Source organism: Schistocerca americana, chromosome 7 (genome assembly GCF_021461395.2).
Source record: "Schistocerca americana isolate TAMUIC-IGC-003095 chromosome 7, iqSchAmer2.1, whole genome shotgun sequence".
Classification (NCBI taxonomy): Eukaryota; Metazoa; Arthropoda; class Insecta; order Orthoptera; family Acrididae; genus Schistocerca; species Schistocerca americana.
The window spans coordinates 603643909-603715997 of NC_060125.1; positions in this window are offsets into that span (position 1 = coordinate 603643909).

The following is a 72089-nucleotide window of genomic DNA, read 5'->3' on the forward strand; positions in this document are numbered from 1 at the left end:
AAACAGAAATGACGGTGTTGCACATGCATTTTGTGGAGAGTATAAACGGTAAAGGAAGACTTAGAGACAGAAACATTGATGAACTCCAGCAGTATTATGGAATGCCAATAAGAAGCAATACACGTGACCTACAAGGGATGAAAAGAGTAGTGTGGGCTACATTCTTTCACAAATTATCCACTGATGATACAAAGTATGATTGCGTAGGCTTCCGCGGCCACAGTCAGTCGACATGAAAGTTTTCTGGGTGTGGTACCGCGTCATAATGTATAAAACTACTGCTGCTGGAGAAAAAACAACGTTTCGGCCACGGTTGCAGCGGCATTCTTCTGGCCCTGCAATAACTAACTGAAGTTGTACAGTAACTCGTTGGATGTGTTTGCGGATAGATACATCTGAGCAGTGGCCTGTCAAGGTGTGCGTTACTGAATACAATGTCATCGAGACTATTTCCGTCCTCGACGCCAAACCGTCAGTCACTGTGGTAAACACTTGTCTCTAGGCTATGGGCTATAGGCGAAACCTATAGATTGGAATAAGCATGGGTTTCGAAAAAGACAATGGTGTAAAACCCAGCTCGCGCTATTCGTCCACGAGACTCAGAGGGCCATAGACACGGGTTCCCAGGAAGAAGCCGTGTTTCTTGACTTCCGCAAGGCGTTCGACACAGTTCCCCACAGTCGTTTAATGAACAAAGTAAGAGCATATGGACTATCAGACCAATTGTGTGATTGGATTGAAGAGTTCCTAGACAACAAAACGCAGCATGACATTCTCAGTGGAGAGAAGTCTTCCGAAGTAAGAGTGATTTCAGATGTGCCGCATGGGAGTGTCGTAGGACCGTTGCTGTTCGCAATATACATAAATGACCTTGTGGATAACATCGGAAGTTCACTGAGGCTTTTTGCGGATGATGCTTTAGTATACCGAGAGGTTGTAACAATGGAAAATAGTACTGAAATGCAGGAGGATCTGCAACGAATTGACGCATGGTGCAGGGAATGACAATTGAATCTCAATGTAGACAAGTGTAATGTGCCGCGAATACATAGAAAGAAAGATCCCTTATCATCTAGCTACAATATAGCAGGTCAGCAACTGGAAGCAGTTAATTCCATAAATTATCTGGGAGTACGCATTAGGAGTGATTTAAAATGGAATGATCATATAAAGTTGATCGTTGGAAGAATCCTAAGGAAATGCAATCCGAAAACAAAGGAAGTAGGTTATAGTATACCTGTTCGCCTACTGCTTGAATACTGCTCACCGGTTTGGGATCCGGACCAGATAGGGTTGATAGAAGAGATAGAAAAGACCCAACGGAGAGCAGCGCGCTTCGTTACAGGATCATTTAGTAATCGCGAAACTTCAGTGGAAGACTCTGCAGGAGAGACGTTCAGTAGCTCGGTACGGGCTTTTGTTGATGTTTCGAGAACAAACCTTCACCGAGGAGTCAAGCAGTATATTGTTCCCTCCTACGTATACCTCGCGAAGAGACCATGAGGATAAAATCAGAGAGATTAGAGCCCAAACAGAGGCATGCCGACTATCTTTCTTTCCACGAACAATACGAGACTGGAATAGAAGGGAGAACCGATAGAGTTACTCAAAGTACCCTCCGCCACACACCGTCAGGTGGCTTGCGGAGTATGGATGTAGATGTAGACAACTCGATTAGTATATTAAGTCTCGCAGGCTGATCTCCACTACAAACTGTAGCTAGGAACCGCCACCCTGGAACTCCGTACTAGAACTGTCATACGCCAACGCCCAACATGACTGACGCTGCCTGTGGCCGCCGCTTATCGCAACGCGGAAGTCAATCTCATCGGCGGCGTTGCGGAGATATCTGATGGGGCCGAGCTTGTGGTTGGCGGAGAACTTGAAACCGCCTCCCGTGGCGCCAGCCGGAAACTGTCTCACCGCGCCACCTCCGGCTGCGTTCATTGGCGAGGACACAAAACACAAATGGTGTGGCGGATTTCGTCGGGTGTCACGTGAGATTGATCACAGACGGTGCTATTGTTACAGCGTCACACGAGTGGTGCGAAACGCAGGAACATTTGTAGAAGATGTGTGATCGATGCCATTACAAGCAACTGTAGCTGCACGTAAATGAATGTAACATACTGAGCACAAATAAGTGGAGAAATCCATCAGTGCTGTGGCTATCGCTATTATTAACAATGACGCTTGAATTTAAAAAATGGTTCAAGTGGCTCTGAGCACTATGGGACTTAACAGCTATGGTCATCAGTCCCCTAGAACTTAGAACTACTTAAACCTAACTAACCTAAGGACATCACACAACACCCAGTCATCACGAGGCAGAGTAAATCCCTGACCCTGCCTGGAATCGAACCCGGGAACCCGGGCGCGGGAAGCGAGAACGCCACCGCACGACCACGAGCTGCGGACTCTTGAATTTAACTAAGAATATTTACTGTGCCTCAGATCCCGAGCGTTAAAGTTCATCCATTTTCACTCGGGTGCATTACTGCACTAAGGGGCGCGAATAACTGAAATTCCTTCGAAAATTAAGTTACCAGTACCAAAATTGTAACTGCGGTCCTTGAATTCGTTTCTGACTGCATTGAAAAACGTTCTACCGCCACTAGCAGGGTAACGCTCGTTTCACAGCACTTCCCGCGATTGTGACGGCCGGCCGCGGTGGTCTCGCGGTTCTAGGCGCGCAGTCCGGAACCGTGCGACTGCTACGGTCGCAGGTTCGAATCTTGCCTCGGGCATGGATGTGTGTGGTGTCCTTAGGTTAGTTAGGTTTAAGTAGTTCTAAGTTATAGGGGACTGATGACCACAGCAGTTGAGTCCTATAGTGCTCAGAGCCATTTGAATGTGACGTCATTTTGACGTCACCCTCAGTATCGACTGCTGCATAATCGGCTATCGACTTTGTGACAAGGAAGAATATGAATGTTATTGCTCCCCCATTCACTCGCAGCAGTTAAAGCTGTCCTCTTAGGTTCCTGCCTAACCACACACTCGAAATACGGCCCATATTCGGAAATAAAAAGCTCAATACTTGTGAGAAGGGAGAATTTGAATTTCATTGTTGCTTTTTCAGTCGCAGCAATTTAAGCTGTCCTCTTAGGTTTCTGCCTAACCACGCACTCGGAAAACGCTAAATATTTATTTCATCCTTCATTTTCAAATCAGACGGAATGTAAATAATATCACTTATTGTAGAACATACTTGTGTTACGTTCATAGGAATGTCCCAGTACGTGTTAACAACATGAAAAAAATTTACATTTGACGGAATGCCAAACCACTGCTTTCATTTCCGAATACCACGTCGTTATCCATTACGCTAACACTTAATCGTGTGGCGTTCGTCACCTGTCTAGGTTATTATGTTCTCTCTTGAAGGTTGATGCGTTATTAAGTGACATGCAGTGATAATCGTGACGCGTCTATGATAAATTTTCAGTTTTCCATTACACTGAAACGGCATACTGCAAATGATAAATGTACCACCCATAACTGTTAATGGAATAAAAAAAAAATAATTCACTCATTGAAAAATAAAAGATCTTCAGGTATAGATAACATCTCTAGTAAACTGTTGAAAGCCTGCAGTAATTATGTAAGTGTAGCACTTGCTCACATTTGCAACACGTCTCTTTATGAGGGAGTTGTTCCATAGAGAATGAAATATGCCATTGTGAGACCTCTTTTCAAGTCTGGCGATGCTACAGATGTCAAAAATTATATCACGTCTCTCCCTTAACAACGTTTTCAAAGGTTCTTGAAAAGGCAGTGTATTACAGGATTGTGGCACATCTTGATAAACTTAATATTATTAACCATAGACAGTTTGGTTTTCAAAAAGGGGTTTCCACAGAGTGTGCCATATACTCACTCACAAATCATGTCTTGGAGTGTATTAATAGTAAGAAGTCACCAGTTAGTGTTTCTGTGATCTTACTAAGGCATTTGATTGTGTAAACCACAAGATACTTTTGGAGAAGGCCTATCATTACGGAATCAAAGGGCTTATAGGCAACTGGCTAAAATCATATCGTGAAGACAGGAAACAAAAGGTGGTTCTAAATGGCTGCAACAAAGGATCTTCTCTCGAGTGGATTCTGAAAGGTCCAAAATACAGCATGGAGGTCCTCAGGGATCTGTCCTTGGATCCTTGCTATTTTTAATATATGTAAATGATTTACCCCTGTCCATTAGTAAAAATTGTGAATTCACAATGTTTGCTGATGATACAAGCATTGTATTAGGTGGTAAGTCTACTGCTGACATGTAGACTGATGTTAATGATATACTCAGAGAAGTTACAGCTTGGTTTTAAATTAATTCTCTTTAAGTTAATATTAAAAAAACTAATTTTATACAGTTCCACACAAAAAATAAAACTTCAGAAAATATAGTAATTGCTCATGACAACCAGGAACTAGAACAGGTGCACTAGACTAAATTCCTAGGGGTTCACATTGACAGTAGGCTCAACTGGGAACAGCATGTGTCCCTTACTCCAAAAAGGCTTTCATCAGCAACTTTTGCTTTAAGAATCATTTCTCATTTTGGGGACATCAACATTTTAAAATCAGCTTACTTTGGATACTTTCACTCATTAATGAGTTATGGAATAATCTTCTGGGCTAATTCACTAGCCTTAAAAAAATCTTAACTGCTCAGAAGAGAGCAGTCAGAATAGTGTAGAAAACTTTTCACACAGTTAGGTATAGTGACTACAACATTTCAGCACATGTACTCTCTGATGAAGTCTATTCCCAGTATGAAACAAATTGTTCATACCATAACTACAATACTAGAAGTAAAGATGATCTACATGTTGAATTAAAAAATTTATCGCTTGTACAGATGGGAGTAAAGTATCTGCTATAAAGACGTTTAATTCATTGCCTAATTATATTATATGTACAAGAGAAAATGAAACGCTGTTCAAAGGTACGTTAAAAAAATACCTGCTTGACCATCCACTGTATTCCTTAGATGAATTCTTTTCCAGAAATAATGCACTCCCTTAGTAATAGAATTTATTTAGTCTCTTAGTTATTAGCTGGATGATACAATATTATGTTAATGTTACAGTGTTAATGTTGTAGTTATAATGTTATAGTGTGAATTGCTATACTAGTTAAAGGACAGCTTGTAAATGTTACAGTGTTACAGTGTTAATGTTGTAGTTATAATGTTATAGTATGAATTGCTATACTAGTTAAAGGACAGCTTGTAAATGAGAAAAAGTGATACCTATTAATATATATATATATATATATATATATATATATATATATATATATATATATATATATCATTGTATTATGTTACTATTCTGTAGCATTAATTGTATTTGTACAATTGTATTGACACGTTCCACATCCAGGCGAACCACTCGCTTGTACGGATCCATGGAATACGCACACCAAATAAAAAATAAAAAATATAAAAAAATAAATGAAACAAACGTGTTTCGTGCTTATTTTGTAAATTACCGACGATAAGAACTCACTCCTTAGAGAGCGCTCTTCTACGAACCCATTAGCCGTCGATAAATCATTATGTGACATTTTATTATAGCAATATCTGTACTAAATCACTCCAAGAATGACGCGTTTTTGTAAATCTCCGGTGCGCGCACGTGAAGTTTTGTGAGAGGACCGTATGGAACATTAACGAAAGTCGATAGCCGATCATGCGGTCGTCGATGTTGTTTACGTTTGAAGGAAGTGTTGTGAAACGGAGGTTACCCCTACGAGCACTGCTAACAAAACCAGCGAATAGCAGATCACAGAGCAAACAGTAAATATTTGTCTCAGCAGCATACAGCAATTAGCAAAAAACTGCAGACTGCAGTAAATTACTGAAAGCAAAATGAGGACACTTTCACTAAAGTTCAGTATCTGAAATTAAAGCATTCTTCACTGAATTGAAACCACGATATAAATTCCTAGAATAATATTACAGATGCTACGTCTCGTAGTATTAAACTTCCTAACAGTATTTTAAACTATTAATTATAACTGAAACAGTCGTGGACTGGAGCGACTATAAACACTTCATTTTAGAACGAATACAGTGGACTGACAGGCTGAGTCTTAAAATTGTCATCCTGTTTTCGTGGTGTCGTGCCTCTCAGACCGTTGTTCGAGAAACAGAGGAGAGACCTCTGTGTTCAACTCATTCTCACTGCTGGTTACCATTTTCCCTGGGACTCCAAGCTAGGTGTGCGGCACGGAAGTCCGAATGCCCTTAGCAGTGAAAATGAAACAAACTTTTTCCAACATCGTTTATAAACGGCCCTTTTTCCTATCTGCCTCCCTTTATTATCCTAGCTTGTTATTTGAAATTAATATTTTAGAGAGAAATTACAAAAACCTACGTAACTGGACCATTACACTTTTCGATTACGATAATGGCTGGTTCAAATGGATCAAATGGCTCTGAGCACTATGGGACTCAACTGCTGTGGTCATCAGTCCCCTAGAACTTAGAACTAATTAAACCTAACTAACCTAAGGACATCACACACATCCATGCCCGAGGCAGGATTCGAACCTGCGACTGTAGCAGCAGCGCGGCTCCGGACTGGAGCGCCTAGAACCGCACGACCACCGCAGCCGGCGATAATGGCTGGAAACAGTAACAACTGTAAACTTCCTAGGAGCAACCATCTCGAGAGACATAAACTGAAATGGTCACGTACAGTAACAGTAGGAAAAGGAAGTCCTCGGAATTCATTAGAAGCATCAGAAATATTTCATAATAATTCATAATAATAATTCATACATGAAAGAACTGTTCAAAAGGTCATTAGTCAGTCTTGGACTTTACTACGCTCGATCAACAGCACAGACAGAAAAAGAGAGAGAGAGAAATAAAATATTCAACGGAAAGTGATGTGATTCGTCACCGTTTAGCCGGTTCCAGAGCTTTACGGAGGTGCTCAAGGAAAATGCAGCGAGAGACCTGCAAGACAGGCCTTTTGTATCGCGGAGAGGTTTACAGTTGAAATTCCGACAGCGTGCTTTCCAAGAAGAGTCTGTTAACATATCGCTTCCCCACACGTACATGTCGTGAAATAACCGGGACGAGGGAATCAGGAAAATTAGAGCTTAAACTGGAGTACACTCACAGGCGAACTTCCCACGCGCCGGCAGCGAGTAGATCTGGAAAGACCGATATGCTAGTGGTATCAGATGTACCCTTCGCAGCGCACCATCAGGTCGCTTGCGGAGTATAGATGTACGAGGGGCGTTCAGAAAGTAAGCTCCGATCGGTCGCGAAATGGAAACGACTATGAAAATCCGATAAAGCTTTGCACAGATGTGTTGGGTAGTGTCTCTAGTATAACCCCAGTTAGCATCACGTCGCTCTTCTCATTTCTGAGCTCGCAGTGAGTGCGTAAAGATGTCTAGAAAATAGTGTCTGCCGCCAAGTACGAGGGCCTGGTGAGAAATTTCGCCTGAAGCTATGCAGCTAACATTACATAACTGTCGTGCTGTTTCTTCTTCAAGACAATTCTCAGTTGCATTCTGCAGGGGCAATGAAGATGCTCCTGCATCGTTTTCAAATGGAAATGTGAGATTACCCACAATACAGTCCGCAATTGTCTCCCCCTGAGTTTCATCTCTGGTCACATGAACCGCTGTCTTTGAAGACAACATTTTGACACAGACAACGAGGTGTAGGCCAGCGTGGAGAATTGGCGGAAAGCACTGGCGGCTGCCTTCTATGATGAGGCTATTGAAAAGTTGGTACAACGCTATGACAAAAGTCTAAGTCAGAACGGCGACTACGTAGAGAAGTAGCTGAAAGGTGTAGCTAATTGTTACAAGTAAAACATTTCTGATGTTCACTGTGGTTTCAATTTGGCAATCAATCGGAGCTTACTTTCTGAACAGGCCTCGTAGATGCAGATGCGGATCTACTTCAGTCAATGCATCTCTCTGCAGTTCGGTCAAATTATCATGTACACCACACACGATTTTTGAAGTTGTTCCTTATTTGCGAGGTGGACTTTGTTTCTCACTACCAGAGAGTGGCTCTGAGCACTATGGGACTTAACATCTGAGGTCATCAGTCCCCTAGAACTACTTAAACCTAACTAACCTAAGGACATCACACACATCCATGCCCGAGGCAGGATTCGAACCTGCGACCGTAGCAGTCGCGCGGTTCCAGACTGAAGCGCCTAGAACCGCAAGGTCACAGTGGCCGCCTACCAGAGAGTATGATTGAGAAAAAAAAAAGAGGATCTCTCTGGCACATATTTTCTCTCTTTTGGTCTATACTTCTCTGCAGAGTATAGACACCACCGACACAATTTCGGAGATCGTTCAGAAAAATTTTCTATTTTGACATGAGGGATCCTTTATCTTCTGTGGAATACTGTAATTTGATTTATTCGGTTCGTCACCCCAGATACCTTCGCTCCTGTGAAGGTATTTTCACAAAAATGAAACAACCGTCTAATATGCCAACACCAAAACATACAAGAAGAACCACAGAGTAATGCAACAGTCCTCAAACAGATGTGAAAGCAGTGCGATGTGGCTGTTGTCGGTATGGGAAAGCTCACCACAGCGACATTGTTCGTCTTCGTCAGTACACCTATCCCTACTGCTGTATTATCACCGTTACCGTGTCCGCCCCCGGTAGCTGCGTGGTCAGGGCGACAGAATGTCAATCCTACGGGCCCGGGTTCGATTCCCGGCTGGGTCGGAGATTTTCTCCGCTCAGGGAATGGGTGTTGTGTTGTCCTAATCATCATCACTTCATCCCCATCGACGCGCAAGACGCCGAAGTGGCGTCAAATCGAAAGACTTGCACCCGGCGAACGGTCTACCCGACGGGAGGCCCTAGTCACACGACATTTACCGTTAACGTACAACAAATACTGCCTGAAAGACCAACACGAAACAGAACCAGTCAGTACTGAAAGCAGGCCTTAGGGCGAAGAATAAAAGTGGCCATTACTCTTTTCGACAGCAAGTACCGATGGTGAATGGAACAAGTGTCTTTCCAAACAGGGCACACAGCGCATACTGTGACAATGGAGCGCACTTGCTACTTCTGTTTGTTCCTTATTTTTTAAATGTTACATTCAGATATCACCGGTAATCAAATTCCCAGTGACCGGCGTCCTGACTAAACCTGCAGAAACGCAGCTCCGATTCGGCAGCAATTTTCGAAAGTAATCACCTCCATATTCGTTGGGTGTACCATCAGGAGGTAGTGGCCATTCCGCCTACTCGAAGGAAGTTTTCATTCCACCTACACGAAAGAAGTTCTACTGCTTCAGTAATCGATAACTGGCCGTGCTACGGAAATAGTGCCGACATCGACCGCCCAGTAGTGTAGTTGTGCATGGCTGGTATCGAACTGCCGACTACTGTACTGCGGTACAAAGACGCCCTCTTCCACCGAACGAATACGTTACCACATTGGTGCGGTCTAAGCGACGCAGACGTGGATTGAACGTTTAGAAAACCGTCGGGAACTAAAAACAAAGATCCAGTTAGTCCACAACACACTTATTTCTCTTTTTTCGACGTCCTTTCCTCCCTACGTGTTTCCCTTTTTCCAAATATTTTTCTTTTACATATTTTTTTCTTGTTTTCTTTGCTGCTTTCTGTTTCTTTCTCCTCTCTTATTCACTTCTTCTTTTAAATCTTTTGTTTTGCCTCTTTTTTCTGTTACTCCCTTATTGCTTTATTTTCCGTTGTGATTTGTATTTTTTCATTTCTTCTGCAGCCGGCCTGGGTGACCTAGCGCTTCTAGGCGCTACAGTCTGGAACCGCGATACCGCTACTGTCGCAGGTTCGAATCCTGCCTCGGGCATGGATGTGTGTGATGTCCTTAGGTTAGTTAGGTTTCTGTAGTTCTAAGTTCTAGGGGACTGATGACCTTAGAAGTTAAGTCCCATAGTGCTCAGAGCCATTTGAACCATTTGAGCCATTTCTGCTTCCTTTTATCTTCGTTTTTAACCTTTCCTTCCGTTGGCGTTTTCTCGGTTTCTCTTCCTTATTTCACCATTCCCTTCGTAATACACCTGTTTAATATCACGTATTTGTTTCACAACAATAGTCTTTGATACTGAGAAACAGAATCCAGTATGGAACAATGAACAAGTTTTAGGAAAGCATGTGACGTGTATGATAATTTAGCCGACGCGAAGAGAAAAATATTGATTAAAATAAATTTACAGCCATATATACACTTTTTGACATACATTCCTGTCTCACGCTTTCTTTCATGTTACGGGAGATACCATCAAGACTGTACACCACAGATATGAAGTCTTCGAAGATCACTTCTTCACAAAGTGCATATGTCAGACAAGTAGGCTAGATCAACTAGTCTGAACTCTTTACAGCTCGAAACAAAACAGTGGAATTATCTATTCGGATGTGTACAACGGTCACCGAGTCTCAACTTTATATAAACGTTGTCAAATATCTTCTAGTCAAGCCGAAAAGGATCTCTGTGTTCGTTCGCTATATGAATTCACGCTATTTCATTTCCGTAACACCAAGAAAAACTCCTATTAGAAATAAATTAATTCGCTGTGGCTTGTTTAATTATTACTTTCGTCATCAACAAGCTGATACAAGAACAATGCCTAGGGCTAAGATGGACAGTCAACAAAGTTCTCATGCGTGACGTTGCAGACATGCGGTTTGTGCTTTCACTGACGACTGACTTCCTCTTCCAATGCGACAACCCCTGGTACCGTTCGGGACTGCTATCACGTTAGTTGCTTGTGAATGTATTATTTAGCAGAGGCATAATGAGTTACTAGGACACGTAAGGGAATGGAAGACATTGTGTGATGTGTTTCTTACTGTAACGCGGAGACGATACATCTCTGAATCTATGTCGCTGATTACATCCTTAACTACCTACAGTCATCTAACGACCAACAGTTTTAGGTTACGTTAATGCGTTCTCCAGCGAATCAGTACATATATGAAGATAAACTGTTCATAGGTAATCAGACATTACTTTTCTTATTCCTCATAGACCTCCCAAAACAAACAGGTGAAACAAGTTCGATTAAAAACAATAACAAAAATTAATATTCAAAAGTTGGCAATAATTTCCTATGTACAATATAAACAGGAATTGGCAGTTAAATATCCACTCTGAGTTTTCACGTTTTACTCTAATAGTCAACAACTTGGGCTTACATACTATCACAGATCGAAACTTCCAGAAGTTACCCATGTTCTGTTCTTTTTCTTTTTGGTATTGAAAAGTACGTAATTGAACGAAAAAAATTCTATTTTTACTCTCAGAGACCCCAAGTTCTAGAATACGGACTATTTCCAGTTCAAGAATATTTGACGTTATTCTGGAACGTTCGAGCTCATGCTAAAACATACAAGATTCAGTCACGTTAATGCGATCACTGTCTATGTTCGACATCAACGTGCAACAACCACTTAAAGATAACAGATGGCAGCACTGGTATGGAGGCTACATAAAGCGTGTCGGGTGGGCGCGGGAAACCGACGAATAGACGGTCAACTGTTGCTAAGGCGACCGCCCAGATGAACCGACGGGCTACCAACAGCGTCTGCTCAACGGCCTCTCAAAGAACGTCGTTGCGTGCGGGCCGCTTCAACGGGCGCCTGGTCCATGAACCCACGCTGACTGCCGTTCGTGGGCGATAAAGTCCACTGTGTGGCGACACGTGGCCTTTCCAGATGAATCACGTTTTGGTTCAAATGGCTCTGAGCACTATGGGACTTAACATCTGAGGTCATCAGTCCCCTAGAACTTAAAACTACTTAAACCTAACTAACCTAAGGACATCACACATATCCATGCCTGAGGCAGGACTCCAACCTGCGACCGTAGCGGTCGCGCAGTTCCAGACTGACGCGCCTAGAACCGCTCGGCCACTCCGGCCGGCCAATCACGTTTTATGGTCCATGGGACAGATGGAAGTTGGCGTGTATAGCGTGAAAGCAAACACCCAGCAACAATCGTCGGAAGGGCCCAGGCTGGAGGATGGTGCGTTATGAACTGGGAAATGTTTTCGTGGCATTTCCTGGGTGCTCTCGCCATTCTGGAAGGCACTGTGGATCAACAGAAGTATGCAACTATCCTTGAGGACAATGTCAACCCCTACATGCAGTTTGTTTTTCCTACACGCGATGGTATATACCAGCAGGGCAATGCAACGTGTCATACAGGTCGCAGAGTAGGTGCGTGGTTCGAAGAGCACCAGGATAAGTTTAGCCTACTCCCGTGGCCACCAAACTCTACGGATTTAAACCCAATCGAGAACCTGTGCGACCACGTCTATCGGGTTGTTCGCGTCGTGGAGGTCCAGCAGAGAAACCTGGCGCAGCCGGTCGCAGCACTGGAGCCGCCGTGGCTCCACATCCCTGCCGGAACCTTCCATAAGCCCACTGATTCTCTCCCTGCACGACTCGCAACGGCTCGCGCTGCGATCGGTGGCTGTTCAGGCTTTTGCCAGGCGGCAGTATTAATGTGACTGGACAGTGTATTTCCGGTTCGAGAACACTCCACAACGTTGCAAAATAATCCAGAATACTCGACAATATATGTATGTTTTGTGTAGTGTAAAAAAAAATGCTCCGCTCCATTACACTTTTTTTACTTTGTAACCGCTTTGGATCCATATGATCTTCATCAGATATGTCTGTCTTCATAAACTGTTGTGCAAAAAAAAAAAAAAAAAAAAAAAAAAAAAAAAAAAAAAAAAAAAAAAAAAAAAAAAAAAAGCTTGGCGCTGAGGTAGATCCACCAAAAGTTGCAAACCACATGTTAGTTACAAGTTTTTTTTTGTGTTTTATTTAACAGTTTATCAATACATATTTGATAGTGATCATATGAACTGAAACCAGTTGTAAAATGAAAGAACTAATTTGTAATCGAAGACTGTTCAAAACTTGTAGTCGATCACCATGATTATGTCACATTTCGTCAATATTCTCACAATTCCCAGGAGATTTGAGAACATAGTACCCTGACCGAAGATAGATCAGGCTGATGGAGATACAGCCCATTGGGAAAATGTATCATTTATTTACTTAATTACTTCATTTCAACCCCACTGAGTTGGTAGCTGGGTCAGAACAGTTCCCTTCTTCGGCATTTGACTGTGCAACCAAGGGAAATCTCCCAGAAATGGAGGAATAGGACCTATTTTTATTTTGGCGACAATACAGAGGGGTCCAAAAAATGTATCCACTAGTTAAAAATCCATAAAATGTGGTGCCACAGAAGAATGCTGAAGATTAGATGGGTAGATCACATAACTAATGAGGAGATGTTGAATAGGATTGGGGAGAACAGGAGTTTGTGCCACAACTTGACTAGAAGAAGGGATCGGTTGGTAGGACATGTTCTGAGACATTAAGGGATCACCAATTTAGTATTGGAGGGCAGCGGGGAGGGTAAAAATTGTAGAGGGAGGCCAAGAGATGAATACACCAAGCAGATTCAGAAGGATGTAGGTTGCAGTAGATACTTGGAGCTTGGAGATGAAGAAGCTTGCACAGGATAGAGTAGCATGGAGAGCTGCATCAAACCAGTCTCAGGACTGAAGACCACAACAACAACAACAACTTGCAAACTAATTGACGCAGTTGTCTCATTTTTGGTGAAAGTGTAGCTTAAAGTCCAACTTAAAGATATCACTGTAGGTGTTCGAAATGGTCACCATTAACATCCACACACAAACGATGCCGCCGAACTGCAGCATGAACTACTGACTGCAACATGTTCAGTTGGATATTTGCACATGAATGTACGATAGATTCTCGAAGTTCATCCAATGTGCGTGGCTTTTGTCGATAAACGACGTCCGTTAGTGTTCCCCACAGGTAAAAGTCCAGAGGAGTTAGGTCTGGGGAACGTGGTGGATACACGACAGCACCTCTACGGCCCATCCATCTTCCTGATAGATTTTTGTCGAGATACGCCCCAACAATATTTTGGTAGTGGGCTGGGGCACTATCTTGTTGAAAGTAAACTCTTCCGTCTTCTGTGGTGAGCGAGTGAACTGCTGTAACACACGACGGGAGTTAGCTGGACTTGTTACTGTTACAGGTCGTCCAGATCGTTGTTTGTGTACATCTTTAACACAGCCTTCGGCTTCAAATTTGTCTCCAATGCGACGAATCGTTAAACGTGTCGGTGGCTCTGTTTGATACTCATTTCACCATTGCCGTTGAACCTCATAAATGTTTTCGTACTTAAAATACCACTTCAAAACTGACTTCCTGTCATCGAATGTAAGCCTTGCACCAGCCATGTTTACTCGAGTAACTAGGTGCAACTAAGAACAAAACACTGACTATCTGGTGATTATCATCTAACAAAACGAAACAACGCAATACAACGCTTGTGTGGCGGTTGCCGCAACTAAAAACTATTACACTATCAAAGATGAGACAACTCCGTCAATTAGTTTGCCAGTTATGGACTTTTAAACAGTGGATACATATTTTTGGACCCTTCTGTATACCCCAGATAAAAAAACTGTACGCGTAATGCTTGTATGTCTTCCTGTTCATGTGTGGAGCAGAGGACAGGCAATGATTCTCTCGGCATTGTGATGCTACGAGCAGTCGGTTCCCGGAGCGTGAGCTGGTGGAGGCGGCGTTTATTGTACAGCAAACTAAACGTGACAGGGATATTGTTTCAGGATAATACGTTATAGAACCTATAAGCCTTACACAATAAGACCAAATGGACTATAAAAAATTGCGATGGTGAGACGAGTTCAGTGCACTTTAAGCACCAGAAGATGCAAGTCGCAAGAACACTACGAACAGTAAGCCACGCTACGGAAACTCGAGACCAGCAGCCACACGCAGCTCGCGGAACCCCACTGTTGCCACATTTCGCAGCTGCTGCCACGTCGACGAGTCATGTGAGAACATCCGCAGTGAAATCCAATATTCCGGCAGCAACATTCACCAACAGGCAGCGCAGTATTGAACTGAACGTGGGAGGAAGTTACTTCCAACACCTCCTGCAATGTGCCGTCATTTCTCAACCATGCAGATACGTCATGAACAAATGTGGTTTCATGTAGTCTTTTACTAAAATTTTTACAAGACTTTTCCCAGGACCCCTTGCGAGTGGGACAAGCTGTATATCTAAGTGGCCTTCTTCTTATTCTTCTGCTTTTATGACCTTATAGGACTACTTCAGTCAATCATTTTCTGGTCGCCTTTTTCGATAGATCTTCTTTTCTAATTGCCCAGTATCTTTCCATTCGTTCTGATCTTTCTTCCCGTTCTTCATTAGTAAATACCCTTTTTATTGTTTATTGTGTGTCTATTTTTGATTTAAATTTTATTTTTATGTTTTACATTTTCTTTAAATTTTCTGTTTTGTTTTGCAAATGTCCCAGAGTAGATTCTAGCTCTTTCACATCCTCTCTGATTTCTTTTATCTATCCTAATTGTTGCTTCATGTTATAAAGTTCCTCTATAAGGTTTTTTTGATAATCTGGTTTCTCATTCCCCATAATGTGACCAAAAAACATATCGTTTTTATTGATTGTCATTCGTCTGTTACTGGTTTAAATCTTATTTTCATGTATTTTTCAATTTTTCTTTAAATTTTATGTTTTATTTTGCATACCACGCAGAATTAATTACAGCTATTTCATGTCCTCCTTGATTTCCTCGTTGCTTCATGTTCCAAAGTTTCTCTATAATTTTTCTTGATAAGCTGGCTTCTGATGATCTCATAATGTGATGAATAAGAGAGATCCCTTCTTTCCGTATGCTATCTGTAATGGGCTGCAGTTCTCTGTACACCACTTCATTTGACACTAACTGCCATTGTCCATCGTTTTGATATTTATTAATTATGCATCTTCTAGCTACTCTTCTCTGTACTTTTAGGATTTTTCTACTCCTTTTTTTCTGGATGACTTCGAAAAGAGCTTCACTCTGGTTGAACCACTGTCTTGTAATGCTTTTTTTATTTTAATTTTTCATTCCCTCCTCTGATGGAGGAGGGCAGACTTTTCGAAAGCTTTCTGTATCCCGTTTTAGCCGTTGAATTTACAATTCAGCGCACATTTCATTTTGACAATAGAATTGAGTCTTCCATTTTGCTGTTAGCCCCTTATCTCCCGTAGAGTCAAATCCGTTTGTGGAGGTTTTCCAGGATGAGGCATTTATGACAGCTGCCTACCAGCCGATGTGTTTCTTCAGGTATGTTGAGGACATGTTCGTCATTTGGCCACTGGTCGGAAAAGACTGGACGATTTACTTGACGATATGAACTCGAGATACCCCAACATTAAGTTCACAACGGGACCAGAGAACGATGGTAAATTTCCATTTCCGGATGTCCTGGTGAAAAGGAAGACATATGACACATTAGGCCACAGTGTGTATAGGAAACTAACACACACTGACTTATATCTATAGGCTGACAGCTGCCATCTTCTGGCGCAGACGAACGGGGTACTGGGAACACTTCTACACTGAGGCAAGACACTGTCCGACTCAGTCAGCTTGGCAGCAGAGTTAGAACATCTACAGCAAGTGTTTACTGACAACGGGTACTCAAACAAGGACATCCACAGAGCGCTACATCCCACTATACAACCTGATATAACGGGAGAAGAACAAGACAGGAGGACAGCCTTTCTGCCGTATGCAGGGCCTATATCTGCTAAGATCAGCAGTATCCTGAAAATACACAAAATCAGAACTGTGTCGTGTTGCCAAACCAGGTAGGGCGCTGCTTGGAACGGTCAAGGATGACCTGGGCTTAAACAAACTGCTATCTACCATATACCATTTGAATGTGGTATGTCTTACATTGATCAAACCACCAGAACAATTTAAACAGGATTTAAAGAACACCAAACACATACCAGGCTACCACTGGCCAGTAAATCAGCAGTAGCAGAACATTGCTTGGAACTTGATTACGCTATGCAGTATGATAAAACCAGGATACAGGCTCAGACTCCCTGATTTTGGGATAGTGCGATTTATGAATCTACCGAAAACAAGATGACGGAGAACCTGATCATCCGGGAAGCAAGGTACGAGCTCAGTACGGCGTGGAATCTGGCTTTAGAATTACTAAAGAAACAACGGAAAAAGTTCCCTTCTCCGGCAACAAATCTCAGACGATCAGGGGCGAATCAATGGTATCGAATCTCTTATGGAGTACCAGGCGGCGTAAGACAACTGTAGCGCTCACGGACAAGGGTGGGAACAACATCAGCCACCCGAAACCTCAGGCACCACACATCCTAGGGGCAGACACAGTACAGAACTCCACCGCCACGAGAGATTGCTGCGGCGTGCACGGACAGAATACGGTATCAGGTAAGAGTGACAGCTGGGTGTCTGCTTGTAGCCTAAACTGGTCGTCGAATTTATTATCAGTGTGGAAGGAGAAGACTTCCTGGAGGACTTGCATAAAGGCTTCTACCCGTTCGAGTGGGTCTGCTGTGGGTTCGTCGTTCACTATTAGGGTGTTGGTGGCTAACTGGCGTTGCCCTGTTAGGGCTTTGAATCACTTCCAGAATTTCCCCCCATTCCTGTAGTCAAGTCTGCTCCAAGCGTCGTCCCATTGTCGTTGACTATGCTTGAAAATTATTCTTTTTACCCCGGCGTTTAGTCTGTTCTATTGTCTTTTTAAGTCAGGGTTGTCATTTCATCTCCGTCTTTGTAGTTGCTTCTTCTGTCGTTTGAGGACTAGTGCTGCTTGGGGGATGGATGGGCTACAGTTTTCTACAATTCTGGTGGGAACTGCTTCTTGCGCTGCTTCTTAGATTGCTCTTTCGAGTCTGTTGGTCGTTTGCTGCAAGTCATTGTCGTCAGTGATAGTGTCGCGTCCCGGCACAGCCTCACTATACCAGAATGAAATATGTGCGAACTGCGTAGCGCAGCCGGCCGCGGTGGCCGTGTGGTTCTAGGCGCGTCAGTCCGGAACTGCGTGACTGCTACCGTCGCAGGTTCGAATCCTGCCTCGGGCATGGATGTGTGTGACGTCCTTAGGGTAGTTAGGTTTAAGTAGTTCTAAGTTCTAGGGGACTAATAACCTCACAAGTTAAGTCCCATAGTGCTCAGGCCCATTTGAACCATTTTGCAGTTCCTGAGTGTCCACCAGAGTCTATCACTGTCTTCTCGTAGTTGAAGTCTTTATCAGCTGTATCGGCTGCTATGGGCCTACTCGGCCCCGCTGGCGTCTCGCTGCGGAATCTCCAAACTGCCGGCACTGGCTCTGAATCTGCATCTGAATCTCTGCTTCTAGCTATTCCGCTGTCTGGCCTTATATTTCGTTTCTCATGTACTTGGGTGCACATGAATTAATTTGTTTCACACGACCCTTTCATTTCTAAGTGATCGGATTGCACAAGAATGCCTATGGTTCCACACGACACTCTCGTTTCTAATTGGTCGGATTGCGCAAGAATGCCTTCGGTTGCACACGACACTTTCGTTTCCAGCTGCACACAACTTAATTTGGTTCCACACGAGTCTTTTCTGCACGTGACTGACACTCTCTCTCTCTTTCTGTATTATCGCCCTGGTGTTTGCGTCTTCCATTGCACAAGTTTGATTCATGATGCTTCCCCTGGCAGGAAGTCAAACACTAAATTATTTGATCAACAAGCCATACTTGGCAGCCTCCTCTGCTTATCTTGTCCCTACGTCCTGGTGGACTATTTCTTAATGTCGGCTGGCTGTTTGCCTATGGAGCTTGGACTATTATTGTGGTCACAAAAGCAAGATTAAAAATTAAAATTTTCTACGGTCACAACAATAGTCATGGGAATGGACAGATATTTGATCAGTATGTCCTGGTATTTGTTTCAGTCTGAACTGGCGTGTTTTAGGATAGTTCGTCTGTTGGGATGTGGGGGGACGGGGGTGGTTAGCGGATGTGGAGAACAGAATTGGAAGGTGGTCGCTAGTTATTGAGTCAGCTGTTCTGGGAAGATGTATGGTGTCGTCTAGGCCGGGACTGAATAGGACATCGTCTGGGGCTGATGTACTATTATGACCTGTGAATGTCTCTTCATACAGTGGTAGTTGTAGGACCGGATCGGTAGTCAACAGATCGAATAGCCTGCGAGCGTTGTCATTGTCTATTCTGTTGCCTAACCTATTATGTCTAAATCCACTAGCAGTATGGTGCAGTCAAATGATATGATATCCCCACTCGACGTAATTGGCAAGACCTACGAATGGATACTAACCAACCGCCTAAGAACATACATCGAAAACTAAGAACGACTTACCCTCATGCAGGCTGGTTTCAGACGTAACCACTCAACAAGTGTCCCACTCCTCAGTCTTACATACAGAAGAACCATAGGATTCAGCAAGGGACACTGTATCCTTGCAGTGTTCCTGGATATTGAACGAGCAATCGAGAAACTTTGGCATCATTGGTTGCTGTTCAAACTGGTTAACATGGGTATCCCAGCTAAAATGGTCAAATTGATAAAAGCGTACATCACCGAGCGGACCTGCAGGGTGTATAAAGCAAACAGTCTTCACCACACATGCTGGAGACCCTCAGGGTGCCATCTGGTCTCCCCCTCCTGTACATCCTGTACACAGCTGACATCACTACCGTAACAACGCAAAACGAAACGTCAGGACTGTAAGCAGATGACACAGCCTACTGGGTCACTGAGCTGCAAACAATAACCTTAAAACGCAAAGACACAATCATACTTTCAAGGACTGGAAATGTGGATAGCGAAAGGAAGGATACGACAAAACCTGACAAAGACTCAGTCCTTTCCGGACACAGACATCTTACAAAAAAAGTCAACAAAACGAAGACATCAGACACACTCTAGGGGAAACACCCTTAAGGCACAACGACACAGTCAGGTACCTTCGCGTGTGTCTGGACAAACACCTTAACTGAAAGACCCACCTGACACATCTCCTGAACAAAACCCGACTAAGACAGAACCTAATCCACCAGGTACAAGGTTGCAGTCATGGCTGCAGCACACAAACTGCAGTTCACACATACTAAACTTTCATAAGACCATAAGACCAGTACTGAAGTGCGCGGCAGCCCCCCCCCCCCCCCCCCCAGGGGGGCATACACACCCAAATAGCTAGTATCGCTAAACTCCCTTGCATCATGCTAAACAATGAAGTCTTCCAAACAACCAAGGTAGAACCACTCCAAAGCAGGCTGATCAAGTTTCGAACTTGATACAGCAAACACATTTTGAACAAAATGCCCCATATGCAAGGCCTCATCTCCACCAAACATAGAACCTGATGAAAACCAAAATTCAGATATTTTGCAAAAACAAACATAATGTCAGATGGGATAGCTGCAATTAGTGGTTTTACAATGTTACTTATAATCCGTCCTGATTGTAAAATGTTTATTCATATGATCGGTTCCAGAGGATCCGAAACCGGTCATATGAACAAACATTCTTCAATCAAGACGGATTATAAGTAACATTGCAAAATTCAGATATATCACCCCTTCCAGTACAATAGCCCACAACATTGCCAAAACTTACCCAGACCTAGCCACTTACGGCTAACTCCACAACCCCACCTCACCAAGACGATAGAACAGATAACTGAAACACACACACACACACACACACACACACACCACCACCACCACCACCACCACACGCAGTACCAGATCATGAAACTCTCCAGGAGGTACAACTAGCTCTAAGAAAATGCACATTGTAAACAGATACTGTAAACAGTAATTAAGATCCTAGAATTCAATCTGCACCACTCACCCTCCACTAGGCATAAGTTTACCTCAACCTACTCTGCTCCTATCGCTCTCTCTGCACTCCACACTACCATTTTATGTATTATGTAACATCATCATATTTGAATTAAACAAAATGTATATCACATTAGAAGCAACACAATCCTTAAGTGTATTAGAGTACTGTGATCAAAGAAAACGCATAGTTTGTTAGAAAGAAAATCCGACTGTAACAATATCAGAATGAATAATACAAATTGTAATATCAAAATGAAAGACTCTATTGTATTGTAAAAATGAAATGTGTACTGAATTTCATGAAAAATGAGTAAATGTAATTAAAAATAAAATGTAAAGCCCAACAGTTGCGAAGGGTATACACAAAGCCCTCGAACGGCCTACCCTCCTCCATCAGAGGAGGGAATGAAAAGAGCAAAAACAAGAAAACAAAAAAAGCAGCTTGTCGATCAGTCGCAGGAAACACCTGAGGAAGACGCCGAGTTTACGACACGTCGAAGTATTGCGTTGGAAAGACGCAGAACACCGGCAGTATATCCGATTCTGCGAGATGTTACTGTTAAGTGGTTGATTACGAATGAATCCGCTAGCATTATCTCAGTCTTTTCGAATGTTATCTGGAGTCCTATTTTTTGTGGTGTATTTTGTAGGCTTGTTGTCTGATTTCTGGCTTCCTGAATGTTGTTAGGAGTAACGCTAAGGCAGCTGAGAATCTCAAAAATTTAAGTTGGTTTGATATTTCTTCGTTGTAATTGTTATGCTTTTAGGACTGTTGAAAAGTAATGGCGATAAAACAATTTCCCTGTCTTAATCCTGTTTTAATTGTAAATTTCTCAGCTATTTGTTCGCTGAACTTTACTTTATACATAATGTATGTTAGAGTTAAATTTATCACTTTTATTAATTTGAGGTGCAGACCGAATTCCTTAGTATCTTCTTCATTGAAGATCTGTGGATAAAAGCATAAGATTTTTTGAAGGCTACAAAGGTCACGGCATTTTTGTTTTTGTCTTCTTATGTAGTAATCCATATCCAATTTCAAAGTGATTATCTGTGCTGGGTAGATTCTCCAGGGCCTAAGTGCTGCTTGGTATTCTGCCAGTTCCAGTTCAAGTTTATCTTTATAACAACTATATACAGGGTGTTTCAAAAATGACCGGTATATTTGAAACGGCAATAAAAACTAAACGAGCAGCGATAGAAATACACCGTTTGTTGCAATATGCTTGGGACAACAGTACATTTTCAGGCGGACAAACATTCGAAATTACAGTAGTTACAATTTTCAACAACAGATGGCGCTGCAAGTGATGTGAAAGATATAGAAGACAACGCAGTCTGTGGGTGCGCCATTCTGTACGTCGTCTTTCTGCTGTAAGCGTGTGCTGTTCACAACGTGCAAGTGTGCTGTAGACAACATGGTTTATTCCTTAGAACAGAGGATTTTTCTGGTGTTGGAATTCCACCGCCTAGAACACAGTGTTGTTGCAACAAGACGAAGTTTTCAACAGAGGTTTAATGTAACCAAAGGACCGAAAAGCGATACAATAAAGGATCTGTTTGAAAAATTTCAACGGACTGGGAACGTGACGGAATGAATGTGCTGGAAAGGTAGGGCGACCACGTACGGCAACCACAGAGGGCAACGCGCAGCTAGTGCAGCAGGTGATCCAACAGCGGCCTCGGGTTTCCGTTCGCCGTGTTGCAGCTGCGGTCCAAATGACGCCAACGTCCACGTATCGTCTCATGCGCCAGAGTTTACACCTCTATCCATACAAAATTCAAACGCGGCAACCCCTCAGCGCCGCTACCATTGCTGCACGAGAGACATTCGCTAACGATATAGTGCACAGGATTGATGACGGCGATATGCATGTGGGCAGCATTTGGTTTACTGACGAAGCTTATTTTTACCTGGACGGCTTCGTCAATAAACAGAATTGGCGCATATGGGGAACCGAAAAGCCCCATGTTGCAGTCCCATCGTCCCTGCATCCTCAAAAAGTACTGGTCTGGGCCGCCATTTCTTCCAAAGGAATCATTGGCCCATTTTTCAGATCCGAAACGATTACTGCATCACGCTATCTGGACATTCTTCGTGAATTTGTGGCGGTACAAACTGCCTTAGACGACACTGCGAACACCTCGTGGTTTATGCAAGATGGTGCTCGGCCACATCGCACGGCCGACGTCTTTAATTTCCTGAATGATTATTTCGATGATCGTGTGATTGCTTTGGGCTATCCGAAACATACAGGAGGCGGCGTGGATTGGCCTCCCTATTCGCCAGACATGAACCCCTGTGACTTCTTTCTGTGGGGACACTTGAAAGACCAGGTGTACCGCCAGAATCCAGAAACAATTGAACAGCTGAAGCAGTACATCTCATCTGCATGTGAAGCCATTCCGCCAGACACGTTGTCAAAGGTTTCGGGTAATTTCATTCAAAGACTACGCCATATTATTGCTACGCATGGTGGATATGTGGAAAATATCGTACTATAGAGTTTCCCAGACCGCAGCGCCATTTGTTGTTGAAAATTGTAACTACTGTAATTTCGAAAGTTTGTCTGCCTGAAAATGTACTGTTGTCCCAAGCATATTGCAACAAACGGTGTATTTCTATCGCTGCTCGTTTAGTTTTTATTGCCGTTTCAAATATACCGGTCATTTTTGAAACACCCTGTAGTATCCTTGACATTAAAATGGAAATTTGTGGTAAGGTCTTATGGGACCAAACTGCTGAGGTCATCGGTCCCTAAGCCTACACACTACTTAATGTAACAAACTAACTTACGCTATGGACAACACACACACCCATGCCGGAGGGAGGACTCGAACCTCCGACGGGGGAACCGCACGGACCGTGACAAGGCGCCTCAGACCGAGCAGCTACCCCGTGCGACTATCGTAATAATTGTGAGATTATTGTAATTGGGTGATTTTTTCCACCGTGTACAAACTTCAGGATTTGATCGATGAGAGGGTATGGAACAAAACAGGTCTAATGAACCTATGTCCGGAAATGCATGGTTTCCATACTAGACACCATTTATTCAATCACACTTTGTTACGGAGACTGTGGTTGTACCATGTAGCCACAGTTACAGTATGCGTGGTTTCCTCCAAGAGGGTGATACCGTTCCTCATACGTCAGGCCCCAGCACCCTCTCCTGCCCCAGTAATTGGTAATGTTGTGTCCGATGCGTTTCTCTTGCTGACTCACCTTGTAGTGGATGTGATGCAGCGTTGTACACAGTGGTTCCGTATTCGAATCGAGAGCTTGTCGACATGGTGTTTACTTACGGGAAGACAAAAGCCATTGGGCTGCGGGCTGCAAGGTAGCAACAGGAGATCTATTCCCTCTGCCAACAACCACAACATTCAACGTTTGCGACAGTGTTTCGCCGTTTGTCTGAGGCAGTGTCGTTTCAGGAATCAGGAAATCATGAAGGACGTACCCGAAATGTTCGGAAACCAGACTTGGAGGGAAATGCGATTAACACTGTAGAAGGTGGACGCCGTGTCAGTACCAGACAATTGGCCCGCCATTGCAGGGTAAGCCAAGCGACCGCCAATTGTGAAATTCAGATTCGATTCATACTGCGCTTAATGAAAGCTCATGGCCAGAGGTGTAATGTGGCAAAGCACCAAGATGCACTTCTCAGCCGTTGTCGAGAAAATCGACAGTTGAAAGAAACCGTTGCTGTGAAATACTCTCTACGATTAATGATTTTCTACAGCGTCGTGGCGCAGCGGTAAGCGATCGGGTTCGTAATCCGAAGCTCGCCGGATCGAATCCCCCGCCATGCGACTTTTTTTTTTAGTATTTGTTTTTTGTATATATATATATATATATATATATATATATATATATATATATATATATATAATTCCCGGCAATCAGTTGCAACAATTATGCATATAATAAGTTGTTGAAAGTCGTTTGTCGTGCAAAAACTGGCGACTTCGAACATCATTATGTTTTCCGCAAACAAAGTTGTATTTCACACATGTTATTAATTGTCTTCATAATGTTAACCACGTATAGTTAACGGAAGACGTAGAAACGATATTCCGAAACGAATACGTATAGCGTAAGTCAAACGTTCGAATTAGAATAGAGACCCCCACGAACACAAATTTGCTGTGGCAGGTATGAAATACAAACTCCGTTACTCGCTCGTTACACTTGAAGGACAAATGTTGAATGGACCGAAAGGAGCCACCGCATAACAGCGTAGTTGCCTGCTAACTTCGAAAGAAGGTAGATGCGGTCCCTAGCGCAACTTATAACATCGTCGAAAGTCAGTGCGGACGGGAGTGCTTTGGTACACCCTGTTAAAAAAACGGAAAAATGGAGGCGGTACAAATGCATAAGCAATTCATTAATAATTTATATATATATATATATATATATATATATATATATATATATATTTGAATTACAAAAAACTAATAATAAAAAAAGATGCATGGCGCGAGATTCGATCCGGCGACCTTCCGATTACGAACCCGAGCGCTTACCGCTGCGCCACGACGCTGTACAAAACTATTAACCGTTGAGAGTATTTCACCGCAACGGTTTCTTTTAACTGTCCATTTTCTCGGCAACGGCTGAGAAGTGCATCTTGGTGCTTTGTCACATTACACCTCTGGCCATGAGCTTTTATTATGCGCAGTATGAATCGAATCTGAATTTCACAATTGGCGGCCTCCCCTTGTAAGTTCTACGGGACTGATGACCTCAGATGTTGAGTCCCATAGTGCTCAGAGCCATTTGTTGAGGCACGTTGAAACCATTTTCAACACCTACTGTACCTGTGCCTGCATGGTATGGCGCGTATTAGACCTCAGTCTCTGTAACAATGTACGATTGAATATATGGTCTCTAGCATGGAAACCATGCATTTCCGGACATAAGTTCATTAGACCTTTTTTGTTCCGTATCCTCTCATCGATCAATCCCTAGAGTCTGTACACGGTGGACAAAAACACCTTGTATCTGTGTGGAAATAGTTTTATTTTTGAAAGGCGGTCATTGTTTCAGTTTTTTGGATGGATTCAGTTGTGTGTGACGTTGGAGAACTTATTTTAGGGTGACGGACAGCGTACACGTTGTGTTTGGTCATTGGTTTTCATTCATACCACTTAGTAGAGTTTCGTCTTTTACGAGCGGTATTGTGTCAGCGGGTGTAGTCTGAGGGGCGAAGCAGCCGTGTTAGTTAAACACTTTAATTTTGTTGTGGTGCTTTTCGTCGAATTTAAAATAATTTTGGTGAGCGCAGGCTCACATTTTACAGTCCTGGAAATGGAAAAAAGAACACATTGACACCGGTGTGTCAGACCCACCATACTTGCTCCGGACACTGCGAGAGGGCTGTACAAGCAATGATCACACGCACGGCACAGCGGACACACCAGGAACCGCGGTGTTGGCCGTCGAATGGCGCTAGCTGCGCAGCATTTGTGCACCGCCGCCGTCAGTGTCAGCCAGTTTGCCGTGGCATACGGAGCTCCATCGCAGTCTTTAACACTGGTAGCATGCCGCGACAGCGTGGACGTGGACCGTATGTGCAGTTGACGGACTTTGAGCGAGGGCGTATAGTGGGCATGTGGGAGGCCGGGTGGACGTACCGCCGAATTGTTCAACACGTGGGGCGTGAGGTCTCCACAGTACATCGATGTTGTCGCCAGTGGTCGGCGGAAGGTGCACGTGCCCGTCGACCTGGGACCGGACCGCAGCGACGCACGGATGCACCCCAAGACCGTAGGATCCTACGCAGTGCCTTAGGGGACCGCACCGCCACTTCCCAGCAAATTAGGGACACTGTTGCTCCTGGGGTATCGGCGAGGACCATTCGCAACCGTCTCCATGAAGCTGGGCTACAGTCCCGCACACCGTTAGGCCGTCTTCCGCTCACGCCCCAACATCGTGCAGCCCGCCTCCAGTGGTGTCGCGACAGGCGTGAATGGAGGGACGAATGGAGACGTGTCGTCTTCAGCGATGAGAGTCGCTTCTGCCTTGGTGCCAATGATGGTTGTATGCGTGTTTGGCGCCGTGCAGGTGAGCGCCACAATCAGGACTGCATACGACCGAGGCACACAGGGCCAACACCCAGCATCATGGTGTGGGGAGCGATCTCCTACACTGGCCGTACACCACTGGTGATCGTCGAGGGAACACTGAATAGTGCACGGTACATCCAAACCGTCATCGAACCCATCGTTCTACCATTCCTAGACCGGCAAGGGAACTTGCTGTTCCAACAGGACAATGCACGTCCGCATGTATCCCGTGCCACCCAACGTGCTCTAGAAGGTGTAAGTCAACTACCCTGGCCAGCAAGATCTCCGGATCTGTCCCCCATTGAGCATGTTTGGGACTGGATGAAGCGTCGTCTCACGCGGTCTGCACGTCCAGCACGAACGCTGGTCCAACTGAGGCGCCAGGTGGAAATGGCATGGCAAGCCGTTCCACAGGACTACATCCAGCATCTCTACGATCGTCTCCATGGGAGAATAGCAGCCTGCATTGCTGCGAAAGGTGGATATACACTGTACTAGTGCCGACATTGTGCATGCTCTGTTGCCTGTGTCTATGTGCCTGTGGTTCTGTCAGTGTGATCATGTGATGTATCTGACTCCAGGAATGTGTCAATAAAGTTTCCCCTTCCTGGGACAATGAATTCACGGTGTTCTCATTTCAATTTCCAGGAGTGTGTCTTTCCACTGGACTTACATTTGACGGTGGTTTCGTTGACTAAGTTCCAGAGCCCATATGAACTAATACTTTGTTCTTGGAGCTTGAGGTAGCTGAGAACGCGAACTATTTTGCTGTAATTGACTTTAAGACACCGTTGGGATGGACTTGTTTGCTGGTTTTCCCACTAATTTTCTAGGATGATGAACGTTAGTTTTATTTCGAAATTAACAATAAGAAACTGCGCTATTGGACCTTGAGTATTCGCTTACGAATTTAGTGATTAAGTGGATTTTAAATGATCTTTGCATGCACGTGTTCTGTTGATGTAGCTCTGCTGCGCTACATTAATTATTATTTACATTGAAGGCGGAGGTTCGAGTCCTCCCTCGTGCATCGGTGTGTGTGTTTGTCGTTAGGATAATTTAGGTTAAGTAGTGTGTAAGCTTAGGAACTGATGACCTTAGCAGTTAAGTCCCATAAGATTTCACACACATTTGAACATTTTACATTGAAGGGATAAAAGTCTTGGAGTACCTACTAACAGCGTGTCGGAGCTCTTTTAGCCCTTCGTACTGCAGCAAATCTACGTGGCATGGACTCCACAAGTCGTTGGAAGTCCCCTGGAGAAATATTGAGCCATGTTGTCTCTATAGGCATCTATAACTGCGAAAGTGGCCCATAAATGTTCGATGGGATCCATATTGGGCGATCTGCTTAGGCAAATCAGTCGCTCGATTTGTCCAGAATGTTCTTCAAACTTACCGCGAAGAATTGTGACTTGGTGACATTGCGCATTGTTGATTGGCGACTCCATTGAGTGCTGTGTGCACAACGACCACATACGTGAAATTAGAAGGAAGGTCGGCGCTGGCCGTAATATTGATGGTTTATTGACAGCAAAATTGTGATCGTTTCATAGCTTTGGTTACTGACAGTAACTTGACAACAGCGCCTATGAGTTTAATTTTTACATTACAGCACTGAAGATGATCACTATGTGATTTAAAATCAATTTTGCTGTCAATAAACCATCAATATTACGGCCAACACTGACCTTCTTTCTAATGACGCATTGCCATTTTTCTCAAATCGCCCCAAATGGTCTCCAAGTAGCCGAACATAACCATTTGCAGTCAATGATAGGTTCAGCTGGACCAGAGGCTCCGGTCCATTCCATGTAAACACAGCCCACACCATTATGGAGCCACCACCAGCTTCCACAGTGCCTTGTTAAGGGCTTGTGTTCACTGCTTCGTGAGGTCTGCAGACCGAGCGAGGTGGCACAGTGGTTAGCACACTGGACTCGCATTCGGGAGGACGACAGTTCAATCCCGCGTCCGGCCATCCTGATTTAGATTTTCCGCGATTTCCCTACATCGCTCCAGGCAAATGCTGGGATGGTTTCTTTGAAAGGGCGCGGCCGACTTCCTTCCCCATCCTTCCCCAATCCGATGAGACCGATGACCTCGCTGTTTGGTCTCTTCCCCTAAACAATCCAATCGTGAGGTCTACGCCACACTCGAACCCTACCGTCAGCTGTTACCAACTGAAATCGGGACTGTTCTGGCCAGAGCACAGTTTTCCAGTCGTCTAGGATCCAACCGATATGGTCATGAGACCACGTGAGGCGCTGCAGGCGGTGTCGTGTTGCTAGTAAAGGCTCTCGAGTCGATTGTCTGCTGATATAGCCCATTAACGCCATATTTCGCTACAATGACCTAAGGGATACGTTCGTCGTACGTCCCACATTAATTTCTACGGTTATTTCAAGCAGTGTTGCTTGTCTGTTACCACTGACAGCACTACGCAAATGCCGTTGCTCTCAGTCGTTAAGTGAACAGCGTCGGCCATTTGAATCACTTGAGGGGGAAATGACGGCTCCGCCAGTGCACTACCCTTTTATACATTCCGTACGCGATACTACCGCCATCTGTATATGTGCGTATCGCTACTCCAATCACCTCAGTGTGTCTTTGGTTTCATTTGAATCTGTAGTTGCGTAAGTCTACCATTCGCAAATGTGTAGATCATTTCCAACAAACTTGTATTCGATTTAAAGCTATGCTGCTCCGACAGCATTATTAATCCCACATTATTTATCCATGTAGTATGTTTATAATTAGTTCGCTAAAGTGTCTACTAAATTATAATGGTCCAAGCGTCGGTCCTTTAATAAAAGCATGGACTTTAAAACACTGATGTACAACCGATCGCTTCTACACTGGAGCGAGCCAAGCTGATTGTCTAGGTCGTGCATTGCCCAAACCAAGAGCGAATTTTCGTAGCACGCATAGGAGTGCACCTCTGTGGACGCGATGAAACATTCATTCACATAGAGAATGTATCTCTTTTTAGGTATAATCGTAACATTTACTGAAATCTTTATGAGCGTCGGACCGCATGCTTGGAGTTCAGAGACGGCCGGAGTAGCCGAGCGGTTCTAGGCGCTTCAGTCTGGAACCACGCGACCGCTACAGTAGTAGGTTCGAATCCTGCCTCGGAATGGATGTGTGTGATGTCCTTAGGGTAGTTAGGTTTAAGTAGTTGTAAGTTCTAGGGGACTGATGACCTCAGATGTTAAGTCCCATAGTGCTCAGAGCCACTGAACCAGTTTATTATTATTATTATTATTATTATTTTGAATTCAGAGAACACCTCCATACAGAAATAGAATATTGTAGCATGTTCTACGTGTGGGAAAAAAGTCCGACTGTTAAATGCTGAAGGAGTGACAGAGGTAGCTGCAGTTTCAACCACTTCCTGCCCCCGTAACTTCCGCAATATCCGAACCAAAATCCCCTTAGGCACAATGAAGATGAAGATGGACTATGAGGTTCACACACACACACAGACACACACACACACACACACACACACACACACACACACACACACACACAGCCATACAGCCACAAGCAGTAGCCAGTGTTTGTGAAGATAAACCAGTGTAAAGGCAAATGTGGATTTCAGGCAGCTAATCCTGATCACCCCAGACCTATCCAGAAAGAGCTATGCACTGCTGTGCATTAAAATAGCAGTATCATAAATGGGCATGAGAAGATCATCAAACTTGTATAAAATGTATTACATGTCTGGATATTCAAGTGACAATTGCATTAAATCCACATTGTCTAAATTCTGTATGTAAGGAAAAATTGTTGTTCTTGTTGTGGTCTTCAGTCCTGAGAATGGTTTGATGCAGCTCTCCATGCTACTCTATCCTGCGCAAGCTTTTCATCTCCCAGTAACTACTGCAACCTACATCCTTCCGAATCTGCTTACTGTATTCATCTCTTGGTCTCCCTCTACGATTTTTACCCTCCACGCTGCCCTCTAATAGTAAATTGGTGATGCCTCAGAAGATGTCCTACCAACCGATCCCTTCTTCTAGTCAGGTTGTGCCACAAGCTTCTCTTCTCCCCAATCCTATTCAATACCTCCTCATTAGTTATGTTATCTACCCATCTAATCTTCAGCACTCTTCTGTAGCACCACATTTCGAAAGCTTCTATTCTCTTCTTGTCCAAACTATTTATCGTCCATATTTAATTTCCATACATGGCTACACTCCATACAAATACTTTGAGAAACGACTTCCTGACACTTAAATCTGTACTCAATGTTAACAAATTTCTCTTCTTCAGAAACGCCTTCCTCGCCATTGCCAGTCTACATTTTATATCCTCTCTACTTCGACCATCATCAGTTATTTTGCTCCCAAATAGCAAAACTCCTTTACTACTTTAAGTTTCCCATCTCCTGATCTAATTCCCTCAGCATCACCCGACTTAATTCAACTAAATTCCATTATCCTCGTTTTGCTTTTGTTGATGTTCATTTTATATCCTTCTTTCAACACACTGTCCATTCCGTTCAACTGCTCTTCCAAGTCCTTTGCTGTCTCTGACAGAATTACAATGTCATCGACGAACCTCAAAGTTTTTATTTCTTCTCCATGGGTTTTAATACCTACTCCAAATTTTTCTGTTGTGTCCTTCACTGCTTGCTCAATATACAGATTGAATAACATCGGGGAGAGGCTACAACCCTGTCTCACTCCCTTCCCAACCACTGCTTCCTTTTCGTGTCCCTCGACTCTTATAACTGCCATCTTGTTTCTGTACAAATTGTAAATAGCATTTCGCTCCCTGTATTTTACCCCTGCCACCTCCAGAATTTGAAAGAGAGTATTCCAGTCAACATTGTCAAAAGCTTTCTCTAAGTCTACAAATGTTAGAAACGTAGGTTTGCCTTTCCTTAATCTATTTTCTAAGATAAGTCGTAGGGTCAGTATTGCCTCACGTGTTCCAGTATTTCTACGGAATCCAAACTGAATTATGCACTGGGTTTCTCATTCAGATATCACATCTAAATGATGGTTGTTTATCAGAAAATCGTGTTACGCTTAGTGTAAGAAACAGAAACATCTAGTACTGTTTATCGTCCTTCAATTTTGCTGCTCACTGTGGTTGCGATCCAACAAGTGTCTTGTACAGCAGCGGCATACTCTACACAATGCAATGTGTCAGCGGCGACACGTGACTAGCGCCCAAGACGACAGACATGTCCTTCATTCGACTGTGCGGGTAGGTACAACCACGTCACCAGTGCTGAGTTGGGAAGTCGACTTGTTTGCAGCAAGAGAACTGTCCACACTGAAAGTGCGCTGACGCCACAGGCTGTCAACACAGCGGTTACTGTTCGGCTTCTCTTGACGCAGCAGCAGAGAGGTGTGTCGAACGACAGCACACAGAAGCAACACATTCTCTTTTCATACAGATCCCAGTTCTGCGTACATCGTGATGGGAGAACCCTCGTACGGAGGCTGTGCGGAGAACGAACAAGGCCGTAATGCATTCGTCATCATCATAAGGGTGCAGCACGTGACGTGTTGGAATTATGGAGTGCCATTGGGTACACAACAAAAGCACCTCTGGTTCATGTAGCCAGAACCCAAACAGCAGCTGTCATATTTCAGACGTCTGGAGGCCGTTGTCTGTGCCCTATGCTTCGAGGTTTCTGTCACGTTATCTTTCAGCAAGATGACGCAAGACCGCAAGTAGCACCCACTGTCCTGACCAACCTTGATGGAGAGACTCTTCGACTGTCGTCCTGTTCAGCAGGTTCTCCAGATCTCTCAGCCACTGGAAACATCTGTCAGTGGATTGCCACGATTGATGGACTCTGACACAAAGTTGAAGCAGCTTGTAGTGACGTACTGGTGTATCCGTCGTCCAGTGTCGATGCCCAGCCACGATACAGCCATTGGTGTCGCCAGAGGCTGCGGTTCTCAAGGCCTGGTCAGACAGAAGGCGTCAATGCTCATTATCGCGAGGTCTCAGTCAGACAGAGAGCCGAGCTGTCTTGCTGTGAACCAACTTTGCGCCGGCCGCAGCTGCCGTGTGCACCTGCTGAATGCTGTGTGGTGGCAGCGGCAGGGGGCGGCTCTGTCGTATCCTGCTACACAGTCGAGCTGCTGGCGAGGTTCCTGCCGCTTGCACTGTTCAACAGCTGTGGCAGCTGCTGCAGCCGGTCTCTTTTGGCCCCTATGGCGCGCCCCCTTGCCGCTGAAAGGGCCGGGCATCCGCTGCGGTCTCATTGTCAGCCGCACCGACAGGGTACCTACCTATTCTGTATCTTTCCGCCATTGTGCCGATCGTTTCGGTACTCAAGAGCACCGAACGGTCTAGTACTCGAATTAGAGTCCCTGCGTTATTCAGTATGCATTTCGGAAGCGATACCGTTCGGGTCTAGAGAACCGATGCGCTGTTGTCGGATCGCATCGCGCAAGCCAATCAAAAGCAAGCGGCCACAGATCCGCGCAGGCGCTCTGCAGCGCGCACAGCGCCACGAACACAAAGCGGCTAGCAGACGACACAGGCGCGCTATTCTTCCAAGTACCGAAAATTGTGTTTACGCTGACATAACGTTACGGCATAACGCATGACTCCGCATTCCATCGAGCTTACGTGCCGGCCTTCATCGCTCTTGCCTCCTTATCAGGCGCAGTATATCGATTTCCATGATTCTCAGCTGAAATGCATTGAAATATTTTACAGTTTCTCTGACCGCATGATTCCATGCATGCATAATAACGACAGCGTATTTGACTGTATTCGGCAGATTGTCGTAAATGCCACATTATGTCATCTTATTCTCATTCACACCGACATCGTGTTTTGGATTTTACGTTTCGGAAAATGAATTACGAATAGTGTGTAGCACCATATTTTACTATTACATCTATAAAAACACACGAAAAATTGATTCTGAGAGTTTCAAAGAATAAAAAGATAAACAGACTGTGGTTATAACTCGCTGCTAGAGATCCAAATGATTAAGTAGCCCATTTCCCTATATGATAGGTCAACGATTTGGGTCTTAAAAAGCCGGCCGCGGTGGCCGAGCGGTTCTAGGAGCTTCAGTCTGAAACCGCGCGACTGCTACGGTCGCAGGTTCGAATCCTGCCATGGGCATGGATGTGGTGATTTCCTTAGGTTAGTTAGGTTTAAGTAGTTCTAAGTTGAGATGTTAAGCGCTCAGAGCCATTTGGGTCTTAAAAACAAAATTCAAAAAACGCATTTTCGAGCGCTCCTGCAGTTCGTCGATGTTTATAACATGCATCTCATGAATGGAAATATTTCGTATATGGTGCTACAGTCTAAAAATATTATGGCGCAGATCTATTATCTCTGTCTACTGTTGTTGAGGATTCGATCGCAGATAAATACTTGTGACAAGCAGGATTATGAAGATGACTGCTGCTAGCTACATTCCCAGTAATTTAAATTCTGCTCTTAGATTCCTGTCTAACCGCACACTCGGAAATCGCTACATATTCAGAAAAAGTGGTGAATTATTTCTGACAAGAAAAAATATAGAGGTCGCTGTCGGCTGTTTCACTCACAGCAATTTCATCTCCAACAATTTCACATTTCGTTTTTCAAACACGCAGAAATCACGAAATCATTACTGAGGAAGTGCGCTCTTACATGTAAGTAATAACGAATATTGCAGAAAAATCTTAGCTTACACGAATAACAATGTCTCAGAACGTGTTGCATATATATGAAGAGGAAAAAAAATTTTTGTACCCATACGTGCGCGAACCCGTGGTCTTTCATTTCGCATTCTCGCGCGCTAACCACTTTTTTTTTTCTTTTCTCCTTTTTTTTCATTTTGTTCGTTATTGATCATTCTGTTTGGTCATTGCGGACGCCACATGTCATCCGTTCAAGTTCGTTTGTTGATCATTCCACTCAGTTTTTTTTTATTACAGAGGCCAACCAGGTCTCTAACCGAACACGCTGAGCTACCGTGCCGGCCAATCATTTGGCAACGCCAAACAACGGAAATTAAAGCTCAATTCCTGTACTATAGGGGAGAGGAACGTAGGCTGACTTCGTTGGCTAACGGTGCTGCGTAAGGCACAAATGCGTGGTAGTTTGGAAGGTTTCCAATATCAGGCTTCACATAATTGCTTTCCATTGTTACGGGAAAGTTTTAAACGCGTTTCGATAATTAGTAACTAAACCATTTGTCGGAAAAAGTACACAAAGTCACTAGTAACGTCAGTTCACACTCGTGTAATATACGTAAGCACAGCCAATGTGTTGATATTTAATGATCTTTAAACTCTTATTTGCATAAAAATAACACGTATTTTGAGAGAATATTGACCGAAAACTTGTTTTTTTGGTGTAATCATTCACAGTAACAACCTAACCTAACCACAATTTTAACAAAGGAAAATAGTCTACTATGAACTTACTTCCCAACTGGATGCGTCCTCTGGTGATTCTTTAGTAACACAATCACTAAATTCAAACCTAAAACCGCTAAATATCTTTAAAATAACAAATTATAGGTGTACATAAACCACAGCTCGCCGATCGACAGGGCCACACCGAAATCCAAAACCGCTCGGTACAATTGTAAAATCAGTGGGAGGACCGTTCGGTAACAGGTCTCAGAAGCTTACTGAATATGATATTTCGGTAAGGAACCGAAAATGACGTCACTACCGAGACAAACCTACTACACCGATCGGTATGAACGATACAGTATAGGGCCCATGGCCGTGTTCTGTCTGGCTGGGCCTCATATCTCGCAGTTAGAGTGCACTAAATCACCCAAGAATTTAATCACCTGTTCTTCCTGCTGTACTGTATAGGCACAGTAAGCAAGATTTTGTTATCTGCTATCCCTTGTAGTGCTGTAGTTGTAATGTTTACCAGCTTGTATCGTGATGTGGATTCCAGTAAGCTATAAACGACAAAGTGGTACATTTTCCGACATCAGTGAGTAATGTTCAATTATTATATGCGCCGAATTATAACAGTAATTTCTTGTAGTGGTACTACGTATACAGGGTGCATAAAAAATCATCCGATTTGAAAAAAAAAATCATAACTATTATGTTATTTGTGATATAAGCGTGAACAACGTACTGTTGGAAAGAAAAATCTCTCGAGCTTTACATGGTTCCCTCTAGGTAGCCGCAGTGTGCACTCACTTCAGTTCTAGAAAAAATGGTGTCGGGACAACAGAAAGTGGTTTGTGTTCTGCGTTTTGTGCAGTGCGGGTCAGTAATAATTATTCAGCGTGACTTTCGTACTAGGTATTCTGTGCATCCTCCTACAGTACAGAGTATTAGATGATGGCATGAACAGTTCCGAGAAACAGGTTGTTTGTGTAAAGGAAAATCGCCGGGCCGTCCCCGAGTGTCTGACACAGACGTCGAAAGCATCCGCCATGGTTTCACAAGGAGTCCACAGAAATCCGTTCGCCGTGCAGCTCGACGGCTCAGCATGCTCCCGATGTCCGTCTGGCGTGTGTTGCGTCGACGTTTACACGTGAAACCGCACAAAATTCAGCTGCTGCAAGCTCTTCGTGAAGGTACAAACAATAACGTGTCGAGTTCTGTAATTTCGTTCTTGGCAAGGTGGAGGATGACAATTCTCTTCCACGCTTATTGTTTAGTGACGAGGCAACATTCCATTTAAATAGAAAGGTGAACCGTCATAATCTGAGAGTATGGGGTACGGCACAAAGGTGAAATTGTACAATATGAGAGGGACTTTCCAAAATTTTATGTGTTTTGTGCATTTTCACGGGAAAAAGTGTACGGTCCTTTTTTTCTTTGCCGAGAATGCTATCATAGGAAGCACCTACCTCGATATGTTTGAGAAATTTCTTTTCCAACACTTGGAGACTGATTCGAACGGCTTCATTTACCAACTTGATGGGTCACCGCCACACTAGCATCTGGAAGTGTGGGAATTTTTAAATCAAAGGATTACTGAACGATGGCTCGGTTGCACTGGATCAAATGATTCAGCCTTACATTATTGGCCTCCAAGGTCACCAGACCTGACTGTACGTGATTATTTCTTGTGAGGGTTTGTAACGCCGGAAATGCATATCCTTCAATTTCCATCTATTGCACTGCAAATTTTTTTCCTTATTTTGTTACCGGAAGATATAACATTTCTGTGTCTTTGTATATAGTAATTGTTTTACTATTTGTGTATATATACATTTATGTCGATGTATAATTGGTTTAGTTTGTGAATATTATTTGTATTTATACGCAGAGTCTGGCCTAGGGAAAACTATACTATCGAACGAATACATCGATAGGTCGTGTGGAGAATGAAAGTGTTTAGGATCTTTGGTAGTGTTAACTCTGCCGCGTGGAGCGCGGGGCAGGGGGAGTCTGGCTGGGGTAGTGCAGTGGAGCAGGTGTGTTGTGTGACGCTCCCGCGAGTTGCCGCGCTTTCGGGATTTGGCAGCATGTAATTGCGCTCGACTTGCTATGATAGTTTCTGACACGGTGTCGCGGACGGGAAGCATTACCTGGCGCACATCAAGAGCCCGTTTCGCCTGGTGACCGTGTCGAGAAGGAGGCGCGCCAACATCCAGCTTCTGCAACAGCGACGGCCGACAATGAGTGACTGTCGCCACCTCCTCGATCGACGGCTTCAAACCTTCAATCAACCAACAAGGATGACTGGAAGCACGTAAAGTTTTAGAACTGTATGGCAGACCTCAGCTTTTAAAATTGTCAAATCACAAAATTACAGCAACGTAGCATGAACGTTTGTTGCTCATTGTCCCAATTACATTACCAAGCAGGGTCCCTTCCTTTTCCGGAATGAACCCGAGTGTCGTTGAAATTCAAACGCCAGCATTAAAGCAATATTATTCTATTTCACCGCTTTAATTTCAAAGTTCAGTTAAGGTATTCATAGCTGACTAAAATATTTAGATTACACAAGCACAAATTATGAGGGCGAGTTTTGCTACCATATTTTAGCTTTACGAACTATCAGTTTAATAAGTCACAACTGCAAAATACTAACACGAATTCTTTACAGACGAATGGAAAAACTAGTAGAAGCCAACCTCGGGGAAGATCAGTTTGGATTCCGTAGAAACACTGGAACACGTGAGGCAATACTGACCTTACGACTTATCTTAGAAGAAAGATTAAGGAAAGGCAAACCTACATTTCTAGCATTTGTAGACTTAGAGAAAGCTTTTGACAATGTTGACTGGAATACTCTCTTTCAAATTCTTAAGGTGGCAGGGGTAAAATACAGGGAGCGAAAGGCTATTTACAATTTGTACAGAAACCAGATGGCAGTTATAAGAGTCGAGGGACATGAAAGGGAAGCAGTGGTTGGGAAGGGAGTAAGACAGGGTTGTAGCCTCTCCCCGATGTTGTTCAATCTGTATATTGAGCAAGCAGTAAAGGAAACAAAAGAAAAATTCGGAGTAGGTATTAAAATTCATGGAGTAGAAATAAAAACTTTGAGGTTCGCCGATGACATTGTAATTCTGTCAGAGACAGCAAAGGACTTGGAAGAGCAGTTGAATGGAATGGACAGTGTCTTGAAAGGAGAATATAAGATGAACATCAACAAAAGCAAAACAAGGATAATGGAATGTAGTCTAATTAAGTCGGGTGATGCTGAGGGAATTAGATTAGGAAATGAGGCACTTAAAGCAGTAAAGGAGTTTTGCTATTTGGGGAGCAAAATAACTGATGATGGTCGAAGTAGAGAGGATATAAAATGTAGGCTGGCAATGGCAAGGAAAGCGTTTCTGAAGAAGAGAAATTTGTTAACATCCAGTATTGATTTAAGTGTCAGGAAGTCATTTCTGAAAGTATTTGTATGGAGTGTAGCCATGTATGGAAGTGAAACATGGACGATAAATAGTTTGGACAAGAAGAGAATAGAAGCCTTCGAAATGTGGTGCTACAGAAGAATGCTGAAGATTAGATGGGTAGATCACATAACTAATGAGGAAGTATTGAATAGGAATGGGGAGAAGAGAAGTTTGTGGCACAACTTGACCAGAAGAAGGGATCGGTTGGTAGGACATGTTCTGAGGCATCAAGGGATCACCAATTTAGTATTGGAGGGGAGCGTAGAGGGTAAAAATCGTAGAGGGAGACCAAGAGATGAATACACTAAGCAGATTCAGAAGGATGTAAGTTGCAGTACGTACTGGGAGATGAAAAAGCTTGCACAGGATAGAGTAGCATGGAGAGCTGCATCAAACCAGTCTCAGGACTGAAGACCACAACAACAACACATTTTAGCTTACCTGTGACTACAGCTCAGCTTGGTACGTACGAAATTTTACTATTGTTAATTGTTCAGAATCATTAAATTCAAGTTCAAAGTTAAATCTCTTATTTCTAAATTGCATAGATTCAAGTAGCTTTTGAAATGATTGTTGAGGTAGCCCAAGACTAACCGTATTTTACTGAATTTCGATGTGCTTCAGAAACAAAGCTCACTATTAATTTCAGTCACTAAATTAACTTTCAATTTTCCGGTTTTATTAATTCTTTTGCTAAATTAAGTCAGAGTGTAGCGAAATTTATTACTTCTGACAAACTTTCAGTTTTCACACTACACGTGTCAACCTTCAGTTGCCACGCTTCTAGTGCTAATTATATGTGTAATAACCTTTCTTTTTCAGTTACTATAGTAATTGTCTTTAGGAGTGGCGACCGTAATTTCCCCCAAATCTCAAATATCTAATTACCGCTAGTTAATTGTTAACGTAACGGCCGCACATTTACTTTCTTTATTAACTTTACCCCCTTTCAAAATTAATTTCCACCAGTTTGATTTGCATTTTTCCTTTCATTGAGATGTAACACTTCCTCCCTCTTTACCGACAAATTTACTTCTGTGACGATTGCTTTTTCCCAAATTTCCATTAGGTACATGCGGTATAATTTTTCACTGTCATTAAAGTCGATAAGTGAGAGGGAGGTTACAGGTTTATAAAGGACTCTGTTTGTGTGCCCCCATTACCAACAACAATGAATGAACTGAGACATCGCGTAATAGCAGCTGTGGAAGCAGTAACTCACAACATGCTCGCTGCAGTGTGGGAGCAATTTGAATACCGAATTGACATATGACGTGCATCTCAAGGGGGGCATACTGAACACCTATGAAAAGGTATGAAAAAACTTTTTGAATTTCGCGTTCATCAAAAAACAAAATTCATTGTATATGTTTATTAGTTTTATAACCATGGACGTACCAAATCGGATGATTCTTTTTGATACACCCTGCATTTTTAGCAGCACTGTAAAAAGCCCTGGAAGAGTTACATCACCATAACATGTGTGGAATATGATGCACTAGTAACAAGGTGCCAAATGTAAACAAACCTTTAACTCAGGTACGGTCTTTGTGTTTAGCTACATGCTTACGCCTCTGCTCAATGGGTCCCCATTTGCTGTTCAGAAATTCTTAGTTATTGACGCATTTTGGAGATAGCACATCATCAGAACATCTGCAAGGGAAAATACATAGCCATAAACGAAAGTGTAAATTAACAAAAGGTGTAACAAAGAACACTCAAAGACAGGACATATTACAAAGACAAGTCTTCGTACAGAGTATGGCGTCACATGTATCTACTGTCACCTTCAGAATTCAACTAACAGAAAGACGGCATTACAAGGTTTAACACCAGATTTGCAACCAGGTGGCGTAAATGTATGAGGGCAGCGGCGCTATGCTGTACCTCTGGAAATAACTGGACAACCTCATACTGAAAGTAAAAACACTATAAAAAATGGCTCTGAGCACAATGGGACTCAACATCTGAGGTCATCAGTCCCCCTAGAACTTAGAACTACTTAAACCTAACTAACCTAAGGACATCACACACATCCATGCCCGAGGCAGGATTCTAACCTGCTACCGTAGCGGTCGCCCGGTTCTAGACTGTCACTATAAAAGCAAAAGCATATAAAGAGTGCATAAAGCACACAATATTTGATAAGTGGCTGTACAGAAGTTAGGAACTGTAACCAAACGTCGAGACTGGTTTGGTACAGTGACGCCGTATGGGACCACATAAGTAAACGAGCAACCTGCTAATGAGTATAAAGTATTACTGAAGAGCGAACCACACCTAACTCTGAACTAAGGTAAGCATGATAAACACAAGAGTGTAACAACAGCCTTATAAACCATGCAAGATGCAGTTTGAGCCTGTAAGGAAACGTAAGACAGGGCACTGGAAAGATAAAGAGGGGCGGGAACTGAATGGTAAATTTACGAACCTCTCATAACACAAGATTCATACAAAGAACCGAAAGTAAGGAAGTAATTAATCTCAGTGACAATTGGCACCCGTAGGAAAAACAATAGTACATACGAAAAATTGGAATATGGAAAGGTACTTTGATTGCGTGATTTGAGTCACACTGACTGAATATCAGATACATAAGTGAATTTTATTGCAATCCATGTGGCTCAGAAGCCAGTATATGCATTTACAATTAATAGCGAACATCGTTACAAAACGAAGTGTAAGCACGGTAAAATCCATGAGAACAATGACAAAGTTGACCCTAAAATTAATATCACTAAAACATTCCTACACAAAGCCTAAAACAATGGTTATATAATACAAAAAAAAAGTACAGCTCAGAGCCCAGTCAGCCTTAATAACCACACGACGCAGGACAAATGTTATCCACAAGAACAGGAAACTGTGCATGATAGTGCAATATCTTGCTCCACATAGGGACAGTCGTATCCGTGACAACCAAGCGATAGCACAGTAACATGAGTAAGGCTAACAAGCTGAAAAATGAACGAAGAATTTTTCAAAAAAAACAAGAGTTTTCTTTATAAATTACTGAAGTCTTAAAGACCTGAACATATTTCACTTAGAAAGAATAACACTGTAATGGAGAGAATAAAACTTTAACTTCCTTTAGGTGAACTAAAACACCTGGATGTAAAATAAAATTTACTTAACACAAGGAAGTCCGGCTGAGCTGGCGAAAGTGCATGACATAGTAACGAAAACGAGGATGGTTAGGGGCCGAAATATTCATTAAGCATGATTGATAAATTTAGTGAGATGTGCCAAGGAAACTAAGCGGGCCATTGCCAAACACATACCTGTTAGAGGCAGCCATATGGCAATAAAATAAAACATGAATGAGGCAACGTTAAAATACGCTGTAATCAATCTGTACACAATGTAACCAAATATAAATCTAAAAAGTGATCTTTGTTACAGAGCATTAAGTGAACAGAAATGTGTGAAGAGAAAAAGTCATATATAAAAAATAACGAAACAAAGCTATCTTACAGCAAAGTAGAAACAACTGTTCTGTAGGTACTGATACTTTAATTACAGAATCTCAGGTTGTAGGAAAGAAAGGGAAACATGCATACGTAAACTACAGCAAAGCAATGCGTTTCAGAAGATGACATAGCTGAAAGGCTCTGGTATTTGGAGCAAATCACAGAGGGGAAGGAAGGGATGGTACTTGAACTCCGACAAGGCACAGACGGAAGTATGCATAAGGAGTAGGCGGCCCCTAGCAAGACAGGCTGCTGTAACAGATATATGAACAGTAAGTAGAACGTAGCAGTGAGGGCATCGGAGAGAACAGGCTGGAAGCCATGTAATGAAAATAAACCCACATGAAGTGTGATTTAGCACGCGCCAAATGAAAGGCCAAACGTACCAAGTCATAGACAGGTTAAGGGGCTCCGGAACGCCCTATACTTGCAATGTTAAAATAACGCTTATAAATTACATCTCTCCTCACAAAGTATTTGAGGTAGGAAGTTGAACTTTTTACAGATTATTTATTGGAATATGGGCTACAACTTAACACAGGGATTTTACAAAATTTTTGTTCAGTTATTAAAGGTGATTTTTTTCAATTGTAATGAAAATTCACAACATTTTTTTTGCAATTTTTTATTTATATATTCAAAAATATACAGTTTTTTGGAAAAAGGCTGTGTTAAATTATGCAGAAGGTACTGTGTAACATTTACTGAAAGTTTGAAACAAATATGTTTGGAAGATCCTTAGAAAACATGTAATTAGTATGAGAGAATAAAAGTTTTGGGAATCGAGCGACAAAGATTGGATTAACTTTTTAGTGCATTCCAGGTCCATAGGATGGATTATCTTCATCCTCTGCAAACTCCTCCTCCAGCTTCCTCTTGTTCCTCCTCCTGTTTACTCTTGCTTGTATTTCTAGACTCTTTACAGCCCTGTCTGCAGTCCGAAGGCGTTCCTTGTCTAAAGCAAGCATCGCTCGTTGTTGTGTTCGTAGATTTTGCTACCATTTTCTTCAGTTGCAGTTACTGCAACACTGTTCCAAAAGGTGGTCATGCATGAACTCTTATCACATTTCAGTTGTATTTCACTAGCAAGTCCTACGTGCTTTATTATGGAGAGTTCCAGACCAACTTCACTACAATGAATACATCTTACACAGTTTGAAAAAATTCCTTTGAGAACCGACATATCAAATATTTCATTCACATCCGATTCGCCCATAAAACATTCATAGTTTTCACTCATTGAACCAAGCTTCTTCTGTGAACTATTTTCTTTCCCACTTTGACTGCTATGGGCAGGTGTACTTGAGAGGTTAGGTTCACTCCCTTGGTTATCGTCTTTATTGTTTACAGTAATAACACATACCTTTGGCTTTCCAACATTTCTCCTTTTCTTAAAAGCCTTCAGAGGATTTCTAATAACTTTACTTTTACTCATTATTGTACTTCAACAAAACAGAGACTCAAGAAACAGAATTAATTACGAATATTTTCGAGATAACGACAGAGTAAATAAACATGAAACAATCGACAATCACATCAGCGATATATATTGAACCATCACAGCTTAGCCACAACACATACTTTATCTCACATCACTAAAATGTACCTGATGAACACGGACGTTAATAATAACACCATTTGACAGCAGTTTAACAGCGCCACAGTGGGTCACGCCCATGTAGAACACATTTCAAAAAAAATTTAAAAATAGTTGTAGTCTTCGGAATTGAATAAATTATATATCTATTAAAAGGTAATAGTCTGCAGATTCAGAAAACGCAAAAAAGTAAAAATTGAACTTTTCGTGATTTTGAGCCTTTCCGGAGCCCCTTAACCAGCGGCGCTTGGCGGGCGTCAATACAGCAAAAAGTAGCACGGTCACGTGTAGGGTGTAAAAGCGAAGCCGAAGGAATCAGGAAAACAAAAAAACTACACTGTCAAAAAGTCATCAAAAATGTTAAAAAACAACCGCCGACTGTAGCCTATTTGCTGATTGATAAATGCAGTAGAATTGTTTCAATGATGTACAGATTTCCAATTCCCCAAGCATATCAAGATCACGCCCGTTAGCCTCAAGCATGCAAAGCTCTCATAACATCATCCTTATGAAGCATAACACAGGCCTCGTCCCTTAAATGACACGCAAGCGTGCTATCATTTTTATTGTGTACGCTCTCTAAACGTGGCTGCGAAATCACAAACACCACTGCAAGAGCCATACTGCATTTTATAATCTCCAGGCTTCCCAAAATTCACCACGCATCTGAAAATTCAAAGATACAAGTGGGTTTTCGCACTCGTACAAATCTGGGAATAGCTTTGCGTCATTGCATTGGGAATAAGACAGATAGGTTTGGGGAGCCACGAGTTTCGAACAAAAAAGGAGTAGTTATTCTAGCGACCTATTCAGCAGTGGCATAAGTCTTCTTAAGTTTCGCAGTGTACACGACAGTGGAAAATGTGGATATGTTTTCCGTTTATGTTGAATCTCGCCAACAATAACAGAAGCAATGTTGTTGGATGCTGAAAGGCATCTTGATCTTATCAAACCCTCTCTACCAATCTTTGCAAACACTGTGTGGTAACCCAAACCAACTGCGGGAACGCCTTGGGCTGCGGATCGGAGCCGCCGGCGGTGGAGCACGCACCACCGGGTAAACACAGGACGAGTCGGACGACAGACCAACGACAACTGACAACAACCGACCACGACCGACTATGAGCGACACAACAAGGAAGAGATAAACAACGGAGGCTTGTGGAAACCACAACACCAAACACCAAACGTAAATCCACACGGAACCAGAGCCAGGCAAATGTCAACAACGAGCAGCGACCAGAACGCAGTACCGCCGAGATAGAAACGCAATCCCGAGCGAGTTCCAGACTGGCTAGACTAGGGTTTTTTTTTTCTTTATTGAGTTTCAATTCCCCCCGAAGGGGGCGGGCTGGCAGCAGCTTACTATGCTGCTCTACAGCCTACAGACTTTTTTAAAATAAAGGAAGAAGAAAGAAACAAGGAAAAACAGGCGATAAAATGGTGATTTAAAGTTTAAAATGGCGTAAAATTGCGGAAAGTTAAAACAGAAAGCAAAAGGGGGTTGGCAATGTAGATAAAATACACAGGAATCAGACAAGTAACATAGTAGACACACAATTAAAAAACACGGCGACAGTCTGGTTCCTGTTCCCAAGAGATAAAAGGCACACCCAGTAACAGTATGATGGCCGTTCGCAACAAGTCCCCAAAAAAAACACAACACGGAACACTCACTGTAAAACACGCACTGGAGAACACTCAGCCGACCGAAGTGGCCGTGCGGTTAAAGGCGCTGCAGTCTGGAACCGCAAGACCGCTACGGTCGCAGGTTCGAATCCTGCCTCGGGCATGGATGTTTGTGATGTCCTTAGGTTAGTTAGGTTTAACTAGTTCTAAGTTCTAGGGGACTAATGACCTCAGCAGTTGAGTCCCATAGTGCTCAGAGCCATTTGAACCATTTGGAGAACACTCACTGTAGAACACCGCACAAAAGTGGCAGCACAAAGACGACACTCCCGTGCCAAAGGCAGATGGGGGGGGGGGGGGACCTGCAGGAGGGGGAAAAACAAGGAGGGAGGAGAGGAAAAAACGAAAAGGGGGGGGGGGAAACACGGAGAGAGAGGACTAATAAAGGGGGAGAAGGGCAGACGCGAGAGGGAATGAGAGGGAGAGGAGGGAAATGTAAAAGGATGCGGGGGAGAGAAGGGGGCAAAGAGAGGGGAGGTGGGGAAGAAAGAGGATGTAAGGGGGGGGAGAGGGAGCCCAGGAAAAGGACAGGGGAAAGGAGGGGGGTTGAGGATCAGAGTTGATAGGAGGGATAAATGGAGGGAGAGAGGGCATCATCCGGGAGGGGGAGTTGATGGAAGCCACCTTAGGAAAGGAGATGTAGGGTGTAGAGATGGAGGGTAGGGGGGACTCAACGGTGAAGACGGGGCAGGGGGCGGGGATTGGAGAGGAGAGGAGCAACCAGGGGGTGAGGGGGTTCAAGATGGCGGGAGGTGTAGAGGATGCGGATATGTTCGAGGAATAGGAGCAGATGGGGGAAAGGAATGAGATCATAGAGGATCCGCATGGGGGACGGGAGGCGTATACGGAAGCGAGGCGGAGTGCATGACGCTCAAGGATCTGGAGGGACTTATAGAATTTGGGGGGGGCAGATATCCAGGCAGGATTGGCTTAACAGAGGATGGGACGGATTAAGGATTTGTAGGTGTGGAGGATGGTAGAGGGGTGCAACTCCCATGTCCGGCCGGAGAGGAGTTTGAGGAGTCAGAAGCGGTTGTGGGCTTTGGATTGGATGGAGCGCAGATGAGGGATCCAGGTGAGGTGACGGTCAATGGTGAGGCCAAGGTAGGTGAGGGTGGGGTGAGGCGGACAGGACGGGCGCAGACAGTCAGGGAGAAATCCAGGAGCCGGAAGGAGCGAGTGGTACGACCTACGATGATTGCCTGGGTCTTGGAAGGGTTGAGTTTCAGAAGCCACTGGTTACACCATGCAGCAAAAAGTTCAAGGTGATTCTGGAGAAGGCGTTGGGACCGTTGGAGGGTAGGAGCGAGGGCGAGGAATGCGGTGTCATCAGCATATTGCAAGAGGTGTACTGGAGGGGGGGTTTGAACTAGGGCAGAGCGGGTCCCTATATACGAAACCGGAGGGAACGGCTATTGGCCGCTGTCTGTACGTGGCGTAGCGGTGGCGCCCTCGCTGCGCGGAATAGCCGCAGCGGAGGCGGAGCCCTCTATGGGCTGACCACGTCCATTTGTTCGACTTCCGGAAGGTACCAGACACTGCAAGAAAAATCCAAGAAACTTTAAGTCTAAAGAATAAATTTCGCCAACGACACATAAGAGCAACGAGCGAAATGCAACAATTTTAGCAACAATAACACACATCCCACATGTCAGCTTGAATGTTCGTGTGGGTTCAGGCAGAGAAGCTGTGGTGTAATCGATATATCGAAGCGCAAGTGCTATAGGGGGCATCACCGCCGACGCCACAACGGGCAAGGTCCCCGTCATTTGTAAATGTTCCAACATGGACAGCTATCCACGAAACGATGTTTCTTTTTTCGGGAGGCATGGCGTACTACACGTTACACACTATACGTTGTAAACACGTTAAATTGTGTACAAGTAAATAGAAAGCTAAATTGAAACAACGGACGTGCGAATGAAAGCTTGCTTACTTTAATTGTTGCAGACGCATACGGTATGACAGCGGAGGGGATAAACCGGGGGCGCGGGCGCAGGAATATTTACTCTGCCTGCCTGTTCCTGTTCCTCTTGTGTAATGATTTCGCTAGGCAGTGGTCTCTCGGTTAGCGATTGCACGCAGTTCTATATCGTGGTCAATCTGTGAGACATCAAAACTAGATCGAGCTGGAGACAGCCCGTCTATGTTTCTAAAATATTGTAAACCTAGAGCGAAAATATGCATCGTTACTAGTTTTCCGTTAAAATATGCAATAATCGATGAAAAGGAGCCAAATATGCAAATGCATATGCAAGATGCATATAATCCGGTCTCTAGTGATTACTATAGAGCTTATCGAGTGTGCCACAGAGTTGTCGACAACGTACAGTGAACTCAGTGCAGTCCGTGTCTTTTATTCAGAAGGATTCTATTTTTGAACAGTTATCAGTGATCCGGACGCTGTGTTCCTTGTGCAGCGTGTCATGTAACGGCCCAAGCACAGGCCACACACGCTTTGCTAGTTAAGTTCCAATGGTTCAAATGGCTCTGAGCACTATGGGACTTAACTTCTGAGGTCATCAGTCCCCTACAACTTAGAACTATTTAAACCTAACTAACCTACGGACATCACACACATCCATGTCCGAGGCAGGATTCGAATCTGCGACCGTAGCGGTCGCGCGGTTCCAGACTGTAGCGCCTAGAACCGCTCGGCCACTACGGCCGGCTGCAAGTTAAATGTTTTACAGAATAAATATATTTTATTTGCAGATTGAAATCCTCTTCAGTTGCTAGTATTTTACTAAATTAATTCCACGACCGGTTTTGAAGCTTAAAGCTTCATCTTCGTGTGCCACCCAAATAATTATGAAAACATAAACGTGTGGTGGTTGGGCCAGTCAGTCACTGCAGATCACACTCACGCCAAAGAAACGCATGGGAATGTGGGACCAGCAGCACAACACCCACCTGGACAGCACGGCACGGAAGCTTCTGAACTGGTCTTGGAATAAATTTAAGAAACAACTACCAACCGAAGCGGATTTTTATTGTCTAAATATGTTCCTCAGTTATGGATGTTCACCTGATCAAATATTTTGTAAATATGTTTTAGCTAAGAGTGTGCCACCAGCACTTACTGTTTTACGACTGTCCATTCCCACCTCCGAGCAGTGACACAACAAGAGTATTCTATGAATACCGCTTTCCAGTGCATGTCATTCTTTCCACATTTCGCTCCATCAACAGCTACATGGCAATGACTTTTAAAATCGGTTACAGTTCTGCTAATGGTGTCCACGAAATCTGCGAAGTGACGCGACCTCTCTATGCGAGATTTTGTTTATGGATACGTATCGTTTACAAATCATGAGCTAATCAGACCTCCCAATATGTGCTGCCGCTCAGCTGAGAATCTACACTGGCTGAGAGAAATGGATAAATAACGGCCAAACGAAAACAGTAGCGGAAACGTCGCAGCTGCGTCAGGCAATTGTTTCCTTTAGCTACCTAAGCACAGTCGAAGAGCGCTGATTGTGTCACTACGATCCCGAGACAAAGGAGCAAAGCAAGCAGTAGAAACGTTTGGAATCACCACCGGAAAAAATGTTCTCTACCAAAAAATCGTCGGCTAAAGTGATGTTAAGTATTTTTTGGGAGTGTAAGGTGTTTATGCTCGTAGGGCAAATCCTCACAGGATTTCCTGACGAAACTACAGTGCGCTGTCAAGACAAAGAGTTGCAGAAAGCCAACCGACGGGCTGTTCTCCCACCACAACAACACCCTATCCCGTTCGGCACGCGCCGCAGTGACTTGTGTCGCTCCCCTGAGCTGCCACACTTTGTCTTACCCCTGTATTCTCCTGGCATGGTTTCCTCGGATGAAGAATTGCGTGGCAGGCAGTTGCAGAATACGAGGTGGTTTTCCATGGGGAACGTTTCCTAAGCAGCCAAATATAAAGCGTTCTGCAACCAATGTCTCCGTCAAGTCATCTATTGTTGAGAAACGTGTGTCACACTGGAAAGTGAATATGAAGAAAACGAAGTATTAACACAAGTAGCAAGTTTCGTGGTCGCAGCCTGTTGATTTCGAAGTGACAGTTACAACTTCATGACTACACCCCGTCCATTCACTGACGAACAATGCAACGAACGCTTTGTTGTCACTAACCTACCTAATGCTGAATACGTTTTGCTCAGGAAAAAGTGTTGCTATTGGTAAATAGGGATTATTAAACTGTTGACAATGTTACATGTTATAATTATAGCTGATCTTTTAGGTTCATAAGAAGCTATAATATAGCCGAATAAGAACTGTACCTCGTAAAATCAAAAGGAAGTTTTCCCGTAGTCCAGAATCACATTGAATCGCATATTTGACATAGCGATAATCCGAAGAATACAAATATTTCGTTTCGGGTAAGGAATATTTGGTGTCCAGGGAAATGAATACGATGTGTCACAGGAACACATTTCAGATTTCATTTCATTCATGATAATCTATCATAAAATACCAATGCAAATGGTTGCACTTTATGGTGATTATAAATTCTCGAAATGAGTCGTACTATATACATGAAAAAAAAGAGAAGACGATAGAAATGTTCCTTCCTTTGTCTTAGATTTTTATGTGTTCGAACTTGCCGAGCTATCTTCATTAGGTACGTAACTAACTGTACTGTCCCGCCTCTTGTGTTTGCGACGCGAAGTCCTTGGCAATTCGTTATCACTATCGATTATAATTTGCTCCTACGTTAAAAGCCAACGGAACTGCACACGCGCTCACATTGTTTTGAAATTGTTTATTGCCTTCAAACCGTGCCAGCACAAAAGTGCTCATGCAATGCTGATTTCTAATTGAATGTACAATGAAGGTCAGATGTACGTTCCACAACGAGTCACAACGTATAGTAACAAAAATGTTACGCCGACACACAGGCAATCGTTATGTTTATTACTCTCTAATATCTCAAGATGAACACCAGTTGATAAAAAATGAGAAAAATAACACGCTGGCTAGTTGAGGAACATAATATAATCTTCGTTATGATGCATTCACAATTAATCATTGCGGCACTATGGTGAAGGATTATTATGAATAAATGACGTCTGAAAATCATACAAACCATCACTCGTTAGAACATCGTATCTAAAACATTCTTTGTCAATTTCCACAAAATGTAAATTCGTACAACAGTTCCGAGGACAGTTCAGAACAGAACACCAAGAGTTCCATCTAAAATTCCAATAACATTTTTTTTGTGCAGCTAATAGTTTACGAGATAATTGCAATTTAAGGAGAAAATCTTTTCACTTACTGTGAAGTTGGCACCCTTATTTCCAGAAATGTATTTTTTTTCAGAGTTATTGATAGATATGCCATAGTTCTAGAGTTCTTTGTAGAAAATTTCAATAATTGTGCAGAATTTAGCGAAGAAAACAACAATACTCGAAAAAATTAGTATGGAAAACATTCGTTCTCAATTTTCGCAAAAAATAAATTCGTACAACGGTTCTGAGAACAGTTCAGAACAGAACACCAAGAGTTCTATCGAAAATCCCAATAACATTTTTTGCGACGATAATAGTTTATGAGATACATTGATTTAATGTGAGACACACTTTCTCTGCAGGAAATACATATATATTAGAACAACAGTTCTGATGACAGTTCTGGACATCACGTGAAGAATTCTATCGAAAATCCTAGCAGCATTTTTTTGTGCAGGTAATAGTTTATGAGGTAACTGCAACTTAATTGGCAACCCCATAAGAGCTCCTACTGTGAAGTTGGCACCCTTTTTTTCAGAAATAATTTTTTTCAGAGTTCTTGATAGACGCACCACAGTCCTAGAATTCTTTGTCTGCTCTTATTTACTTAATTTTAAATATATTTTGCATCTGGCGCAACGCATTTACTAACTTGTCACTCTTTCTTTCACAGATCATCGGCAATTTATTGCTCTTTGTTGTAATTGTATTTGTTCCAATTTTGCTTTGTCTTTGTTTCATTTTGTGCTTAACTTTAATATGTGAAAATGCCGCTAAAAACTGCTAATAGTACATCGCGATGTGCAATGAGTGAAAAAGCCGACTCGAATAATTTGACCGATAATACTAGCGACACTCAGTGTAATAGTGATAATCCCCTAATTGGGGGACTGATGACCTTCGCTGTTTAGTCCCCCTTAAACATCCCAACAACCAACCAACCAATCCCCTAATTACAGATAATCAGTGCGTGCCGATCACTAGTAATGATATGGATCCTAATGATGAGCAAACAAATTCAATTATGTCCACCGTAAATGTAACAATTGATGACGCGGCATGTTCCGTTACAATGAACGCTGTCCAGTTTGACACACATGATTGGCAAAATTTACGTAGCGAACAGATAATTGTTTCTAACGAAGGTGAACAATGTAATCAAAATATGTTAGATTTATTTGATTCCGGTGTAGTGACCAACAGTGCACATCCAATTGGCAAACCTTTTCTAGAATCAGACAATGACCAAATGGTTACACAAAACGTGACGCAAACAGATACACCATCACACAGCACAGAGAATAGAGTAGCTAATTTTGGCATGGATCAAGTTATGGCATTATTGCTGCAAATTAATCAATCGAACAAACAACTAAATGAAAAACTAGACAACAATTCCAAACAGTTGAATGAAAAACAAGACAACAATTTCAAACAGCTTAGTGAACAGATTACAGCCGTTGCCGTGCAATGTCATGATACTAAAGAACAATTACGTGAGGAAATTAAGGCTTGTGCTAGGAACAGTAGTGAAGAAATTAGATCCGTTGCACAAGAATTAAGTAATACACATGCAGCCACAACGAAATTACTTAGAGACGAAATTAATGCAGTCACTAAACAATGTTCTGAAAACGCACACAGTTACGCGACGAGTTTAAATTAATGTCATCAGAACTTTCACGTACACTGGATGCGAAAGTAGACACGAAATTTGACCAACAGAATAGCCAAATTGACGAACGTTTTAATCACCACCTACAAAACAGTGAAACCCGTTACCGTAAATTTATACAGGAACAGAATAAAGTAAAGCAACAAGTCATGGAAACAATTACTGCACAGAGACAGGAAAATTGCGTAACCTATCAATAATACAATGTGATTAACCTCTCCATAAAATTGTCGCTCACATATAACCTTTCAATAACTGACTGTGAATTTAAACTGGAATATTTTGGACGTCAGCAGTGCTGCGTCATGGCCCTGAAAGATCATTCTGAAAAAATTGAAAATTCTTACCTCAATAAGGTCGCCGGATAACACACATATATCTGCTCCTATAAGAAATTACTCTGGCACAGCCCTGTGCAATGCTGGCTGATAGATTTGTCATTTATAAAAAGAAACAACTGATTTTTCTTTTCAATAATCTGGATGACCAAGGATTGGAGAAATTAGTAAATTCTTTAAATTGAAATGAATGATTGTCATAAGTTACTTTTTATGAGAAAGATTATTATTAAGATTTGTTTTTTAAACATTTACATGGGACTTAATATAACAATACTACATATGCGCGAGGCTGCTTTTACCTTATACTACAACGCTCAGGCTCTGCCATCGCTCCACCACGGCAGGCCCAGCCAACTTCACACTCCAGACTGCTCGCAAGCAACTACTTACTGCTACTGCTACACAGTTCCTACTGCAGTCAACACTGCTCTTTGGTCTGAGATTCTCTTATAGCTTACATATCGCAGGCAGCGCGTGAGCAATCCATCGAAATTACATCTGCTCGAATGCGCTAACAACATATTCCTTAATCATGGACCTCTTACAAGCTCCTACTGTGAAGTTGACACCCTTTTTTTTCAGAAATAATTTTTTTCAGAGTTCTTGATAGACATACCACATTCCTAGAATTCTTTGTACAAAATTTGAATAGTTCTGCAGAATTTAACGAAGAAAACAATAGTCCTCGAAACAATTTTCACATCGAAACCATTCTTTGGCGATTTTCGCAAAAAGTAAATTCGTACACATTTCTGAGGACATTTCAAAACCGAACCCTAATAGTTCTATCGAATATCCTCATAACACTTTTTTGTGCATCTAATAGTTTACGAGATAATTGCAATTTAAGGAGGAAATCTTTAATCTTTACACTTACTGTGAAGTTGGCACCCTTTTTTAAGAAATACATGTTTTTTCGGAGTTCTAGATAGATATGCCATAGTTCTAGAGTTCTTTGTACAAAGTTTGAATAGTCCTGCAGAATTTAGCAAAGAAAACAACAATACGCGAAAAAATTTTCATATCGAAACAATCATTTGTCAAATTTCGCAAAAAGTAAATTCGTACAACAGTTCTAAGGACATTTATGAACAGAACACCAAGAGTTCTGTCGAAAATCCTAATAACATCTTTTTGTGGGGATGATAGTTTATACGAAAATTGCTTTAATGTTAGACCCGCTATCTCCACAGAAAAAAATAAATTCGTACAACAGTTTTGATGAAGAGTTCTGGATAACACCCCAAGACTTCTATCGATAATCATAATAACATTTTTTGTACTTATAATAGAGTGTAAGATAACTGATTAATTGTGAGGCTCACTTACTCTACAAACAAACATGTCCAGTCGTACGTTCTGATGACAGCTCTGGATAGCATTGTAAGAGTTCTATCGAAAATACTAGTAACAAATTCTGTGCAGGTAATTGTTTACGTAGTAACTGCATTTAATAAGGAATGCTTATGAGCATTTCCCTTGACGTTTGCACCCCTTTTACGAGAAATAAACATTTTTCATAGTTCTTGATATGTATGCAATAGTTCTAGAATTCGCTGCTCGAAACACGAACATGTCTGCAGAATTTCGGGAAGAAAACAACTCGGCAAAATTTTGGTATAGTAAAAAATTATTTGTCAGTTTGAAAAAAAATAAATTTGTGTAACATTTCTGTTGGTAGCTCTGGCTAGCACCCGAAGAGTTGTATCGAAAATGTTAAGAGCATTTTTGTGGCGACAATAGTTTATGCGGTAATTGTTTTTATCTGACACTCACTTTCACTACGAAAACAAAATTCGTGGAAAAGTTCTGATGACGGTTCTGAATAGCACCCACAGAGTTCTACCGAAAACTGTAATGACATTTCTCCTACGATAACATTATATGAGATAATTACTTTAATGTGGGACTCAATTTTGTTATGTAAAAGTAATAAATTGTACAAAAGGTCTGATGGCATTTCTTAATAGGACCCTAAGAGTTCTACCGAAAACTGTAATAACATTTTTTGTGGGGGATAACAGTTAATGAGATAATATCACTTGCGAGAGACCCTCTTGGTCTACATTATAATAAATTGGCACAACCCTTTTGTTGACATTTCTGGATAGCACCGAAAGACATCTTTTAAAAAACCCTCATAATAATTTTATGGTGCCAATAGTTTATGATGGTTCAAATGCCTCTGAGCACTATGGGACTTAAGATCTGAGGTCATCAGTCCCCTACACTTAGAACTACGTAAACCTAAGTAACCTAAGGACATCACACACATCCATGCCCGAGGCAGGATTCGAACCTGCGACAGTAGCAGCAGCGCGGTTCCGGAATGAAGCGCCTAGAACCACTCGGCCGCAGAGGCTGGCAACTGTTTATGAAATAGATTGTGTGTTCACTCTGCAGTAGGTGTGCGCCGATGTGAAACTTGCTGGCAGATAAAAACTGTGCACCGGACCGGGTCTCTAACCCCAGCATGTGTCGAAGCAATATCTTCACAATATCCTTTCTTCCAGGAGTGCTACTTCTGCAACTTTCGTAGGACAACTTCAGTGAAGTTTGGAACGCAGGAGATGAGGTACTGCCGGAAGTACAGCTGTGGGAACGGATCGTGAATTCTCGCTTTTATTTTGGAATTATGTGAGACATAAACAGTGTTACAATGTGCAGTGCAGTACACAATAAGCTTATTTATCTGGACTAGGTGGGACCGGATGTAATCCGGATTACAAAAAGTCTAAATGGCCAGCAATGTACAAATGCCTGTACAGCTTCTTAAACTGACTGTAGTAACTGTAGGTGGACACGTGGGATGTGCACACTTAGATGATTCAAAGTGCTCGTCAGTGCAAAACAAACCGATGGCTGAGAGAGCGGATACATTCACACGCGCCACTAACCAGATGGCGTCACACCTGTCGAGAAGCGCACCAGAGGTACAATGAGCTGTGGTGGGAGAGCTGTTGGCGTGGTTACTATGCAGCTTACTTCATGGGCCCCAATACACCGTTATATTAATGTACAATATTTGAGAAACAATGTCATTCACACACTCTGAGCTCCTTAATCACTCGATACTAGACTAAATTACCGGCCTAGTGATAAGCAGCCTATGTACCCCACCTACTACATATCTTCGTGTTATAAGAAAAAGACCAATGGACACAAAATACGAATTCGAATAAACTGGAAATCCGGATTAGTGAGGGCCAAATAAACGAGGTTCTTGTTTACAAATTTCGAACTCCTTATTAACGTTAATACTGTATCCCCTCAACATAATAACACCTCTATCAGTCATGTACTGAATTAGGATTTAAACATACTACTTAGTTCGGTGGGGCAATATACTCATTTAAATATACTTATATTTCTATACACTGTAAAGACTTTTGACTCTCCCTGTAGTGTAACTCATAAAACTTCCATACTTCCTTTCTAACTAGAACAAATGTTTGCAACAACAGTAACGATAGCAATTTCAAATTTACTCGTTACACACAGCACAGTTTTCTTGTATCCTAGAGTCTGGTGATGTTGCCACCTAACATTCATCCATGAGGGTCCTGGGCATATTTTTAGCTAGTAGTGGGTCCTGGATATCATGAGAGCACAAAAAAATTACTGTTTTACATAATAAAATTCTTTTGGTTCTTCCTGATTCCAAAAATGTACACTTCATGTACAGTACCTTGTCATTCTCGTGTTTAAATGTCATTTTGTTTGATTTGGGCGCCGCAATTTCCGTAGAAACTCGTTTATGGAATATCTTTGAAGAACCTGTCGACTGTCGTACGTGCAGGAAAAATGTTTACATGGCTTAAAACAAAATCAGAATGCGTTTCAACAGTAGCATTTGGGAACACATGCCGAAATTTGTTTTTGTTGGCATTTCAGCTTTTCACATTGGTGGAATGGATGTTATAATATGTTTTAATGAGGGAGTATAAAGCAGATTAAAAGCAATGAGCAGATCGGGCATCAAAATTAGAAACAACGTGAAAATTGAGCTGCTATGAGCGTACAGGCAATATGTCACAGAAACTGAAAAAGCTGCTGAAAGCATGAAAAAGGAGGCCAGAATAACAAAGAAAAGAGGTGAAACTAAAGAAAATGAAAAGGACACGAAAGGAATCAACAAGCAAGATTGTGAAGCAGGAATGGCTTGGAATGTCGTCATTCAGAAGAAAGTGACATACATGTCTTTACTTTCAATTTTCTGTAATCAACATGTTTGCATACAGAGATATTGTTACCGGTATCTCATTCACTATTAAAGCTACATAAACAAAGTTATGTATGAATAATAATATAGTGCTTACCTACACACTGAACCACATTATTCAACAATGGACTAAATATTTTAAGCTGGAGTATGCCATATTATGTTCTTAAATTATTAGGAGGAAAAATTGAGTCTTAAAATAATTTTTTTTTTAAATAATCAATCCATGAAACTGGTAAATATTACTAGTTTACTGTTTCAACAAGGTAATAATTCAACGAGTAAAATTTGTTTTTTTTGTTTTATTTGGAATAGTGTGTAAGTACATTGAACCTAAAATAACAATTACATGTAATTCAGTATGTACGAAAAACATCAATATTCACTGCACAACTTATTCCACAGATATACAATTTTTTTCACCTAGAGCTCACAATATACTAGTTGTTTGATAAAAGTTTCATTCCTAAATCTATTGACAGTCCTGCATTATTAAATTTCAAAGTACCAGTAAAAACTACAGGCCATGATGTACAGGTCCCCTTATCAGCTCTTCTTCAGGAAACGTTAAAACACAGAAGGAAATACATGTGCAGGGAATTCAATAATAAATAATCATAGAATTTATGAGGTGTGGAATAACTAAGAAAATAGGTACAAAAATATATACGTGAAATTTAGGGCATAAAATGCTCATATTCTAGTAACTAAAAAAGGAAGGCTGTGGTTCCAGAAACAAAGATACTAATAATTAACATAAGATATCAAGTTTTTGCAGTTGCTTACCTTATAAGGCAAAGTTTCTATGTAGTGACTGGCGTATTGTGACGAGCCAGTTGCTCGGCCACCATTGACCAGACGTTTTAATTGGTGAGAGATCTGAGAATGTGCTGGCCAGGGCAGCAGACGAACATTTTGTGTATCCAGAAAGGCCCGTACAGGACCTGCATCATGTGGTCGTGCATTATCCTGCTGAAATGCCGTCAATGCGAATGCGAACAAGAGGTGACCGAGACGTGTAACCAATGGCACCCCATTCCATAACGCCGGGTGATACGCCAGTATGACGATAACGAAGACACGCTTGCAATGTGCGTTCACCGCGATGTCGCCAAACACTGATGCGACCATCATGATGCTATAAACAAAACCTGGATTCATCCGAAAAAATGACGTTTTGCCATTCGTTCACCCACGTTCGTCGTTGACTGCACCATTGCAGGCGCTCCTGTCTGTGATGCAGCGTCAAGGGTAACCGCAGCCACTGTCTCCGAGCTAATAATCCATGCTGCTGCAAACGTCGTCGAACTGTTCGTGCAGATGGTTGTTGTCCTGCAAACGTCCCCATCTGTTGACTCAGGGATCGAGACGTGGCTGCACGATCCGTTGCAGCCATGCGGATAAGATGCCTGTCATCTCGACTTCTAGTGATACGAGGCCGTTGGGATCCAGCACGGCTTTCCGTGTTACCCTCCTGAACCCACCGATTCCATATTCTGCTAACAGTCATTGGATCTCGACCAACGAGAGCAGCAATGTCGCGATACGATAAACGGCAATCGCGATAGGCTACAATCCGACCTTTATCAAAGTCGGAAACGTGATGGTATGCATTTCTCCTCCTTACACGAGGCATCACAACAATGTTTCACCAGGCGACGGCGGTCAACCGCTGTTTGTGTATGAGAAATCGGTTGGAAACTTCCCTCATATCAGCACGTTGTAGGTGTCGCCACCGGCGCCAACCTTGTGTGAATGCTCTGAAAAGCTAATCATTTGCATATCACAGCATCTTCTTCCTGTCGGTTAAATTTCGCGTCTGTAGCACGTCATCTTCGTGGTGTAGCAATTTTAATGGCCTGTAGTGTAACATCTGAGGTCATCAGTTCCCTAGAACTTAGAACTACTTAAACCTGACTAACCTAAGGACATCACACACATCCATGCCCGATGCAGGATTCGAACCTGCGACCGTAGTGGTCGCGTGGTTCCAGACTGAAGCGCCTAGAAACGCTCAGCCACACCGGCCGGCTCACCCGCGGCTTAGGTACAGCGGCATACGTCAGCACCACATGTCTGTAAACAAGTCGAGCTTGTCGATATCCGCACAATTTGTTGCTGCCTCATTTTGGATCCTGGCTCCCTAAGGAACCATCAGAGGGTAACACTGTAGAGAGATTAACATCGATAATACAACTGCCGCAAAGTATGCGCCGCATCCATCCGCCGTTGTGGTACTTTCCATTGATAAACGTTGCTGTGTAAGATGGCTGCGAACTCTTCCGTGGCGGAGTCCTTGACAGAAAATTCTCGGATAACTTGCTTTCCCTCAAAGCTTTAGTACGTGCGACATTTTGGTGAGGGTATCTTTTCGCACATTGACCCTTTGCATGGAACAAGGACGGCGACGACGCACTTTGATATTTGCTACAAATTTTCTCGCCTATTATGTAGCCTCCGACTGTTGTCGTGAATAACATTTTCGTTCACAGGTTTCGGGATTCTAATATTCAGATACCAGTTCATTCATGAAACTCTTTTTAAATGCAAGTTGTACAAGCTACCAAGCTATACGAGTAAAATAACCGTACATGCTACTTCAATGCCTGGCAGAGCCGCTGAAGCTAGTTAAGAATTCTTGACGCTGCTTGAGTGCCTCGGATCCCCACTAAGTGAGATTACAGGAAGACATCGAAGCAATTCAAAGGCGTGCTGCTAGATTTTTTACCGGTAGGTTCCATCAACAAGCGAGCATTACGGAAATGCTCCGTGAAGTTAAATAGGAATCCCTAGAGGGAAGACGACTTTCTTTTCGTGAAACGCTACTAAGAAAATTTAGAGAACCGGTTCTTGCGGCAGACTGCAATGCGAATCTGCTGCCTCCTACGTACATTTCGCGTAGGGACAGCGAAGGCGAGGTTGAGAAATCAGGACTGGTACGGAGGTATGCAGGGTGTTCCGAAATTACCGTTACAAACTTCTAGGACTTGTTGAGAGGAGTCTATACGACATATACTGACTAGGAACCAATGTCTGTAAACATACCGTTTCCATGCTACGGCCGTTTGAAAACTAGGTAAGTATGCGACAGTGTAGCCATGGTGGGGCGTGGTTACACCGGATCAGCTGATGTTATTTCACGTCAGTCCTACGTCTTTGACCTGGTCAGAGCCTCATTCACGTGTCTGCCAGTGTTACTACGGCGAATCGCACGGTAATGCACGGTAATGGAAGGACGGCTCATCACCTTTATCAATATCGTTCTCCACAACGTCCGATTCCATCGCGTACCCTTTTCGCCACACTTACGCAACGGCTTCGAGGAAGGCTATCTTCACCGTCAGCAGACATGACTGAGATGGTCAAAAGAGACACCGCACACCCGTGTTGGAGGAGGCCGTACTGCATCACGATGTAGACAACCCGTCAACGAGTACACGAGGAATTACTTTGGCTGTTAGTGAGTGGAACTTGCAACCGCTCTTTAGAGAGTGGTTATACAGAAACGAGTACACTACTGGCCATTAAAATTGTTACACCAAGAAGAAATGCAGATGCCAAACTGGCATTCATTGGACAAATATATTATACTAGAACTGACATTTGATTACATATTCACGCAATTTGGGTGCATAGATCCTGAGAAATCAGTACCCAGAACAACCACCTCTGGCCGTAATAACGGCCATGATACGCCTGGGCAGTGAGTCAAACACAGCTTGGATGGCGTGTTCAGGTACAGCTGCCCACGCAGCTTCAACACGATACCACAGTTCATCAAAAGAAGTGACTGGCGTATTGTGACGAGCCAGTTGCTCGGCCACCATTGACCAGACGTTTCCAATTAGTAAGAGATCTGGAGAATGTGCTGGCCAGGGCAGCAGCCGAACATTTCTGTATCCAGAGAGGCCCGTACAGGACCTGCAAAATGCGGTCGTGCATTATCCTGCTGAAATGTAGGGATCGAATGAAGGGTAGAGCCACGGGTCGTAACACATCTGAAATGTAACGTCCACTGCTCAAAGTGCCGTCAATGTGAACAAGAGGTGACCGAGACATGTAACCAATGGCACCCCATATCATCACGCCGGGTGTTACGCCAGTTTGGCGATGACGAATACACGCTTCCAATGTGCGTTCACCGCGAGGACGCCAAACACGGATTCATCCGAAAAAATGACGTTTTGCCATTCGTGCACCCAGGTCGTTGAGTACACCATCGCAGGCGCTCGTGTCTGTGATGCTGCGTCAAGGGTAACCGCAGCCATGGTCTCCGAGCTGATAGTCCATGCCGCTGCAAACGTCGTCGAACTGTTCGTGCAGATGGTTGTTGTCTTGGAAACGTCCCCATCTGTTGACTGAGGGATCGAGACGTGGCTGCGCGATCAGTTACAGCCATGCGGATTAGATGCCTGTCATCTCGACTGCTAGTGATACGAGGCTTACAGTGATTGGATCTCGACCAACGCGAGCAGCAATGTCGCGATACGATAAACCGCAATCGCAATAGGCTACAATCCGACCTTTATCAAAGTCGGAAACGTGATGGTACGCAATTCTCCTCCTTACACGAGGCATCACAACAACGTTTCACCAGGCAACGCCGGTCAACTGCTGTTTGTGTATGAGAAATCGGTTGGAAACTTTCCTCATGTTAGCACATTGTAGGTGTCGCCACCGGCCCCAACCTTGTGTGAATGCTCTGGAAAGCTAATCATTTGCACATCACAGCATCTTCCTGTCGATTAAATTTCGCGTCTGTAGCACGTCATCTTCGTGGTGTAGCAGGTTTAATGGCCAGTAGTGTATTACATTAAATTCTGTAATACGAAATGACCTAAGAGCCAAAAAACGGTAGTAGTATTTCGAAGTAATAGTTAAAATTTTACAAAGAGTAGATATTCGAAATAGAGTACAAACGGAGTCTAAGGAAGACATAACAGAACTGCGTTTTGTTTTGAATGTAATATATAAACCAATGCGAAGCATTGTTAGGTATCTTGAGTTTTTGTTTTCATCGGTGGCTAGTGTGTTCGCAGTTCTTCCGTGGTAGTCGGAATTTTGAGATTAGAAGCCTAATTAAGTTGCGTTCTTAGAACTGGACTAGAAATTGGAGAAGTGGAGAATAGATTATTTTGGGATAAATTCAGAGACCGAGTCAATTAGAGGTGATTGGGTGTATGAATGTTGATATTCAAGTGAATGGTGATTGCACGCGTTAAACAAAACGTTACGATCGTATACTTACGGTTGTGAAGAGATTTATTGACAATACGAAGACTTTAATGTTGAATTAGGACTTTATTCGCTGTATGCGAATTATTAAACAGTATTGGGACCGAAAATAGTCTGGGCCTTATCACACTAGTATTTTTGCCGCTCGTTGTCAAGGTGATTCCGCTAATGAACGAAAAGTGAAAAATAGTGCCCCTTAAAAGAATAAACTTGTGCTGAACAGACATTGAAAGGATTCGAACCCATAATTAATATCGTGTCGGGAGAATTGAGAAGCTTAGGTACTGTAAGGCCCAGAGACATATTTATGATTTAGCGGACGTTAATGGCAAAGGACAGCTTCATGCGAAATCATATCTTTGGTAATAGATACACCTAGGAATGTGGTATTAACTGACTGTTTTCATACCGAAATGCTGGCCGGTGTGGCTGTGCGGTTCTAGGCGCGTCAGTCTGGAACCGCGAGACCGCTACGGTCGCAGGTTCGAATCCTGCCTCGGGCATGGATGTGTGTGATGTCCTTAGGTTAGTTAGGTTTAAGTAGTTCTAAGTTCTAGGGGACTGATGACCTCAGCTGTTAAGTCCCATTATGCTCAGAGCTATTTTGAACCATCATACCGAAACAATACACACTAGAATCAACTCTCCTTTCATTGATCCCCCAGCGCTATCTCTCATTAATTTAAGAACTTGATTGTGTCAATAAAACAGAAATATACGAGACATCCCCAGTGTTTACTGAATTCCTTAATCAGCTAGTACACAGACAATAATATCGGTGAACATTCAAGGGTTATTGAAGGAAGCTGATAAACCTTTCACAAACATATTTAAATGGATTCAACGAATGCATACAGACTGCTAAAGTAACTAAATGAAATTCCTCAGGGAAACAAATTAGTGGAAGCAGACTGGAATTCAATTGATATCTTACTCCAGAGCAATAAAAACAAAACTGTCTTTGGATCCGTCGTGGTTGAAAGTGTATCAATTGTCTCTCGAAAAACGCGATCAGTTTTCAACTGCTATTTCACACAACTAGATTCACAACGTGGTTCAGAGATGTTTTATGCCCGACCCACATGGCAGGGAATGGTTCTTAATTAGACGGGGCGGTATACTTTTGCGATCACCTCCGCTGCCGGGGTGAGGGGGGGGGTCTTCGAAGCCATATCTGTGCAGTCGCCAAGACGACGGTGGTTGTGTGGACATAAAATGTAAAACAAGTGATGTACTGGGTCACGTCTTATCAATTACTTGTAAAAGCGGTCGCGTTACCAACATGTTTTGAAATGGTTGTAGCACGGAAACGATACGATTCCAGACATAGTTTCGAATTCAAAATATTGACTACTCACTCCCCTCTACAAGTCCTAGAAGTTTGTAACCTGAATTTCCGAACAGTCGCGTTTCCCTCGTTATATTTACGCGTGCAACAAGAAAGGAAATGACTGGCAGTGGTATAGGGTACCCTCCGCCACGCAGCCTGTGGTGGCTTGTGGAGTATGACGAAGATGCAGATGCGGAACAGTGCTCTTCTGCTGCCACAAATCACTGTTATTCCTGAAACGCTGTTAAATCTAGGCATTTTCATGATGGCACCAAGAATTACGATTGATGTTGCTACGATTTGTCGATGGGTATGAAGTTTGAGTGTGCCATGACAAAACAGAAGAAAATCACGTGTGACAACAAATTACATACGAATGTATTGTGGGACTCTTTCATCCTCTGTAGAACCATTAAATTTGTTACGAGCGCTCTGCATGTCTTCAACAATCTGCACAAATTCTAGGTGTTTCGCATTTTAATATTAGGCTGATAAAATTAGATGAATGACAGCTCACACAGAGATGTGAATATTACACTCACTCACTCACTGGTCATACCGGACTCGAGAGTCCATTACCGCAGCAACGTATTTTCGCCATCTGTCCCTGTCTTGGGCTATTTCCTTCCATTCACCTTCAATACCTAGGCTCCTCAAATCAGCCTTCACATTGTCCTCCCATCTACGCCTCGGTCTCCCCACAGGACGTTTCCCTTCTAGGTGCCCTACCAGTACTCTGCGCGCTGCCCTGCCCTCATCCATTCGAGCTACGTGACCCGCCCATCGCAGCCTACGTGATTTAATAATGCTGATTATGTCAGGGCTTGAATAGAGTTCGTGAACCTCTTAGTTATGCAGTTTTCGCCACTCTCCGCTAATGTCATCCCTTTTCGCTCCGAAAATTTTCCTCAAAATTTTGTTTTCAAATACTCGAAACGGCTTTTCATTTTGCACAGCGAGAGACCAAGTCTCACACCCATACAGCATAACTGGTAGAATAATAGCTTTGTATATTCTAATCTTTAAATTCCTAGACAATATCCGTGATGAAAGTAATCTATTCAGTGAGAAGCAGCACGCATTTCCCGCCCGTAATCTCTTCTTCAATTCGGATTCAATCTCATTTCTCGAAGTGATGTCCAAGCCTAGATACTTAAATGTGTTCACTTTTTCAAACTGCATGTCTCCAACTCTTAACATTTCCTGATCTACTACTGTTGGCATTCTAGTAGTAACCAGGTATTTAGTTTTGTCTTCACTTATCCTTAGACCTACATCTTCACTATCCTTGATTAACACATTCGCATTTGCTGTTACAGATTCCTTCCTATCGCTAATGATGTTTAGATCATCTCATACCCTAATATCTTAATATCTCCATTTAACTCCACACCCTCTGAATTATCTGCTGCCATTCGTACAATATATTATAGGACTAAATTAAAGAGTAGCAGAGACAGGGCATCTCCCTGCTTAAGTCCATTCTTTATTACAAATTCCTCTGACTCCAATTTCCCCAAGCGTACTTTACCTTTTGTGTTTTTCAAACTCGCTTCTATAAGTCTTACGTACTTCTTTGGTATTCCAAGTTCCAAAAGGATTCTGTACAATTTTGATTGCAATACTGAATTATATGCTTTTGTAAAATCTATGAAAAGATTATGAACTGGTTTATTGTATTCCCATTTCTTTTCCAAAATTTGACGCAGGGTGAATATTTGGTCTATAGTTGATCTGTTCCTCCGAAAGCCAGCTTAGTAATCCCCCAAAATTTCATCTGCATATGGTGTAAGCCTGCTTAGCAGAATATTCGAGAAAATTTTGGAAATTACTGGTAATAGCGATATCCGTCTATAATTACTACAATCCATTTTGTCGCCCTTCTTAAAAATTGGGATCAAAATCGACTCCTGCCATTCTTCAGGTATCATCTCTGGGTTCCATACTTTAGTTATCACTTTGTGAACTACTTCCACCAATTTCTGTCCCCCATTTTTAACTAATTCTGCAGTTATGCAGTCTGATCCTGGTGCTTTATGGTTTTTCAATTTGTTGATTGCATCTCTTACTTCTTTTAACATTGGTTCAGGTATCTGGGGGTCTGCTGTATGTATTTCGTATGCCTGCTCATTTCCTGCTCCTGGTGTACATGTGAATATATAATATATTTTATTTGAACTTTGTTAGCGGATTCCACACTCGTCAGTTTTCTCAGTGAAGGAAAGAGGTGTGCACCATCTATCTGCATACTCCTGGTAACATCGTATTTTAACTACCTGTGTATCATATTGCCTGATGTGGAGATTGGGGACCAGCCCAGCGTTTGCCTAAGCGAGAGTGGAAAACCGCCTGAAAACCGCAAGCAGATTGGCCACTGTACCACGCCTGCGATCCGGGTCCGCCTCGGCTCCCCGCCTGGCAATCCGGCGGCGCTGTGCGTTCAGCTACACGGGGGACCAGGTCAGGCCGGGGCCCGGCTGAGCGCGGCCTCACCCGCTGGTCTTCGCCTGTAGCGCAGGCAGCCCGCACAACTTGTGTTTCTCGTGCGAGGCTCAGAACACTGTACCTCGGTTGCCGTCGGCAGACAACTTGCACTGACCGACAGCTACATCGACACTCGGCCCGTGCCTGTTCGACCAGAGCTGGATATTTTGTAATGCTTCAGCTGAATCCGTTATCACGAATTGATTCAAACAGTGCAGTCATTATGAATTTCTTATGCGAATGAACTCAATAGGACTGTGCAAAGTAGATAAACACGTTATATTCCCCTCGGGTGCCCATACCTCTGCCATTTCTTTACTGTGAGCAAGTTTCCTCACTTCAGACCACGTTGTCCCGGTCTTCTTCTTCGGTATTTCCACTTGGTCAAGTTGCTATTGTTGAAATTTAGATCGAGAAATTTTCCGTTTCTGGATACCGTCTTTTGTGATCGCTACCAACTTGATAATTTTTTTACGACAGCTTATTTTCTAAATTCAGTACAGTTTCAATGTCTCACATTTTGTGAAGCGTTCACCACCGTCTGTGTTGACATAATCCGTATGAGACGCGAAATCTGCGCAGTGTTTAACCTGTGGCTCTGCAACGATCGTGTTGTATCCGAGGAGCCGCCAGCAGCAGCCGGACGGGTAGACCCTACATCCCTGTTTCATCATCCTTTCTTCCGACGCCATACTCATCAGACTTTCTGTAACACTGCTGTTCTTGTTCTTACAGTGCTCGTTTCCTTAATATGTCTTCTAAATGAAGTCGAAACCGGTCATTAATAAAAGAAAGGGTGTTTATAAATGAATATCGGGGTTTTAACGCGTTATAGGCACACAAGTCTATAGCCTAGTTCTTCCCAAATGGTGATAAGCGTATCTTCAGTGACTGTAGCAACAGCTGCTTCAATCCGGTTTCTTAATTCAGGGAGGTCTGCTGGTAGCGGAACCATCTTACTGGAAAATGAAGTTCTCTGGCTCATACCACGTTCGTAAGGGGTGGCGGTGAACGGAGCAGGCGTTACAAACTCCAAGAGCAGTTGACATTCGAGCAGTTCGTAACGCCTGCTCTGTTCACCTCCATCGCCTACCAACGTGGTATGAGGCCTGAAGATGGTCAGTAACTGACTGAAACTGCTAGCCACAAAAATAAAGGTTTCTTGCTGTCGAGACTAGTTATATCCATTTTAATCTATCACTAACTCCTTGATGAAGCCCCAAAGGAAAAAATTCGCTTGGCGTTAGGTCAGGTGAACGTGGAGGCCATGCAAAGCAAGCCCTGTCATTGGGCCCCTTGCTGCCTATCCAGAACTTGGGTTCAGTGAAGTTAACCAATCACGTACTCCGCTATGCCAGTGAGGTGGCGCACCATCTTACTGGAAAATGAAGTTCTCTGGCTCATCTTCTACCAACAGAGGGAAGAGCCATTGCTCTAGTGTATCAAGGTAGGAAGTGCCATTTACAGTAGGTTCACCAAAAAAGAAAGGCCCATAAACTTTCCGCCGGATACGGCACATAAAACAGTTACTTTAGGGGAATCTCGTTGCATTTGTAACACCTCGTGAGCATTCTCTGAGCCCCAGATGCGCACATTGTGAGTGTTAACATGTCCACTAAGGTGAAAGGCCGATTCATCAATGAAGACAACATGATCCAGAAAATCTTCATCGTCATGAAACAACATTTCGTTTGCGAAGTTGGCACATAATCCATGGTCCGCCGGCTTTAGAGCCTGTTATAACTGTAAACGGTAAGGACGTAGGTGTAAGCCTTTTTTTTTTAACTTTCCAAGCAGTCGACACAGGAATTTGTAATTCACGACTAGGCTTCCGGACTGATTTCTTTCGGCTACGAGTGAAGGACTATCTCACTCGCTGAACAGTCTCTTCACTAACTCTTGGTCGTCCTGTGCTCTTCCCTTTACAAAGGCAGCCGGTATCTTCAAATTGATGATACCATCTGCGAATGTTATTATCACAACCGAACTTCAGCGGGAACGCACGTTGCACAGTAACTACATATTCAGTCTTTGCAAACTGCAAAAACGCTTTCTGTTCACTAGTCACCATCTTCGCTATTACCGCTGTCTAGAGCATTGCGGTGGAAACATTGCGCTCTGCGCACGCGCATTGGTGCCAAACACAACTGTTTGAGTTGCTCTTTCATTTGATATATCATTTATAACTGTAAGCTTAATGTAATAAATATAATAAAGCGTTAAAACCCCGATATTCATTTATAAAAACCTTGTACTATTGCTCTCTAAATTGTTGTTTTACCTCATCTGTATCACCATGTTGTCCAAACATATGGAAGTATAAGGGATAACTGTTAATCTCACTGAGCTTGGTTTGGACTAAGCTATTGTCAAGACTGTCGTGGTGACGTATGATGATAGTTTCAGGCATCTGGGGCAATTCGCTTTCCACCATGACCGTTCGGCTGCAGCCAGCCTTGTGAAGACATTCGCAGCGATGAGTTGACATTCACGGATCAGTCATCTTTGAGAGCTTCAGCCATTTGTGTCCAAGCCTTAAATTAATAAAACAGAGTCAAGTAAACCTCATCAGAATTAATAGCCAGCCCTCCACTCCCATCACATAATCGTACCCTAAATACACTGATCAGGCAGAACATTATGCCCATCTACCTAATAATTTTTGAGAACATTTCTCGTGGATAACAGTGGTTATTCTTAGCACTTTAGAATTAATGTAAACAGGTTCGACCGCAAAAAACCTTTATTAAACAGGCTCCACCGCAAAAAACCTTTATTTTTGTGGCTAGCAGTTTCAGTCAGTTACTGACCATCTTCAGGCCTCATACCACGTTGGTAAGGGGTGACGGTCAACGGAGCAGGCGTTACAAACTCCAATAGCAGTTGACATACGAGCAGTTCGTAACGCCTGCTCTGTTCACCTCCATAGCCCACCAACGTGGTATGAGGCCTGAAGATGGTCAGTAACTGACTGAAACTGCTAGCCACAAAAATAAAGGTTTCTTGCGGTCGATACTGGTTATATCCATTTTAATCTATCTAATAGCCGTGTGGCTACCTTTGACACGGACAACAGAGGCGGGACCTTGGTAGGCCTCTGCAGGTAGTTATCACCACATCTGCACACACACGTCACCTAATTCGATAAATTCCGGGGAGGAAGTGACGAGCTTCGACGCCATATTCAACCACATCCCAGATGTGTTCGATCGGTTCCGGATTTGGCGAGTTGGGGGGGGGGGGCAGGGGAGAGGCACCACAACAATTGGAACCCGCCACTGTGTTCCTCTAACCACTTCTTCATAATCCTAGCCTTGTGACATGGGGCACCATCTTGCTGAAAAATGGCACCGTCGTCGGGAAGCATGATCATCATGAAGGGATGAACGTGGTCTGCAACCAGTGTACGATATTCCTTGGTCGTCATGAAACCTTGCAGGAGCTCCCCTGGACCCATCGATGCCCACGTGAATGTTCCACAGAGCGTAATGGATCCTCCGCCAGCTTGTCTCCGTCCCTGTACAGGTGTCGAGGAGTTGTTCCCCTGGAAGATGACAGATTCGCATCCTCTCATCGGCTTGATGAAGAAGGTATCGGAGGCTGCCACAACGTCCTGTGCCGATAGTCACGTGCCCACTTCAGTCGTAGTTGCCGATGTCGTAGCAACAATGACGGGTCGTCGGCTGCGGAGTTAGGAGTGTTCGGTGCACTGTGCATTCAGAAACACTTGTACTCTGCCCAGCATTAAAGTCTGATGTTAGTTTCGACACAGCTCGCTGCTTGTCCTGTTTTACCAGTCTGCCCAGCTTACGACGTGCGACATGTAATGAAGAGTGGCCGCCCAACCCTATGTGGTTTCGTCGAGTGTTCAGACACTCACCACAGCACTCCTCGAAAACCCGACCAGTCATGCAGTTTTCGCAGTGTTCGTGCCTAGACTCCGGGCCATCACAATCCGCCCTCGGTTAGATTCAGACAGATCGGACACCTTCATCATACTACACACGGACAGCGCGCTCACTTATACCACATGAAACGTGCGTGTGTCTGACTAGCAGTCATTCCTCGCCAGGTGGCAGTGCTATCGCCTGGACGGGTTTATATTGATAGTAGGTCTGTGGTCATAATGTTCTGGCTGATCAGTGCAAATGTAAGTAGGCTGTTTAGGTTTTTGTCTTGGTAACGCCACGTAGCGCTCTGTATGAAAATCACTGACTGTGCTGTCTGCAGTCTGTGGCTGGTTGGACTCATTGTTGGAATATTCGCTTGTGTAGTGTTGAGCAGTTGGATGTGAACAGCGCGTAGCATTGTGCAGTTGGGGGTGAGCCGCCAGCAGTGGTGGATGTGCAGGGGGAGATGTCAGAGTTTTGTGCGGACGATCTGGACGTGTGTCCGCCAGAAAAAGGAAATTTGTTTTATTGGATGTCACAAAATTATATATATATAATGACTTTTGAATGCTATTAAGGTAAATACATTGTTTGTTCTCTATCAAAATCTTTCATTTGCTAACTATGCCTAGCAGTAGCTTGTGCCTTCAGCAGTTAGAATCTTTTGTTTAGCTGGCAGTATTGGCGCTCGCTGTATTGTAGTAGTTCGAGTAACGAAGATTTTTGTGAGGTAAGTGATTCATGAAAGTTATAGGTTATTGTTAGTCATGGCCATTCTTTTGTAGAGGTTATTGAAAGTAATATTGCGATGCACTAAAAAAATATCGTGTGTCAGTTTAGTGGTGACCAGAATAAGTAAAGAGAGAACTGTCTGAGTACGTTCAGTTTTACTCAGCTATCTTTTTATCAAATAACGTAGAAGTTTACCAGCACAGTAATTCATAATTATTCTAAGGGGACGTTTCACAAATAACTTGTTATTGTTTTATTTCTCAGATTTTATATCCGTAAAACGACACTGTTGTAAATGATTAAGTATAAACAATTTAGTTTTATTTATGAACTGTGTATCTTCTCAGGATACAGCCACATACAGCTTTACTTCGTAATTAAAAACGAACTTCAAGGAGATCATATAAAAACAAAAATACTTCAAGAAATGTCAAGAAATAACACTTTACAGTGAACGCTAAAACGTTTTTCCTTTTTTCCTTTTATTACAACACTTTCTCCAAAAAGAAAAATTAAAAATCAATAAGATAAGCAAATAAATAGTTACTGTTTGATCTACTACACGCCAATCTCCGCACGCAGCCAATTAAATCTAACTCGCTCAAGTGGCTTTGTCAGAAGATTAGCTGTCTGATTCTTTCCATCTATATGTTTCAACATAATTTTACCATTTAGAAATCTTTTCGCGATAATAGAAGTTTCGGACCTCTATATCTTTTGATTAACGAAGATATTCAATTTCAGTGCACTAGCATTGTAAAAGTAAAATGTTGGAGGTTGTCCCGGCATTTCAACTAATTCAGTTAATAAACGACGTAACCAAATCAATTATTTGGCTGCTTCACTCACTACAAAATTTCTCCTTCAGTTATAGATGTAGCCACCACCAAGTGACATGTACATGATATTGCCCCACCAGAGTACTTTGCCACAATGTCGGTTGTTCAACGTCTTGTCCACTTGCCCCAGGGAAATCAGCATCACTGTAAATTCTCAACTTTTCTTCTCTACCGTAAATAATACCATAATTAAATGTTTCTTTCAGATACCGAAATATACATTTCATTAGATTTCAGTGCTCAGTAGATGGCTTTCCCATATCTCGAGCAGCTTCATTCATTGCAAAAGTTGCTAATGAGAGACACAAGACATCCAATTGCCTCGCGATAGGGGACAGAGGACGAAACTTCTTCATTTTGTTCATTTTCTTCATATACAACAGGAGGTACAAACGTGTTGCATTCTGCCATCGAAATATTTCAAATATTTATTTCGTGTACTTTTTTTTTTACTTATCGTAATCTCCTCATCTTCATTGTGCTTTATTTTTATGCCAAGGAAATTGTCAAGGGTCCCCATCGTGACATCAAATTCACATTGTAAAGTATCTAGAAAACCTGCAAATTCTTCTTTGACATTGCCAACAATTAGACCATCATCAATATAAGTTGCATAAGTTGCTACATAAAGTCTGTTTTCATTGCATTTACGACAAAGCAAACAAGGATGTGCAGCACTGTTTTGAAAACCCGCTTCATTCTCGCCTCCAATTAACAGTTTGTTCCAGTAG